Source organism: Bufo bufo, chromosome 3 (assembly GCF_905171765.1).
Source record: "Bufo bufo chromosome 3, aBufBuf1.1, whole genome shotgun sequence".
Taxonomy (NCBI): Eukaryota; Metazoa; Chordata; class Amphibia; order Anura; family Bufonidae; genus Bufo; species Bufo bufo.
The window spans coordinates 468614855-468686943 of record NC_053391.1 but is presented as its reverse complement, the minus strand read 5'-3'; positions in this window follow the sequence as shown (position 1 = coordinate 468686943).

Sequence of the window (72089 nt, the reverse complement as noted above, 5' to 3'; positions counted from 1 at the left end):
ATTCGAATAGCGAATTTTAATCTCGAATATCGGCACTTTGAGAATTTGCGAATATTTAGAATATAGTGCTATATATTCGTAATGACGAATATTCGTCATTTTTTTCCATCTGAACACATGATTCCTCCCTGCTTCTTGGTGTAGGCTAATGAGTCATTGGCCCACAAGCAACTTAAGCAGGAAGGAATCATGACTTCAGATGGAAAAAAATTACGAATATTCAAATAAAAAATATATAGCACTATATTGAATATAGTGCTATATATTGGTTTTTTAGAATATTCGTCATTTTTTTCCATCTGAAGTCATGATTCCTCCCTGCTTAAGTTGCTTGTGGGTCAATGACTCATTGGCCCACAAGCAAGAAGCAGAGAGGAATCATGTGTTCAGATGGAAAAAATGACGAATATTCGTCATTACGAATATATAGCACTATATTCTATAGTGCTATATATTCGTTTTTGACCCACGCCTGTATTGATCGCGCAATATTCACATAGTACTCGATCATTACCTTGCTGATTTTCGCGTAAAAAAAAAGAGTGTAGAATATAACGAATATACGAATTCACGAATATATGACGAATATTCTAGAAAATATTTGCGAAATACACAAATTTGAATATGACCCCTATTCTTCCTAACTGCACACTGGGTAAATGCAGTGGCGGCTAAGCCTGAGGCAGACATTCCTCGTTGCCTCCCGTTGCTTCCTCCTCCTACTCCACTTGCTCCTCTACCGCCTCCTCATCCGGTCAGCATAACACCTTTACCACCAACTTCAGCACAGTTAGGGGGAAACGACAACAGGTTGTTTTAAAACGTATCTGTTTGGGGGAAAAAAACCACACCGTTCAGGACTCAGGAGCTGTGGACGGGCATGGAACAACAGGCCGATGAGTGGTTGGTGCCGCTGACCATCAAGCCTTGCCTTGTGGTGTGATATAATGGGCGAAATCTCGTAGCAGCTCTGGGGCTAGCCGGTTTGACGCACATCCCTTGCCTGGCGCATTTGCTGAATTTGGTGGTACAGAGGTTCCTTAAAAATTACCACGATATGTCAGAGCTGTTGCAGAAAGTGAGGGCCATCTGTGCGCACTTTTGGCGTTATCACCCTGCTGCTGCTCACCTGTCTTTAACTTCGGCCTTCCCGCTCACCGCCTCATATGCGACGCACCCACAAGGTGGAACTCCACCCTGCACATGCTGGAGAGACTGTGCTAGCAGCAGCAGGCGATAGTGGAGTTTCAGCTGCAGCATGCACGGGTGAGTCGCTCTGCGGAACCGCACCACTTCACCACCAACAAGTAGGCCTCCATGCAGAACGTGTGTGCCGTGTTGCGCTGTTTCGAGTACTCCACCAACATGGCCAGTGCCGATGATGCAGTCCTCAGCGCTACAATTCCACTTTTATGTCTCCTTGAAAAAATACTTTGGGCGATGATGGAAGAGGATGTTACACAGGTGGAAGAGGAGGAGGAAGAGGGATCATCTCCATGGTTATCAGGCCAGTCATTCACAAGTGGCTCACCAACAGAGGCCAGGTACACAACTGTCCAGCCAGGGCACAGTTCTGCAGGATAAGGAGGATGATGAGGAGGAGGAACCTAGATCACAGCAGGCTGGCACCCAATTTAGCTCATGGGCATTAATGGAGCGTGACTGGAGGGATACAGAGGACACAGACGATACACCTCCCACAGAGGACAGCTTGTCGCTGCCTCTGGGCAGCCTGGTATACATGAGTGATTACATGTTGCAGTGCCTGCGCAATGACCACTGATTTGCCCACATTCTAACTAGTGCTGATTACTGTGTGGCCACCCTGCTGGATCCCCACAACAAGGACAAGGTGCTTTCCTTAATTTCATCACTAGAGTATGATCTGTAGATGTGCGAGTACAAGCGCACACTGGTAGACGCACTTCTGATGGCATTCACACCTGACAGCGGGGGGTCAGTGGAAGCATAAGGCAAAGGCAGAGGAGGAGGAATAAGAGGTCGCCAACGCAGCTGGGTCACCGCCAGCACCTCAGAAGGCAGGGTTAGCATGGCCAAAATGTAGAAAAGCTTTGTCAGCACGCCACAACAACCAGCACCACCAGCTGATACGGAACGTCTTAGCAGGAGGCAGCATTTCAGCAACATGGTGGAACAGTACATGTGCACATGTGTCACAGGGTTCCGAAGGTGCACTCGGTCCCCCATTGCCCGCAGACCTGTTGCTTAGCTTTTGGAATGAGGTTCTGTGTTTGACCTCATTCCCAGGGCGGCTTTACTAGCTGGGTGGCTCACTGCTCCTAGTCTGCCTTGAGCGCCGAGCTGATCACTCGGTGCTCGACTGGTTGGTCTGTCGGTCATGTGACGCTGGCCACGTCACATGACCCTCACTCCCCACTATAAATACAGGCAGCCTGCTGGCTACAGGTTGCCTGTTAATTTCTAGGTTCCTGGCTATTTGTTGGACTGCTGAATACTTACCTGATCCTGTTCCCTGACCATCCTTTTGCCTGCTCCTCCTGTACTGCGCATCCGTCCTGGTATTGTGACCTCGGCTCCCACCTGACTACTCTCTTAGGACTCCTCTTGTACTTCTCTGCTCTCCTGGTATTTGACCCCGGCTTCTCCTGACCATTCTTTGCTTAATCCTTTGTACTGCTTTGCTCTCTTGGTTCTGACCCGGTCCGTTCATGTTCCGTATTTTGTCTTGTCTGTCTTCCCTGCACATATCCTAAGTTAGGGACTGTCGTCCAGTTGTCCCCTGTCATCAGGACTCGTGAGGCAAGTAGGCAGGGCCAGGGGTGAGGGTGGAGCGCAGTGGTCACTATCCTTTCCCCTGTGTGTGTGTGTGGACGTGACCGTTACAACATGCCTACATGTACTGACTGATAGGTCTGCCCCATTCAACTTCTGGGTCTCCAAATTGGGCACATGGCCTGAGCTTGCCCTTTATGCCTTGGAGGTGCTGGCCTGCCCTGCAGCAAGTGTATTGTACGAACGTGTGTTTAGCACGGCAGGGGGGGTAATCACAGACAGTCGCAGCCGCCTGTCCACAGCCAACGTGGACAAGCTGACGTTCATTAAAATGAACCAGGCAGGGATCCCACAGGACTTGTCCGTACCTTATGCTGAGTAGACAATTATGCCAGCCGCACCCAGCCATTGTTATACTCCAGCGCACTTTCTCTTTGCCTTCTCTTTTCTATTTCCCAATGTTTTGGGGTCTTCCCAAAATTATAAAAAAAGATAGAATAAATAAATAAAGTAAAATTTTTTAAAAAATTTAAAAACTGTGTTGGCTACCTCCTCCTCCACCGCTGCTTCCACCTACACCACCACGTCCACCACCTCCTCAACCTCTTACTCCTCTTTGACCTCCGCCTCCTAGTTCAAGATTATAATTTTTTTTTTTAAGTCATTTCCCTATCCACATTTGTTTGCAGGGCAACTGACCTGCTCTTACCTCCATTTTGCTTCCTTTTGCAGCCCTCTAGCCCTTACTGCATATATTTTACAGCCATTTTAGTGCACCAAAGTTCAGGTCTTCATTGACTTCAATGTGGTTCAGGTTAGGGTTTGAGTTCGGGTCAAGTTCGGGTCCTGAACCGGAACTTTGACCCGAAGTTCGGCTGAACCCGGCAAACCTGAAGATGTAAACAGGTTTTGTCAATACGTTATTGGTAGTCTTGGGTACCCTAAGCAACAGTCAGGCTTCTGGAATCCAAACCCAGGAGTGACTTAATAAAAAAAGAAGAGACTTCACATCTGTCCTTTATACTTTCTCTCCTTTTTTGATCCACTTCTGATTTTCACTTTCTAAACAGCAAGCAGAAAACTGAAAATGTGGCTGTACCCTTTTGTTACTCATTAGAGAAGCTTGGTTACAGTGGAAGTGAAGGTTTCCTGATATCCAGACACATAGAGACACATATATCCAGGTGATGTAAAAAAATAAATAAAAATAAAAACATTGATTGTGTTTGTCAATTAATTAGGATTTTATGACAGAAAATCAATCATTCAAGATATCAATAAGAATATCTTAAATGATATATAAGTCAGCAGCTATAAGTGATGCTTGTCTGCCATTTTTATTCCTCAGATCTTGCTACTTGTACCAGTTTTTTTTTTCTCAGCCCCATTAGGGCATTCCTGTGACTACAATTTTGTTGCGGTTGTGATTGTTTTTATCTTTCCACAGATGGAATGCATTGGTTGAGGAATCTGGTCGCATATTCTGTGATGTGGGTCCTTTACTGAATTTCTGCAAATAGTAGCAGCAATATAGTGTCGGTCCATTTCCAGGGTTTATGAGACTCGCAGGATGGCTGGGGCTCCAGTGGTATGTAGATGTACTTGGCCATTGAAGCCATTATAGTGTCTCTTGTTGTCCTTATCTGGCGTATGAATGGTGTCTTTTATCTCCACCTACACTGCTGTTACTGGTTGAATAGGGTTGAAATATGTGAGATGGTGTGAGGTAGCATGTGCACCCTATTTAACCATCGAGGTTGTTTTGACTTAGATGGATGGGTGACACTACTTACCTGGGTGGGTGGTGTCACCGACCATCAGTCTGAATGGAACCCATAAGAGAGGAGAGTGCGGTTCTTCCTTCACCAGGGAGTTGCCGCACCACTACCTGATGGGTTGTGATATATGGTTGGGAGATTTCTCCTTGAAATGTGAGGAGAGGATATATATATCCCTTTTATATGATGTGCTTCCGTTTTAGGCTTCCGTTCCGTGCCTCCCTTCAGCATCTCCCGGATTGCGGACCCATTGAAGTGAATGGGTCCGCGATCCGTATGCGGGCCGCAATACGACCACGGGCAGCACACGGTCGTGTACATGAGCCCTTAGGGTGAATGTTACAAGGAATCCAAACATCCCAGGTTCTAGCCCCCTAAGGGGGCCAATAACTATTAAATAGAAAGTGAAAAAAACAAAAAAAATTAGTTTAAATCACCCCCTTTCCCAATCTTACATATAAAAATATATAAACAATAAAATTATGTCTGACCTATTAAAATATTTGAAAAAATCCTCTGCAGTGACCGCTGTAATGGAAAAAAAAAAATGAAAAACACACGATTCACAATTTTTTTGTCATCTTATCCCCCAAAAAAACTAAATAACTGTGAAGAAAAGTCACACATACCACAAAAATGGTGGACCGAAATATAAAAGTTATGTCAGAAAATGGTGATGTAAATAATGCTTTGATTTTTTTCAAAGGTTTCTATTTTTTAAAAGTAATAAAGCAAAGTAAAAACTATACGAGTTTGGTATTCCCATAATCATATTGAGCTGCAAAATAAGGGTGTCATGTCATTTTTAGTGCACAGTGAACAAACTTAATATCAAAACCCCAAAAATCTTGGCAGAATTATTATTATTTTTTTCAATTTTAGCCCATAAAGATTTTTTTCCAGTTTTCCGATACAATACATGGTACTAAATGGTGTCGTTAAAAAAAAAATAAGCCGTCATATGGCTATGTGAACTGAAAAATAAAAAAGATATAGCTATTGGAACATGGAGAAGAAAAATTAAATATGCAAAATTGAAAATAGGCCCATTCTTTAAGGGGTTAAAGAACAAGGATCTATCAAAGTCTCATCTGAACACATGTTTGTTGAAGTGTATCATGGCATGAACAAAGGAGATTTCTGAGGACCTCAAAAGAAGAGTTGCTCATCAGGCTGGAAAAGGTTACAAAACCATCTCTTTTCTGAAGGGCTCACAACTTTTTAAGCACCACAGTACTCAAAAAATGATCCATACATTTTATTTAGATGTCTTATCACATAAATAATGCCCTATGCACATTTTACATTTTCAATGTTTTATTTTTTCAATTAAGAATTCAAGGAAAAAAAGTCTTACAGCTGTACTTATGTACATGGCAAAAGTAACATAAGTAAATTAGTTTAAATCACCCCCTTTCCCAATCTTACATATAAAAATATATAAACAATAAAATTATGTCTGACCTATTAAAATATTTGAAAAAATCCTCTGCAGTGACCGCTGTAATGGAAAAAAAAATATGAAAAACACACGATTCACAATTTTTTTGTCACCTTGTCCCCCAAAAAAACTAAATAACTGTGAAGAAAAGTCACACATACCACAAAAATGGTGGACCGAAATATAAAAGTTATGTCTGTCAGAAAATGGTGATGTAAATAATGCTTTGATTTTTTTCAAAGGTTTCTATTTTTTAAAAGTAATAAAGCAAAGTAAAAACTATACGAGTTTGGTATTCCCATAATCATATTGAGCTGCAAAATAAGGGTGTCATGTCATTTTTAGTGCACAGTGAACGTACTCAATATCAAAACCCCAAAAATCTTGGCAGAATTATTATTATTTTTTTCAATTTTAGCCCATAAAGATTTTTTTCCAGTTTTCCGATACAATACATGGTACTAAATGGTGTCGTTAAAAAAAAAAATAAGCCGTCATATGGCTATGTGAACTGAAAAATAAAAAAGTTATAGCTATTGGAACATGGAGAAGAAAAATTAAATATGCAAAATTGAAAATAGGCCCATTGTTTAAGGGGTTAAAGAACAGGGATCTATCAAAGTCTCATCTGAACACATGTTTGTTGAAGTGTATCATGGCATGAACAAAGGAGATTTCTGAGGACCTCAAAAGAAGAGTTGCTCATCAGGCTGGAAAAGGTTACAAAACCATCTCTTTTCTGAAGGGCTCACAACTTTTTAAGCACCACAGTACTCAAAAAATGATGCATACATTTTATTTAGATGTCTTATCACATAAATAATGCCCTATGCACATTTTACATTTTCAATGTTTTATTTTTTCAATTAAGAATTCAAGGAAAAAAAGTCTTACAGCTGTACTTATGTACATGGCAAAAGTAACATAACCAGTGAACGTTGCTCTCTGGGCCAGAAATAACAACTCTATATTGATTTTATTACTGGATAGACTGATAGGTTTTGCCAAAAATATCACAAAAGAACTGTTAAAAGGGCATGCTTTTCTATTGGCATTAAATTAAATGCTTGCATATGAATAGCTAATCTACCTCCTGTTATTTAACATTATATTTTACTTTCTTATAAATAGCTTCCTGAACAATTACTGCTTAAAATGAACATTCAGTGAGAAGGGAATCAGCCATTTCATTTAGCTTGTTGTCGCCGCTTCCTTTCAATCTCCATTCTTCATCATATGTCTAAACAAATCAATAACTGTGTTCTTCAATAAATAGGATAGTTGTATTTTGCCCCATATATGGCTTGGACTGCTATGGGGCAATGTGGGAGGCATTGTTATGGTTGCAGTGGCAGAAAACAATAGGAACGGTTTGGGTATCCCAAGATTCCTTTTGTGGCCAAGGCCACCCAAAGCTTTGACACACATCATGCCACAAATCATGACGAAAATATAAATAAACTACTAAGTGCAGTGATTACTGTGGAAAATATGTGCAGAACCTGCAGAAGGACCCAATAGATAAGGTCATATAACTATCTGTGCAGATCCTGAAGCCAGAGGGCAGAGCAGCAAGGAGGGTCCATAGAAGTGAGAAGTGTGAGATGCTGTGTCTGGGGTCTTTGTTTAGAGAGTCTGTATTTGGGCCTGTATTTGTCTAGGCAGCTGGACAAGGGTCTGTATTAGTTTAGGGGAATATATTTAGGTGACCTGGCTTGGGGTCTTATTTAATTAAGAGGACATGGACCAGAATACTTTAGGAGGTCTGTAATTGTTTTGGGGGGTCTTGTTCTCGCTTGTAGGGGTTTGAATTTATTTATGTTGATATACAGACTGGGGATAGCTACAGACATGAAGAGCCAAGAATGTCTGAGCAGCAAACTCTAAAATGATCAGGAAAAATGGTTATTGTCTTCTGGTCCAGATGTTGAAAAAAGAATGTTGACAATCAGAGAACAGGTCACCTATGAATCACAGGATTTATAATCCATAAAAAAGTGTCTGTGTAACCCAAGCTTAAAGGGATTATCCAACCCCATTCCCTCCCAAATGCCCGGGCCCCTCGCACAGATTGCACTTATCTCACTCCCCGGGAAGGTGGGGGGCAGCCAATAGCAGGCTGCAATAGGAACAAGCCTCCCTAAATCACAGGTGATGCTAGGGAGGCTTGTTCCCATCGCGGTCTCCTATTGGCCGCCCCACCCCATCGCCAGATGTTTTGATCCACGCAACGGGGAGATGCAGCGGTGGCCGTGCGGGCATCATAAGCAGCGTGGATGCCAGGGATTGAGGTAGGTACAATCTATGTGAGGGGCCTAGGCTTTTGGGGGGGGTATATTTGGGGTTGGATAACCCCTTTAAGTGACAACTGCTACCAACCCCCTTGTCAAAAGGATGCTATTCTACGCTCTGATACTGTTAGCGATAATTGAACACTGGGGCATTTTACCCATTGACAAGAAGTATGATAACCCCCAGATTTCTTTTAGGGCACTGGTGGGGCACTGGGATTACACTGTACATATATCACATAGCATTTAGTATGTCGTATATGCAATAATTGCTGTGAATTGTCGAATGTGGATATACTTAAAGTGTTAAAAAATAATCAGACTGATTGCTTAAATAGACACTGCCATCACATTATGCCTCACATATTAACAGCCTATATGTTAATATTCTATGTATTTTTTGTTTTACTAAAACAGGTGGGTGGGCATTTTTTTAAAGGGAATGTGTCATCAGAAAATTAACTAATGTTTAAATCATGTTTTTATGTTGATTTTATTTTAAATTTTCCATGCCAATTACTATATTCAAACAAAAACCATAAAATCCTGCAGTTTTCACATTGACCACTAAGAATAATAATTGGCGCCACTTCTTGCTCTGCAAAGAAGTAGTTATATAGCTGTTATAGTTATCCTAATTTTACTAATCTACTATTATAGTAACAGATGACATATTTCCCTCATATTTCCCTCACAGTAGCAGTAAACTAAGAATGGATTACTAAAATTCTACTTCCAAACAAAGTCAAACTTTTGCCAATTCAGAAGAAAAATGCAAAATGGTGCCCACCATTTTACATATCAAATTCAGCACACTAGTGAGGGAAATAGGGCAGTGAAGGTGAAGATAAAAGATCACTTGAAACTGGATGGAGCTTTGTCTGGCGAACTTGCCTGTAATGCCTTGCAGTCACAGCCAATCAGGAAAGAAGAATTGACTTGTTTATGCAAAGTCCCAAGCACGGACTCCATTCTGAGCTGAGGCATGACATGTCTATCTCAGACACAGCAAATAGACACACAAGACAGCAATTTTAGGGTCTTACTGGGACAGTGTTAGGGATTAGGAAGATATATTTAGTTTGTTAGATTGAATTACTTGATAGAGAAATAGGTTTTAGCACTAGGGATAGGATAGGGCAAGACTGTGCTACACTGTACATTAGTTTTTAAAAATACAGTACTTTTTATATGCAGGAGCCAGCTGGCAGCACAATTCATATACAAAAAAACTAAATCTATTGGCTGCTTATATTTTAAAAATCGTAGTTGCACTGCACACTGTGCAACTGTACCTTTTTCCCCCAAAAAACCTGTGGCAAATTTTCTACAGTTAAAAAGTGTACAATAAACATATCTTCCAGCATCACGACATTTGTACATTTTGGCTGCAGACATCCCATTGCACCTTTTTTTCCCCCAAAAGCCTGTTTTTCTACATGTTTGGGATCTCTTGACTCCCTATTTGCAGGTATCAGGGGTAGAAAGAACCAAACATGTTGATATCCAAAGTACTTGATTCTCGTTTACCATAACCCCTTCCCGACCAGCGCCGTAATAGTATGGCGCAGCGGGACGTGACTTGCCGCCCAGCGCCGTACTATTACAGCGGGCTGATCGGGCAGGTGCAGGAGCTTCACCCGCCCGATCAGCTGCAGGGGTCCGGCAGTCACTGATAGCCGGACCCTTGCTATATGCGCCGGCATCAGTGAAAACACCGATGCCGGCGAATTAACCCTTGATTTGCCGCGGTCAGCGCTAACCACAGCACATGCGATGTGTGGAGGGAGGGAGAGAGCTTTCAAATCGGGTCCTGCGCTGGTGAACACTGTAAAAAATATAAAATAAAAATGGTGTCAAAAAAGCCATTTTTTTGTTTCCTTACATCACAATAAGTGTAATACCAAGTGATCAAAAAGTCATATGCACCCCAAAATAGTGCCAATCAAACCATCATCTCATCCCGCAAAATGATACCCTACCTGAGACAATCACCCAAAAAATAAAAAAGCTATGGTTCTCGGACTATGGAGACACTAAAACATGATTTTTTTTGTTTCAAAAAAGATTTTATTGTGTAAAACTTAATCAAATAAAAAAAAGTATACATATTAGGTATCACCGCGTCTGTAACAACCTGCTCTATAAAAGTATCACATGACTTAACCACTCAGGTGAACACGGTAAAAAAAAAAAAATGGTGTCAAAAAGCAATTTTTTGGCACCTTACATCACAAAAAGTGTAATAGCAAGCGATCAAAAAGGCATACGCACCCTAAAATCATACCAATCAGACCGTCATCTAATCGCACAAAAAATTATACCCTACCTAAGACAATCGCCTAAAAAATAATATAATTTTTTTGTTTAAAAAATGCTGTTATTGTGTAAAACTTAAATAAATAAAAAAGTATACATATTAGATATTGCCGCGTCCGTAAGAACCTGCTGTATAAAAATATCACATGCACTAACCACTCAGGTGAACATGATAAAAAATTAAAATAAAAAGTGTGTCAAAAAAGCAATTTTTTTTGTCACCTTACATCACAAAAAGTTTAATATAGAGCAACCAAAAATCATAGGTACCCTAAAATAGTAACAACAAAACTGCCACCTTATCCCGTAGTTTCCAAAATGGGGTATTTTTTTGGGAGTTTCTACTCTAGGGGTGCATCAGGGGGTCTTCAAATGTGACATGGCAGCTTAAAATTATCCTAGTAAAATCTGCCTTCCAAAAACCATATGGCGTTCCTTTCCTTCTGCACCCTGCTGTGTGCCCGTACAGCTGTTTATGACCACATATAGGGTGTTTCTGTAAACTACAGAATCAGGGCAATAAATATTGAGTTTTGTTTGGCTGTTAACCCTTGCTTTGTTAGCGTAAACAATGGATTAAAATGGAAAATTTGCCCAAAAAAATTCATCTCAATTTTCCATTAATTCTTGTGGAACACCTAAAGGGTTAACAAAGTTTTAAAAAAACTGTTTTGAATACGTTGAGGGGTGTAGTTTCTAAAATGGGGTCATTTATGTGTGGTTTCTATTATTTAAGCCTCACAAAGTGACTTCAGACCTGAACTGGTCCTTAAAAAGTGGGTTTTGGAAGTTTTCTGAAAAATTTCAAGATTTGCTTCTAAACTTCAAAGCCTTCTAACGTCCCCAAAAAATAAAATGGCATTCACAAAATGATACAAACATGAAGTAGACATATGGGGAATGTAAAGTAATATCTATTTTTGGAGTTATTACTATCTATTATAAAGGTAGAGAAATTGAAAATGGGAAATTTGCAAATGTTTCCAAATTTTTTGCAAATTTGGCATTTTTTTGTAAATAAAAATGAAATTTTTTACTCAATTTTACGACTGTCATGAAGCACAATATGTGACAAAAAAAAACAATCTCAGAATGGCCTATATAAGTAAAAGCGTTTTAACTTTATTACCACATAAAGTGACACTGGTCAGATTTGCAATAAATGGCCTGGGCAGGAAGGTGAAAACTGGCCCGGGGTTGAAAGTGTTAAAACCTGTGGTCCCTGCAGTTATCATTTGTTCCTGCAACAGCTAAGTCACACATCAGTCAGGAGAAATAACTTGCTTTTGAAATAGTGTTAGAACTAGTGCTATATGGTTTTATAACTTGTGTTATTGTATTCTGTTTATTTTTGTAATAATTATTTTTATTTGCTTAACACTTTATGTCAACAACTAATATTGTATTTTTAGATGTTCTGTGAAGGGTGTGCCTGAAAACTACAGTATGCTTGTATGCTTGTCGACGTCTGTCTTTTTATCCCTTGTTTCTGCTAAAATTCCACCAGGATATGTTGCAGTAGAATATTAAATCACTACTAACATTGTTATCAACAAACTACGGTGCAAACTATTGTTTTGCTTTCTTCTGTTGGTTTATGACTGACTTTTGGACTTTGCCCTCTACTGAACCTTGTTTGGCCTCTATTTACTGTGAAGACAAACATGTCAATGTGCACAGACAGCAATTTTGCACTCCAATTTCAAGTGTATCATATGTTTGATACAAAATATGCATGATAACAGCAATTGTTAATAATGTTTCTATACTCTAGGAAAAGGACTTTATTCATTTTAAATAATGCTCCATTTTGTTAGGTTGTATACTTTATATCTAACGGTCCATTTACACGTCCACAAAATGGGTATGCAATGGTTCCGCAATTTTGCTGAACGGGTGCGGACCCATTCATTTTCAATAGAGCCGCGAAAGATGCGGACAGCACACAGTGTGCTGTCCTTATCAGAACTTCCGTTCAGCGGCCCCGCAAAAAAATAGAACATGTCCTATTCTTGTCCACGGACAAGAAAAGGCACTTCTATTATAGTGCCGGACATGTGCGGTCCACAAAATACGGAACGCACATGGCCAGTGTCCATGTTTTGCAGGTCCGCAATTTTCAGACCGCAAAACAGTTGCAGACGTGTGAATGGACCCTAACACTTTTATGGAAAAGAGCTAAGCATTGTACCAGAGAGATACTACTGAAGTCGCAGACAACTAAAACATATAGTAACATAGCAACATAGTTTATAAGGCTGAAAAAAGATATCCGTCCATCCAGTTCAACCTTTTATCCTGAAAGTTGATCCAGGGGAAGGCAACTGTGAGGTAGAAGCCAATTTTCCCCACTTTAGGGGAAAAAATTCCTTCCCGACTCCAATCAGGCAATCAGAATAACTCCCTGGATCAACGACCCATCTCTAGTAGCTATAGCCTGTAATATTATTACACTCCAGAAATACATCCAGGCCCCTCTTGAACTCTTTTAGTGAACTCTCCATCACCACTTCCTCAGGCAGAGTATTCCGTAGTCTCACTGCTCTTACCATAAAGAATCCTCTTCTATGTTTGTGTACAAACCTTCTTTCCTCCAGACGCAGAGGATGTCCCCTTGTCACAGTCACAGCCCTGGAGATAAATAGATGATGGGAGAGATCTCTGTACTGAACCCTTATAAATTTATACATGTTTATTAGTTCATCCCTCAGTCATCTTTTTTCTAAACTAAATAACCCTAATTTTGATAATCTTTCAGGGTACTGTAGTCCACCCATTCCAGTTATTACTTTAGTTGCCCTCTACAGCTCTGCTATGTCTGCCTTGTTCACAGGAGCCCTGGACTGTACACAGTATTCCATGTGTGGTCTGACTAGTGATTTGTAAAGTGGTAGGACTATGTTCTCATCACGGGCATCTATGCCCCTTTTGATGTAACCCATTATCTTATTGCCCTTGGCAGCAGCTGCCTGACACTGGTTTCTACAGCTTAGTTTGCGGTTCACCAAAATTCCTAGGTCCTTTTCCATGTCACTGTTACCCAGTGTTTTACCATTTAGTATGTACTGGTGACTTGCATTATTCCTTCCAATGTGCATAACCTTACATTTGTCAGTGTTAAATCTCATCTGCCACTTCTCTGCCCAAGCCTCCAAACTATCCAGATCCATCTGCAGCTGTATACTGTCCTCCTTCATGTTAATTACTTTACACAGTTTAGTGTCATCTGCAAAAATTTATATTTTACTGTGCAAGCCTTCTACAAGATCATTAATAAATATATTGAAAAGAATAGGGCCCAATACTGACCCCTGAGGTACCCCACTAGTGACAGTGACCCAATCTGAGTATGTACCATTAATAATTTATCTGTAATAAACGCTTTTGCGGGGTGTTTTAGCGAAAAAAGAAAAAATATATTTGCAGTTCAGCGGTGCAGTTATTTCTTTTAAAGCCATTTGTGACATGTGTTAGCGCAAAAAGAAAATATATATTTCACGCTCATCGGTGTACTTATTTATTGTACAGACTTTTGTGATGTGTATTAGCGCAAAAAGAAGAAATACATTAACCGCTCTGCGGTGTAGTAATCTGTTGTAAATAGAGTTGAGCGGACACCTGGATGTTCGGGTTCGACCCAAACTTTTGAGCACTAAAATGGCAGTAAAAATGTAATGGAAAGGGCAAGAGGGCTTCAAATGGCATCAAAATGTGGTTAAGAGCATGGCAAGTGCTCTGCAAACAAATGTGGATAGGAAAATGACTTTAAATAACATAAAATACATAAAATAATAATCTTGATCTAGGAGGACGAGGTCCATATGGAGTAGGAGGTTGAGGAGGGGGTGGATGTGGCGGTGTAGATGGAAGCGGCGGTGGAGGAGGAGGAGGTAGCCTACACTTCTTTTTGGTTTTAAATTAATTAATTTTTTTTTAAAATAGGGTACACCCCAAAACCTTGGGAAATATAACCTCTGATAACCCCCTCCAGTCGTGCTAAACACACGTTCAGACAATACACTGGCTGCAAGGCAGGCCAGCACCTCCAAAGCGTAAAGGGCAAGCTCAGGCCATGTGCCCAATTTGAAGACCCAGAAGTTGCAGGGGGCAGACTCATCAGTCAGTTTGTGTAGGCGTGTGCAAACGTACTGCCCCACCATGTCGCACGTCCCCGTGATGTTCACGATCCAATTGGATATCTGCTCTATCAACTTTCGATGTTCTTTTCTGCGCCTACCATGTTGATCACGGTTACGGGGAATCAGGATTCCACGCCATAGAGAGGGAGCGTGAGAAAGAGAGACCACATCCAAGGGAGATCAATGTATGAAATTTAATTGTGATCGAGCTGAAATGTGGGACAAATTATTAAAGCATAAAAATTGAAGGAAACGAAGGGGCGCACAGCAATTACCCACTCCCGACTCGGGGAGGTAGTGACGATAAATAACAATACAGGACTCTTAAGATGCCCTGTTATTGGAATGATTAATAAAAAATTATAGGGAATGTCACTGAGGTATTTTGGATTTGGAAACGTTACACAAGAGAGGCCCTGCTGCCGCTTTGTTGACTCTAGATAACTTCTGACTGATCGCACGTTCCTGTGACATCCACCATCCATTTGGATATTTTCTCTATCAACTTTCGATGTTATTTTCTGAGCCTACCATGTTGATCAAGGTTATCGGTGAATCAGGGTTTCACACCAGAGAGGGAGCATGAGAAAGGGAGACCTCATCCAAGGGAGGTCAATGGCTGCAATGGGATGAAGCGGAAATGTGGGACAAATTATTAAAGCAGAAGGATCGAATGAAAGGGCCAATTAAAGACGAATTTTTGAAATTTAAGTCCCTGTCACCTATGCAGAGCAGGGGTTTTTCATCGCCAGAAATAGGTTAATGTTACCCACCAATGGAACAGATTATTTTTAAAAATTCCGGTCCCTGTCACCTATGCAGAGCAGGGGTTTATTCACGGCAAAAGTTGTAAAATGTCAACCCAAGAATGTAACAGAAAAATTTGTGAAATTTATTAACCTGTCTACTAGGTAGAGCAGGGGTCTATCACACCCAAAAATTGGTGAATTTCACCCGAAAATCTAACAGACAAATTAGTGTTTTTTTTTTTACCTGTCTACTAGCTAGAGCAGTGGTATATCACACCCAAAAATTGTTGAATTTCACCCGAAAATGTAACAGACAAATTAGTGATTTTTTTTTACATGTCTACTAGGTATAGCAGTGGTATATCACACCCAACAATTGGTGAATTTCACCATAAAATGTAACAGACAAATTAGTAATTTTTTTTGCGGCAATATAAAGGGGGTCAACTATTGTAAAGTACAAAAAAGTACCAGCTCCTTTAACAAAACAACGACCTACAAGAATCGAAGCCAAAGGTACAAATGCAAAAAAATTGTGTACATTTTATTAATTAACATGATTACATACACGACGTTACGTTTAAGAAGAAGTAGCAGCAGGAAAAAAACACCATCCCGGTGGTACACTACATAAGGAATAATGATGATTACATGCCAATCACAAATCTATATAGTATGTGGTAAAGTCTCCTATATAAATACGTTCAATATCCCTGTATAGGACAAGAAAGTCACTCCCAGGGAGGTAACCACAGTCAGAACTGCAAAAATAGCCGGACCATAAGGAAACTATGTGTACCCATGGTACCTAGCGTAGTGCTGACCAAAAAATAATGGTGAACATATATAAGGGAGACTTACCAAATAAAGTAGTGTATCCAGACCGGGATGGCGTTACCCCAACGCGCGTTTCGAAGTGCCTTCGTCAGGGGGTATCGCCATCACCGTGGATCAAAGATTATAAAGGCCTCTCCTCCAATCAAATTGCATTAAAATCACAGATGATTCTAATCACCTGGATGTTTTAGCGGCAGGAACCTGATGAACATAGTCTGGCATTACCTCGTACCGCCCATGACACGTGACGTCTCACGTCATGCGGCCAGCCGACATCAAGACTAGAGTTGAGCGAACACCTAGATGTTCGGGTTCGGGGAGTTCGGCCGAACTTAAAAAAAAAGTTCGGGTTCGGGACCCGAACTTGATCCGAACTTGAACCCGAACCCCATTGAATTCAATGGGGACCCGAACTTCACTTTATTATTTTCCGTTAAACGGAAAATAATAGTATTAGCTTTTTCAGATCGTGAAAACTCAGATCTGACAGTATATTCTGACTCAGGCGTTCCCATGGTGATGGGGACGCTTCAAGTTACAATATACTAAAAACTGTGTACATAACTGCCCCCTGCTGCCTGGCAGCACCCGATCTCTTACAGGGGGCTGTGATCTGAGCAATTAACCCCTCAGGTGCCGCACTAGCCACCAAAGATTTTAATACTGGGGAGGGAGGGGGGGGGCCGCACTGGCCACCAATGATTTTAATACTGAGAAGGCAGGGGGGTCTGGCCCCCTGCTGTCTGGTAGCACCTGATCTCTTACAGGGGGCTGTGATCCGCACAATTAGCCCACACCTGAGGGGTTAATTGTGCGTATCACAGCCCCCTGTAAGAGATCAGGTGCTGCCAGGCAGCAGGGGGCTGTTATGTCCACAGTTCTCAGTATATTCAAACTTGAAGCGTCCCCATCACTATGGGAACACCTCTGTGTTAGAATATACTGTCGGATCTGAGTTTTCACGATTTAACTCAAATCCGATGGTATATTATAACATAGAAGCGTTCCCATGGTTATGGGGACGCTTCAAGTTAAAATATACCATCGGATTGGAGAAAACTCCGATCCAATGGTATATTAATATTACCCGAACACCGAACCAGAACATTTTTATTAAAATGTTCAGGTTCGGGTGCCAAACACGTAAAGTTCGGTACGAACCCGAAATTTACAGTTCGGGTTCGCTCAACCCTAGTCAAGACGCCCGGTTGGAGGTGTCATACGCCGTCTTGTGCATTATCTGCACACATCACAGGGGAGGAGAATCAAATCAAACAGATGCTACGTCATGCTTGCACAGGGATATCTCTCGTATACGCTGTCTCCCATCACTACACTGCTGTACATGATTCCACTATGTATATTGATCATATAACACAGTGAACAATATCATAAAATATATCAGAATCAATTTTGTATGCACATCAATCACATAATACCTCCTATACATGATAGCAACAGTGTAAAAAATGATACAATATATACATAGCAGCAACATATAAAGTGATATAGTACACAGTTAAATACATATAGTTACACTAGATGTATGGATATATGGTATAGGGAAGGATGAGGAAAGGGAGGGTGAGGGGGGAAGGGGAAGGAGGGGAGGGGGGAGAGGGAAGGGGAAGGACACTGATTCCCCCTCTTCCCCCCTCCACCCCCTCCTTCCCCTTCCCTATCCCCCCTCCCCTCTGCCCCCCCTCCCTCCCCCACCCTCCCTTTCCTCATCCTTCCCTATACCATATATCCATACATCTAGTGTAACTTCACATCCTCACGGACATTCTCTTCACACAACTGTACAACCTTATGGACTTATGTTCAATTTTTTGTCCATTATTATTGTTACACACATATGTATATGTATATACATTTTTAGTCTTAATCAGCATTATTTTAGTGCTGTGATTATTTACATCATTTCACATAGTTCTTTTAGTTCACATATCAGCTCTCTATATATGAGGTCTTCCACATCACCATTTAAGTCATGTTATATCCATCATAATGTTTTCATTCACATATCATGGAGAATGTCCTCTTCATGTTTTATTTTTCAATTCCTTACCATGCACATTTTTGTGCACTTCACATGCATTCTTTATTGCTTTTTATTTTTATTTTTTATTTTCTATTTTTCACTTTTTCAATTTTTATATTTATTTATTTAATCACTTTTCCACATATATATTTTCTTTATTTATTTATATTAGATGTAATCATGTATTATGAAGTCTTTTTATGATCATGTACTGTGTGATTTCATATTATACTGTATGCTGATTGTACATATGTGTGAACATTAATTGTTGGACTGAATAAATATGTATATGTATTTAACTGTGTACTATATCACTTTATATGTTGCTGCTATGTATATATTGTATCATGTTTTACACTGTTGCTATCATGTATAGGAGGTATTATGTGATTGATGTGCATACAAAATTGATTCTGATATATTTTATGATATTGTTCACTGTGTTCTATGATCAGTATTAAGGCTGGTTACAGCCTGTATTTGTGGGCGGGGCTGCTGGCTATATCTTTCCACGCGACCTCCCCCTGAGGACGGTCGCTTCATGCTGCTCTTTCTTGGTCCGGTCCGTCACTTCCGGTTCACGGCCACATCACTTCCGGGTAAGTCTCGGCTCTCTAGGCTTCCTCAGCTGGGGGCAGCGTTCGTCCGCCGCCCGGCCGGGCCCGGCCAGTCTTCCTCTCCCCTCCAGCTCCGGGGGAGCCTCCTCGCTACAGGTGTGTTTTCTGGTCCGCAGTGGGGGTTCGGCGGGACCAGCACCCACGGCGCTTCAAGTGGGGCGGACCGTTCCGCTGGGCTCAGCCGGCGCCTCAGTTCCCTAGCAAACCGGCTTGTTTGGGTTAGCAGAGCTCCAGATTCTGCCGGTATACAGCCACTATATAATGAAGATCACTTCATAGAAACGCCTATAAATTCCCTGCTCTGCACCTGAGCAGCGTCTTCATGCTCCACAACGTGTGCCCCATTTACTTAGTAGACATGGTCCTGTAATTGTTGTGGCCCTATGAACCGTGGCACAATTGCCTGGACGCACATTTGGGCTTCAAACCCTTAAACTTGGTTGCATCCCCAGATATTAACAGATACGGCTCTCTAGTAATTAACCTAGAGGAAGCTATCGCAGGAAGCACATGTAGGAGGGGAGAATGGCCGCCGTTTGTGGATTGCTGTTGACTCTCAGAGGGCTGGTGCAGAAATAATTGACCTTCTACAGGCGACATCTTTTTAATAATTGAAAAAAAAAAAAAAAACGATGTTACCATCTCATGTTGGTGCAGTAAGGCCTTGTCGCCCTGCGCTCAGCTGAAGTACAGTCTGGCCCATACACGGAGCTGCAGTATCTTGCAATATTACCAGTCTGCTTGAATGGATGGATGCATTTGTTTAGGGAAACGTTTTCTGTGGATCATAAAGCGCTCTGATTGCCTTCTGTCTACCTACGTTCTCTTTTTCTTCTTCTTCCAATTTTAAATGCGTGATTAAATCCTATTTAAAAAGAGTGAAATAATCTTTAATATGCTACAGAATAGGTATTGCAAGATTCACCTTTTATCAGCTTCATTCTGTGTTTTTTATTTTTTTTATGCGAAGCCGCAGGCGGCGTTGTACAACCGTATAACAGCGTCTGATTAACCAAAAAGGTTCATATCTCTCTTGTTAAAAAATTGCCTTTAATACGCAATGTGGGTGGAGGCTGCAGTCCTATCACGTCAGCCGGAGATACTGATGCCACTTCTGCCAGCGTTCTCTTAACAAGCCGTCTCGCTTAGAACAATTCAGCAGTGATGGCTCAGGTATGGTTTTATGGTACACTACATGTGGGCAGCCACAGACATGGAAGCTGTATGGCGAGATTTATCAGTGTGTGAATGCCAGTTGTACATTGGGGAGTATGATGGTCAGAATGATGTTCACTCCGGTGGGCGCTGCGGCCTCCTCAAAACTTAGAAGCTCCGCCCGCTTCATCATTGCAGCTCAGCTCCATTCACTTGAGTGCGACTGAGCTGCGCTTTGGCCACGTGACCAATGAATGTAATGTCAGAGGTAGAGGCCTAAGTACCCACCGGGGTGACACAGCCTCTTTAACAGCTGTTTGGTGTGGGTACAGGCTATGCACATGCCTGTGACACCTGTTGTGCCACCCTCCTGTGCACATATACGTCTCACCGCAGGTCATTCCACCCTCCTGAGCACTTGGTTATAGCAGTGGCGTGATGCCACGCTCCTGTGCACACGTGTGCGGCACCTCTATCTTGTGCCACCCTTCTGGGCACATTACACGGCTTAGCGGTGTTGTGCCACCCTCCATGCTCGGGTACCTGGCACAGCTGTCTCGTGCCGCCCTCCTGTGCACATGCGTGTGGCACTGCCATGTTTTTCCGCCCTGCCGCGTGTATGGGGGAGGGCGCGATAACCCTTAAACGGGCCCTTCCTTTCTCAGGTGCAGCGGCTGTTTCCCGGTTGTCTTATGTGCCATTTCGGGCTCAGGGCTGTCTTCATGAGCTTGTTGTCTTTATCTAGGTGCTGATAAATTTTTCCAAAATGAACAGGGCTGCAGTACCGTCTGATATCCAGTCTTCCGGTTCCGCCAAGTTGCTGCTCAGCTTCCCGAATTTCTTCAGGTATCACGCACACGTCATTTTGTCCGTTTTCCATGCTTCTTTTCTCACTCTCACACTTCATCTGTAGTCTCCCTGGATCACCCAGGCTCGTTCCGTCTCTGTCATCCTGGATCTCCCAGGTACACGCTGTCTCTGGTACACGTTGTCTCTGTCATCCTGGATCGCCCAGACCCGTTCTGCCTCTGCCATCCTGGATCGCCCAGGCCCACGCTGCCTCTGTCATCCTGGATTGCCCAGGCCCACGCTGCCTCTGTCATCCTGGATTGCCCAGGCCCACGCTGCCTCTGTCATCCTGGATTGCCCAGGCCCACGCTGCCTCTGTCATCCTGGATTGCCCAGGCCCACGCTGCCTCTGTCATCCTGGATTGCCCAGGCCCACGCTGCCTCTGTCATCCTGGATCGCCCAGGCCCACGTTGCCTCTGTCATCCTGGATCGCCCAGGCCCACGTTGCCTCTGTCATCCTGGATCGCCCAGGCCCACGTTGCCTCTGTCATCCTGGATCGCCCAGGCCCACGTTGCCTCTGTCATCCTGGATCGCCCAGGCCGTTTTACCTCTGGCATCCTGGATCGCCCAGGCCCACGCTGCCTCTGTCATCCTGGATCGCCCAGGCCCACGCTGCCTCTGTCATCCTTCCTTGCTCCCCGTCCACGGTCCTCCGTTCCCCCATCTTCCTTCTCTTCCTGTCTCTCCTAAAGCGGTGTCTATTAAAATAATAATAATAAATCTAATTGGTACAAGTACTTCTTCAGTACACCGGACCTGGGGGCATCTATAACTGTAGTCAGGTTTAATTGCATGTATTGTTTTCTATTTTTCTTTTATTTCACAGTGCATTTCAGCCGAGGAGCCAGGGTTGGCATCAGTTGGCAGGCACGGGGCTTGCCGGCCTGTTTTCCATTCCGGTGGGAGTGGGCTGGTCCTGCTTCTGCTAGGGGGAGAGTTCAAGTATGAAGACAGAGAGGAGAGGGAGCGTATGCCAGAGCTTCTATTCCTGGGAACAGAACATAAAAAAAGTGTAGCTAACTCCATGAAGGTTGTCTTAGTAGTGGGGTTTAGTTGCCGTGCTATTTTCTGGTTTCCTAATGTACCATTTTGGGCACTCTTTTCTTAAAACAAACAGGGCTGCGGTACTGTCTGATATTCTGTCCTCCCGATCAGCCAAGTAGCCGCTCATCAGCTTCCCGAACTCTTCAGGTATCATGCATACCTCTTCTGTCTGTCTTCCCTGCTTCTTGACACACTCTCACGTCATCTGAGGTCCCCTGGCAGGTCCGCCCAGGCTCGCTCTACCCCTGTCATCCAGGATCGCCCTGGCCCGTTCTGTCGTCCTGGGTCGCCCAGGCTTACTCTGCGCCTGTCATCCTGGACCGCCCAGGCTCGCTCTGTCTCTGCCCTCCTGGATCGCCCAGGCTCGCTCAGCTCCTGCCATCCTGGATCGCCCAGGCTCGCTCTGCTCCTGTCATCGTGGTTCGCCCAGGCTCGCTCAGCTCCTGTCATCCTGGATCGCCCAGGCTCGCTCAGCTCCTGTCATCCTGGATCGCCCAGGCTCGCTCCGCCCCTGTTATTCTGAATCGCCCAGGCTCGCTCTGTCTCTGCCATCCTGGATCGCCCAGGCTCGCTCTGCTCCTGTCATTCTGGTCCGCCCAGACTCGCTCCGCCCCTGTCATCCTGGATCGCCCAGGCTCGCCCTGCTCCTGTCATCTTGGATCGCCCAGGCTCGCTCTGCTCCTGTCATCCTGGATCACCCAGGCTCGCTCTGCCCCTGTCATCCGGGATCGCCCAGGCTCACTCTGCTCCTATCATCCGAGATCGCCCAGGCTCGCTCTGCTCCTGTCATCCTGGATCGTCCAGGCTCGCTCTGCTCCTGTCATCCTGGATCGCCCAGGCTCGCCCTGTCTGTCATTCAGCATCGCCCAGGCTCACTCTGCCTCTCTCATCCTGGATCGCCCAGGCCCACGTTGCCTCTCACATCCTGGATCGCCCAGGCCCACGTTGCCTCTCACATCCTGGATCGCCCAGGCCCACGTTGCCTCTCTCATCCTGGATTACCCAAGCTTGCCCTTCCGCTGTCATCCTGGACCGTCACTTTACTAACTACCCAGTGCCTTCCCGGCTCGCTCAGGTCATTTAACAGCCCAGCTCCTGCCTGAATCACTCAGGCCCTTGTTACCTCCCGTGTCGGTCGGTTCAATTAACTATTTCTCTCCTACAGCGTGGATAGTCTTTTTGCCCACTTATTCAGGCCTACCCCGCACTGGCTCCGGGCACAGTTCAGTCAGATGGATCATGGAGGGGGATAGGCATCCCTCCCGACTCCACGCCAATGTACACCTCAGCCCCTGCCACAAGTATTAAGGCTGGTTACAGCCTGTATTTGTGGGCGGGGCTGCTGGCTATATCTTTCCACGCGACCTCCCCCTGAGGACGGTCGCTTCATGCCCCACCCTCCCGACCCTTCTTTCTTTCATTCCACTCTCTTGAGTGGCCCACTTATTCAGGCCTACCCCGCACTGGCTCCGGGCACAGTTCAGCCAGATGGATCATGGAGGGGGATAGGCATCCCTCCCGACTCCACGCCAATGTACACCTCAGCCCCTGCCACAAATATTCATAGTGGAATCATGTACAGCTGTGTAGTGAAGGGAGACAGCATATACGAGAGATATCCCTGTGCAAGCATGACGTAGCATCTGTCTGATTTGATTCTCCTCCCCTGTGATGTGTGCACATGATGCACAAGACGGCATATGACACCTCCCACCGACGTCGGCCGGCCGCATGACGTGAGATGCCACGTGTCATGGGCGGTACGAGGTGACGCCAGTTGGGGGGAGGATCGCATGCCAGACTATGTTTATCAGGTTCCTGCCGCTAAAACATCCAGGTGATTAGAATCATCTGTGATTTTACTGCAATTTGATTGGAGGAGAGGCCTTTATAATCTTTGATCCACGGTGATGGATACACTACTTTGTTTGGTAAGTCTCCCTTATATATGTTCACCATTATTTTTTGGTCAGCACTCCGCTAGGTACCATGGGTACACATAGTTTCCGTAAGGTCCGGCTATTTTTGCAGTTCTGACTGTGGTTACTTCCCTGGGAGTGACTTTCTTGTCCTATACAGGGATATTGAACTAATTTATATAGGAGACTTTACCACATACTATATAGATTTGTGATTGGCATGTAATCATCATTATTCCTTATGTAGTGTACCACCGGGATGGTGGTTTTTTCCTGCTGCTACTTCTTCTTAAACGTAACGTCAAGTATGTAATCATGTTATTTAATAAAATTTACACAATTTTTTTGCATTTGTATCTTTGGCTTCGATTCTTTTAGGTCGTTAGGTAGAGCAGTGGTATATCACACCCAAAAATTGGTGAATTTCACCCGAAAATTTTACAGAAAAATTTGTGAAATTACATAAAATAAAATACATACAAATAAATAAAAAAAACTTGATTTATGAGGTGGAGGTCCATATGGAGTAGGAGTTTTTGGAGGCGGTGGACGTAGCGGTGTAGGTGGAAGCAGCGGTGGAGGAGGACAAGGTAGCTAACACTGTTTTTTGGTTTTAATTATTATTTTTTTAAATTAGGGTACACTCCAAAAGAGTGTGAAATATCCAAAATACAAGAATGAGCAATTGCGCTGTAGTAGAACAATGGCTGGTTAAGGCCGGTATACATGTCTATTCTGCACAAGGTACGGACAAGTCCTGTGGGATCCATGCCTGGTTCATTTTAATGAACGTGAGCTTGTCCACATTGGCTGTGGAAAGGCGGCTGCGCTTGTCTGTGATAATGCCCCCTGCCATCCTAAACACACGTTCAGATAATACACTGGCTGCAGGGCAGGCCAGCACCTCCAAGGCGTAAAGGGCAAACTCAGGCCATGTGCCCAATTTGGAGACCCAGAAGTTGAAGGGGGCAGACCCGTCGTTCAGTTCGTGTAGGCATGTGCACACCTACTGCTCCACCATGTGGGTGAAATGCCGCCTGCTGCTAAGACGTTCCATATCAGCCGGTGGTGCTGGTTGTTGTGGCGTGCTGACAAAGCTTTTCCACATTTCGGCCATGCTAACCCTGCCTTCTGAAGTGCTGGTGGTGCCCCAGCTGCGTTGGTGACCTCTTCCTCCTCCTCTGCCTTAGCCTTGTGCTTCCACTGTGCCCCCGCTGTCAGGTGGGAATGCTTCCGTGGGACATTGTGGAGATGCTTAGTGACCCAGGTGGTGGTGTTTCTGGCAGATCCTCTGTTTGTGGGGTGGCATGTGGCACTGTCACTCCAGAGGTGGATGAAGAGGCCGAGACTGCAGCAGAAGAGGAAGCAGGAGGAGCCTTTCTTGGTTTTGGAGGTGTCTACTCCACTACAGCTCGTGCTTTGCACTTAAATGCCTAATCATGCAGGTTGTGCTCAGGTTGAGAACGTTTATGCCTCGCTTCAGGCTCTGATTGCACAGCGTGCCAACCACTCGTGTCTTGTCGTCAGCACATTGTCCGAAGAACTGCCACGCCAGGGAACTCCTTGGAGATGGCTTTGGTGTGCTCGCTCCCTTGCTGCGGTGGGCAGTAGCAAGCGTACTGTCTAAGGGATGGCCGCTCCGCTTTTGCACCCTTCTCCCTCTTCTGCTGTGCTGGTGGCTCTGTGCGACCACCGCCTCTTCCTCCGAACTACATAGGTCACTCGCATGACATTGATTCCATGTGGGGTCGAGGACCTCATCGTCCTCCACATCATCTTCCACCCAGTCTTCACCCCTGCCCTCCTTGTCAGTCTGTACACTTTCGAAATCCCCAGCAGTTGGCACCTGTGTTTCGTCATCATCCGAGACGTGCTGCGATGGTCCTCCCATGTACTCATCTTGAAACATAAGTGGTTGGGCATCGGTGCACTTAATCTCTTCCACTTCTGGGGCAGGGATAGGTGGATGGCCCTGGGAAACCCTGCTAACAGAGTCATCAAAAAGCATAAGAGACTGCTGCATGACTTGGGGCTCAGACTGCTTGGCTGATTTGCAAGGCGGTGAGGTGAAAGACTGATGGACATGGGCTGCAGGTGCCAACTCTGATCTTTCAGCAGGAGACTGGGTGGGAGACAATGTGAAGGAACTGGAGGCACTGTCAGCAACCCAATCTACTATCGCCTGTACTTGTTCTGGCCTCACCATTTGTAGAGCAGCATTAGGCCCGACCAAATACTGCTGCAGGTTCTGTCGCCTACTCGCACCTGAGGAAGGGGTTTCCCTTATTTGACGCTCTCCTCATATTTCTCAAATTTAGGATCTTGCCCTAAATGGGTGTTTTATTAATAGCAGAATAGAACAACAGTATGTAAAGGGTGTATCTCACAAGTACAAATGCAGACTAGGCCGCAATTAAAGTTTTTTCCCCAAAATGGGTGTTTTATTAATAGCAGATTATAACCACAGTATGTAAAGAGTGTATCTCACACGTACAGATGCAAAATAGGCTGCAATTAAAGTTTTTTGCCCAAAATGGGTGTTTTGCTAATATCAGAATAGAACCACAGTATCTAAAGTGTGTATCTCACAATGACATATGCAGCAAAGGCTGCAAAATTAAGTTTTTGGGCCAAAATGGGAGTTTTTTTATTTACAGAATATGACAGCAGTATATAACGCTTGAATTTCACACGTGCAGATGCAGCAAGGGCTGTAAAATTGTATATTTTGCCCAAAAAGGGTGTTTTTTAAAACCCAGAAAATTATAGCTGTATTTCTAGCTTAAATTGCACACTGACTAATGCGGCAGAGGCCCAAAATGAAGGTTATTGCCAAAAATGTGTGTTTTTTCAAAGCCACAAAATGATTGAAGTATTTCAAACTAACAATCACAGATGCAGCAATGGCTGCAATATTAAGTATTTTGCCCAAAAAGGGTGTTTCTTTACTAACAGAATATGACAGCTATATATAACACTTGAATTTCACACGTGCAGATGCAGCAAGGGCTGTAAAATTGTGTATTTTGCCCAAAAAGGGTGTTTTTTAAAACCCAGAAAATTATAGCTGTATTTCTAGCTTAAATTAAACACTGACTAATGCTGCAAAGGCACCAGATGTAGGATATTGCCAAAAAAGGGTGTTTTTTTTAAAACCAGATTAATATTGCAGTATTTCAAGCTTGAATTTGAATGTCACAAAAGCACAGATGCAGTGCTGGTGCGCTGGGCTTGCATAAAATGGCCGCCGCCGCCCACCTAACTAACAGACAGTTAAAAGTTATTTTTCTCTGTCACTGGGCTCAGGGCAGGGTAAAAAGATTGTGCACTGCACCCACACAACTAAATCTATGTAGATCACTGAGTTCAATTGGAGTTCTGATTTTAAGATTCTGTCCTATTTTTTTCCCTCACAGAAGCAGCATCCTCTCCCTACACTAAGCACAGCAGAGTGACGTGCATCGCTATGTGACTCCAGCTTATATAGAGGCTGGGTCACATTCTGCACTGGCCAATCACAGCCATGCCATTAGTAGGCATGGCTATGATGGCTTCTAAGGTTACACAGTTAAACGCTGGTTGATTGGCTGTGCTGCAGCTTTTCAAAAAGCACTAAGAAATCGCCGAACACCGAACCCGAACTTTTGCTGAAATGTTCGGGTTCGGGTCCGGGGTCCAAAAATCCTAAAGTTCGGTACGAACCTGAACTTTACAGTTCGGGTTTGCTCAACCCTAGTCCTTTGTTTCCACACCTGAAACACGTGACTTGGTTTCCTGTCCTGTGTGCTATGTTCCTATCTGTGTTGCAGTGTCTCGCTATATGACCTAAGCCACCACATGCATAGCATCTAATGGTTGCCCTGCATGGCTTGGGTCTGTCTACACTGCCGTCGTGCTCCCATCTCCTGAATTGTTTCATCCTCAGGGACACACTCTTTACAACAGTTCTTTTTTCCAAAGTCAGGGAAAAATCTCTGTTAATCTGGACAGGCTTGGTCTGATGATTTGACTGGTCACAGACTACTCTCCCCCCTTTTTGCCCTGGACAGGGCAAAGTTTTGGGAGATTCTGGCTCTGACTCTACAGAAAAAAAAAGGGCCGGCACCAAATTGGTGATGACCTGTGCATGCAAGACATTAGCTGGGACCTTACAGCAACCTTGGCCTTCAATTTGGCTACAGTCACGTTAGTAGAGGCAGTCCGCTCCTTGAAGGCCTTGACCTCAGCATAAGACTGAGTCAACTTAGCCTCAATTTCCTCCTTCTGCCTTTGCAGCTCTACCAACTGTGACTCTATCCTATCCACCTGCGCATCTCGGTCAACAGTAGACTGCACATTCTCTGCCAGCTGTGCCCACAATGATGAAACCTGGTTTGAATTACTGGCACAGCATTGGCAGTGAATGGTCGGAGGAATTGTCTCCGTTGACCGAGACACGAGCGCAACTTCCTTTGGCTTACAGATGCTAACCTCAAATGTATGAACAAGTTTGGCTAGCATCCGAAGCCGTTGGGGGCCTTGTTCAATACCGTCCGTTTGTTAACACATAGCTTGTCGTAACTACAAGCTTGTGCTAACAAATTGGACCACAGCATTTCTACTGACTTGTAAGTGGTGGGGAGGGTGGGGTTAAATGTGCTGTGCTTAGCTGGGTGGTGTAGTGTGGAGAAGTCCATACTTACGTTTTGATGAGAGGCCATCTTCCTTGGTGCTGTCCTTTGTTGTCCCGTCTGTGCTGCATGGAGGAGGTCCTTTAATATCCGGAACGCCTTCTCCCAATCTGCCAGACTTCTCTGTTCAGCTCCAACAGTGGTGGTCCTCTCTTCAGTGACGTATGTGACGACTTCTCTCCAGTGTTCAGTGGGCATGCAAGGCAATCAGAAAATCGTTAATACACAAAAATCTGAAGGATTTTAGATTCTCTGCTGTAGATTGTGCCCTGTGTTTGGTTCTGATTGAACAAAACACTTTACCTGTCCGAACTATCAGGCACTGGTCGCTCAGAATCTACTGACTGCGTCCCTCCCGCCTGAGTAGTTTACAGCGTAAGCGATTTTCCTCATCAAAACCAAACACAGAAAACTAATTCCTAGGAGTGGGCCTGGCTCGCCAATGTTAAGGGAAATATTAATTATTGATATTTTGGATAATAGCAATAATTAATATTCATAAATAGGCGTGAGTCGTCTATTGATGACTCCGCCTATTTATACCTAAAATAGGATTATACTCTCTTAATTAGCTGATTGTCTAACTAACTAGCTACCTCTGATGCCTATACACTACACTGAACTACGTGCGACTTACTACTACTATACTACAGCGGTCACTAAAAACACTATACACTGTATGTTATGAATGAAGAAATATTTATTACACAATGCAAGTATACAGTCTAATTATACGCTATATATATACACTCACCTAAAGAATTATTAGGAACACCATACTAATACGGTGTTGGACCCCTTTTGCCTTCAGAACTGCCTTAATTCTATGTGGCATTAATTCAACAAGGTGCTGATAGCATTCTTTAGAAATGTTGGCCCATATTGATAGGATAGCATCTTGCAGTTGATGGAGATTTGAGGGATGCACATCCAGGGCACGAAGCTCCTGTTCCACCACATCCCAAAGATGCTCTATTGGGTTGAGATCTGGTGACTGTGGGGGCCATTTTAATACAGTGAACTCATTGTCATGTTCAAGAAACCAATTTGAAATGATTCGAGCTTTGTGACATGGTGCATTATCCTGCTGGAAGTAGCCATCAGAGGATGGATATATGTTCTCATTCTGTTTACGCCAAATTCGGACTCTACCATTTGAATGTCTCAACAGAAATCGAGACTCATCAGACCAGGCAACATTTTTCCAGTCTTCAACAGTCCAATTTTGGTGAGCTCGTGCAAATTGTAGCCTCTTTTTCCTATTTGTAGTGGAGATGAGTGGTACCCGGTGGGGTCTTCTGCTGTTGTAGCCCATCCGCCTCAAGGTTGTGCGTGTTGTGGCTTCACAAATGCTTTGCTGCATACCTCGGTTGTAACGAGTGGTTATTTCAGTCAACGTTGCTCTTCTATCAGCTTGAATCAGTCGGCCCATTCTCCTCTGACCTCTAGCATCCACAATGCATTTTTTCCCACAGGACTGCCGCATACTGGATGTTTTTCCCTTTTCACACCATTCTTTGTAAACCCTAGAAATGGTTGTGCGTGAAAATCCCAGTAATTGAGCAGATTGTGAAATACTCAGACCGGCCCGTCTGGCACCAACAACCATGCCACGCTCAAAATTGCTTAAATCACCTTTCTTTCCCATTCTGACATTCAGTTTGGAGTTCAGGAGATTGTCTTGACTAGGACCACCCCCCTAAATCCATTGAAGCAACTGCCATGTGATTGGTTGACTAGATAATTGCATTAATGAGAAATAGAACAGGTGTTCGTAATAATTCTTTAGGTGAGTGTATATATATTTATAGATCAATGGTTATAAATTTATATACATACAGACGCACACACCACAATACAGTAATATAACTACAATAAACACAATACAAACCTAACTACACTACAAAATTCAATTCCCAATTCCACCCCACATACACTATCTACACAATTCCAAACTTACTTACTAATGTGTTACTTAGCAACCCACCCAACCTATCTACACACTGTCCCTAAGGGAGCACACGTGAGATGACATGTGAATGGAATATTTTCATGTCTTCTGTGTTTTGTACCCACTCCTGCTATTGGCTACCAAATCATAAGCCAATTCTGATGGGACCATACAGGCCTTATAGCTGTTGCAAGACATGATCTGTTGTGCGTCTAATTTTTCCTTCCTTCTGACAGATCAGAAGAAAGGTCAAATAAATGATGATGTCAGCCAGTCCAAAAGGCAAAATAGTGGCCCAGTCATGAAGTTGGGAGGGTAGGAACAGCATGAGAAGTCCACAGAGTAGACCTATGACATATTGATGAGGTGGAAGCAGCATGAGGAGACCACAGAGTGGCCCAATGACAGAGTGTGGAGGTGGCGGCAACAGCAGCAGCTTTAGGAGGATACCACAGAGTGGCAAGGTGACATAGTGTTGAGATGGCAGCAGCAGGATACCACAGAGTGGCAAGGTGACATAGTGTGGAGATGGCAGTAGCAGCAGCATCAGGATACCACAGAGTGGCAAGGTGTAATAGTGTGGAGATGGCAGCAGCAGGATACCACAGAGTCGCAAGGTGACATAGTCTGGAGATGGCAGTAGCAGCAGCATCAGGAGACCACAGAGTGGCAAGGTGACAAAGTGTGGAGATGGCAGTAGCAGCAGGAGGATACCACAGAGTGGCAAGGTGACATAGTGTGGAGACGGAAGTAGCAGCAGCATCAGGAGACCACAGAGTGGCAAGGTGACATAGTGTGGAGATGGCAGTAGCAGCAGCAGCCTCAGGATACTACACAGTGGCAAGGTGACATAGTATGGAGATGGCAGCAGCATCAGGAGATCACAGAGTGGCAAGGTGACATAGTGTGGAGAATTATTGGAATGTGTAAAGAGACGAGGGGGCACACTCAAAAGGGAACCACTAGATGGATGATTAAGTGGTATTTTATTATTTTTTTATTTTTATTTTATTATTTTTTTATAATTCTGTAGTTTACAGAAACACCCCATATGTGGTCGTAAACAGCTGTACGGGCACACGGCAGGGCGCAGAAGGAAAGGAATGCCATACGGTTTTTGGAAGGCATATTTTGCTGGACTGGTTTTTTTGACACCATGTCCCATTTGAAGCCCCCCTGATGCACCCCTAGAGTAGAAACTCCAAAAAAGTGACCCCATTTTAGAAACTACGGGATAGGGTGGCAGTTTTGTTGGTACTAGTTTAGGGTACATATGATTTTTGGTTGCTCTATATTACACTTTTTGTGCGGCAAGGTAACAAGAAATAGCTTTTTTGGCACCGTTTTTTTTTTTGTTATTTACAACATTCATCTGACAGGTTAGATCATGTGGTAATTTTATAGAGCAGGTTGTCACGGACGCGGAGATACCTAATATGTATACAATTTTTTTTATTTATGTAAGTTTTACACAATGATTTCATTTTTAAAACCAAAAAAATGTTTTAGTGTCTCCATAGTCTAAGAGCCATAGTTTTTTCAGTTTTTGGGCGATTATCTTAAGTAGGGTCTCATTTTTTGCGGGATGAGATGACGGTTTGATTGGCATCTATTTTGGGGTGCATATGACTTTTTGATTGCTTGCTATTACACTTTTTGTGACGTAAGATGACAAAAAATGGCTTTTTTTACACCGTTTTTATTTTTATCTTAGGGGTTAGATCATGTGATATTTTTATAGAGCCGGGCGATACGGACGCGGCGATACCTAATATGTATACTTTTTTTTTATTTATGTAAGTTTTACACAATGATTTCATTTTTGAAACAAAAAAAATCATGTTTTAGTGTTTCCATAGTCTAAGAGCCATAGTTTTTTCAGTTTTTGGGCGATTATCTTGGGTAGGGTATGATTTTTGCGGGATGAGATGACGGTTTGATTGTTACAATTTTGGCGTACATGCGACTTTTTTGATCACTTTTATTACCTTTTTTGGGAAGTAAGGTGGGCAAAATTTCAATTTCATCATAGTTTTTTATTTTTTATTTTTATGGTGTTCACCGTTCGGGTAAAGTAACATGACCGTTTTATAGATCAGGTCGTTACGGACGCGGCGATACCAAACATGTGTAGGGAATTTCATTTTTTTCATTTTTTATCAGTGATAAATGTGTTTTTTGATTTTTACTTTTTTTTCACTTTTATTCACTTTTTTTTGACCCAGACCCACTTGGTTCTTGAAGATCCAGTGGGTCTGATGTCTGTATAATACAGTACAGTACAATATATATTGTTCTGTACTGTATTTTACTTACACTGAACAGATCTATGCCTTTCAGCACAGATCTGTTCAGCACCATGGACAGCAGGACGCCTGAGAGGCATCCTGTTGCCATAGGAACCTTCCCCGTCTGCTCAGTACTGCTCAGAACTTCGCAGACGGGGAAGGGTAAGGAGGGGATCTCTCGGGGGGCTGTCTGGGGGCTCTCTCCCTCCCCATCGGGGGGCTGCAAAGGCACAGCAGCCCCCCGATGGGAGAGGGAGGGAGCTCCCTGCGCTGTTAACCTTTTCCATACAGCGGTCCGTACGGACCGCTGTATGGAAAGGGTTAAACGGCTGACATCGCATCGCAGATGTCAGCCGTTTATACCAGGGTGCCAGCAATGTGCTGGCACCCTGGTATCCCCACTAGACACCAACGATTATACAAGGGGAGGCGGGCGGGGGATCGCGATCCCGCCTGCCGCACCGCCCGCCTCCCGCACCGCCCACACCGCCCGCAACCCTCCCCCTGCACCTCACGCCACCATAAAAATCATTCGGGGGTGCAGGGGGGGGTGAATAAAACTTTTTTTTTAGGCATATAAAGTTTCTGATCCCCGCGGTCAGGGACTGCGGGGACCAGAAACTTCAGAAATCGCAGCAAACCGCAGGTCTGAATTGACCTGCGGTTTGCCGCGATCGCCGACATGGGGGGGGTCACGGGACCCCCCCGCGCATTTAGCCTAGGTGCCTGCTCAATGATTTGAGCAGGCACCGGGTTCCGATCACTGCCAGCCGCACGGCAGTGATCGAAAATACACAGGGCGTACATGTACGCCCTGTGTCCTTAAGTACCAGGGCACAAGGGCGTACCTGTACGCCCTATGTCCTTAAGAGGTTAAGGAACCAAAAGTAATGGGACAATTGGCTTCTCAGCTGTTCCATGGCCCGGTGTGTGTTATTCCCTCATTATCCCAATTACAATGAGCAGATAAAAGGTCCAAAGTTTATTTCAAGTGTGCTATTTGCATTTGGAATCTGTTGCTGTCAACTCTCAAGATGAGATCCAAAGAGCTGTCACTATCAGCGAAGCAAGCCATCATTAGGCTTAAAAAACAAAACAAACCCATCAGAGAGATAGCAAAAACATTAGGCGTGGCCAAAACAACAGTTTGGAACATTCTTAAAAAGAAGGAACGCACCAGTGAGCTCAGCAGCACCAAAAGACCCGGAAAACCTCGTAAAACAACTGTGGTGGATGACCTAAGAATTATTTCCCTGGTGAAGAAAACACCCTTCACAACAGTTGGCCAGATCGAGAACACTCTCCAGGAGGTAGGTGTCACGGAACCATGAACCAGACGTACAACAAGAGATAAGTGAAAATAAGAAGGCTTTATTGAAAATAAAGCTGTAAAGCAAAAGTCCAAACGGATGGTGAAACCGAGCAGAGTCTTTGCGAAGCCAGAGGTCAGGAACCAGAAGGGTAGTCAGACGAAGCCAGGATCAGGAACCAGCAGGGTAGTCAGACGAAGCCAGGATCAGGAACCAGCAGGGTAGTCAGACGAAGCCAGGATCAGGAACCAGCAGGGTAGTCAGACGAAGCCAGGATCAGGAACCAGAAGCAGCTGCAGTCTTAGAAGCATGTGAACACAAGAGGACCAAGCAAGGAACTGAAGCCACAGACCTCCTATATATATGAGCTAGGCATCCAGCTCCTCCCAGGGGAAGGAGGAGCCGCAGGGTGGAAGGCTACAAGAAACCCAGAAACCAAGATGGCCGCCAGCACATGTCAAACGAAGGAGAGCAGCAAGCAGGTAAGACCATGACAGTACCTCCCCCTCAAGGGCCCCTCCTCAGCGGAGCACAAAACGGTTTCTGAGGGAAGCGTGCGTGGAAGGCTCGGAGCAAGGCAGGAGCATGGACATCTGCGGAGCGAACCCAGGAACACTCCTCTGGACCATAACCACGCCAATGGACCAAAAACTGCAACCGACCGCGGACCAGGCGTGAGTCCAGGATATTGCTCACCTCATATTCCTCACGATTGCCCACTTGGACCGGACGAGGCCGAGGAACCGAGGAAGTGAAACGATTACACACCAGTGGCTTCAACAGGGAGACATGAAACACGTTGGAGATCCGCATGCCAGGAGGAAGCGCAAGGGCATAGGCTACCGGGTTTACCCTGCGAAGCACTCGGAAGGGACCAACAAAGCGAGGCGCCAGCTTGGGAGTGGACACTCGAAGGTTGAGGTTGCGGGTGGACAACCATACACGGTCTCCGACCTGGTAGGAAGCAGCAGGCGCTCGTCTGCGATCAGCCTGGAGTCTCTGGCGCTGCGCAGAGACCTCAAGGGACTTCTGGATCTGTACCCAAGAAGCACGTAGGACGGAAAGGTGATCCTCCACAGCCGGAATATCCTGGGGAGAGAATACCTCCGGTAACACGGCAGGTTGGAACCCATAATTGGCCATGAAGGGAGACGTCCCAGAGGAAGAGTTCACCGCCGTGTTCCTGGCAAACTCAGCCCAAGGCAGGAGGTCAACCCAATTGTCTTGGTGATCGGAGACATAGCAACGAAGGAATTGCTCCAAGGCCTGATTGGATCGTTCTGCGGCCCCATTGGACTGAGGGTGGTAGGCCGAGGAGAAGGAGAGATGAATCCCCAACTGGGAGCAAAAGGCGCGCCAGAACCTGGACACAAACTGACTCCCCCGATCCGACACAATCTCCTTAGGCAAACCGTGCAACCGGAAAACCTCCCTGGCAAAAATCGTGGCCAACTCTTGTGCAGAGGGTAACTTCTTGAGAGGAACACAGTGGCACATTTTGGAAAACCGATCCACAATCATGAGAATGACCGTATGGCCTCGGGATGCAGGGAGGTCCACAATGAAATCCATCCCCAGGTGTGACCATGGGCGCTCCCCGGTGGCTATGGGTTGCAGAAGGCCCAACGGAAGGTGCCGAGGGGACTTACTCTGGGCACAAACGGAGCATGCCGCTACATATGCGGCGATGTCGGAACGTAGGGAAGGCCACCAGAACAGACGTGAAACAGCCCAGGACAGCTGATTCTTTCCAGGATGCCCCGCGGTCTTGGAGTTATGGTAGGTTCGCAACAAACGAGTGCGCAACTCCTCAGGCACAAAACATCTGCCGTTGGGTCTCCCAGAGGGAGCACCAGATTGAGCCGCCAAAATCTGCTCACCCAGGGGAGAGGTCAGGCTGGTGCGAATGGCGGCCAGGATCTGATTCGGAGGTATGACCGAAGTCGGAATCGACTCCTCCCTGGACAGCTCGGAGTACTGCCGTGATAAGGCATCCGCCCTGATGTTCTTGGAACCGGGTAGGTAGGAGACCACGTAATTAAAACGTGACAAGAACAGAGCCCATCTGGCCTGACGTGGTGTCAATCTCTTGGCCTCAGAAAGGTAGGTCAGATTCTTGTGGTCTGTCAGGATGAGAACCGGAACCACCGAACCCTCGAGCAAGTGCCTCCATTCTTTAAGGGCCTGCACGATGGCCAATAACTCCCTGTCACCAATCTGATAGTTGCACTCCGCGGAAGACAGTTTCCGGGAGTAAAACCCACAAGGAAGCAGAGGACCCTCTGGTGTTCTACGCTGAGACAGAAGGGCGCCTACTCCCGTCTCAGACGCGTCCACCTCGAGGACAAAGGGCAACCCAGGGTTGGGATGCGACAGAATCGGAGCCGACACAAAGGCGGACTTTAGGGCCTCAAAAGCTCGGATGGCCTCGAGCGGCCAGACCTGGGAATTACTGCCCTTCCTGGTCAGATCCGTGAGAGGCTTGGCCAGCATGGAAAAGTCCCTGATGAACTTCCGATAATAATTGGCGAAGCCCAAAAAGCGCTGCAGGGAACGAAGACCACTGGGCTGGGGCCACTGTAAGACAGCCGAAACCTTCTCAGGATCCATGGAGAACCCCTCAGCGGAAATGATGTAACCTAAGAAGGTTACCTGGGATCGGTGAAATTCGCATTTCTCAAGCTTACCGAACAGCTTGTTCTCTCGTAACCGTTGCAACACTCGTCTGACATCCAGAATGTGGGCCTCCATGGATTCAGAATATACCAAGATGTCATCCAAATAGACTACCACACACTGCTGCAACAGGTCACGGAAAACATCGTTGATGAATTCCTGAAAGACTGCGGGCGCATTGCACAACCCAAAGGGCATAACCAAGGATTCGTAATGACCGGTCCTGGTGTTAAACGCGGTCTTCCACTCATCGCCCGCCTTGATCCTTACCAGGTTATATGCCGCCCTCAGGTCGAGTTTGGTAAAGACCGTGGCCCCTTTAAGGCGATCGAACAGCTCGGAAATCAAGGGTATCGGGTAAGCGTTCTTGATCGTGATGCGATTGAGACCCCTGTAATCGATGCAAGGCCTCAACTCACCGCCCTTCTTTTTCACAAAGAAAAATCCAGCCCCTGCCGGGGACGAAGATTTGCGAATGTGTCCGCGTGAAAGCGCCTCCCTCACGTACTCCTCCATGGCCTCATTCTCCGCTACCGACAGTGGATAGACTTTGCCACGAGGAGGAACGGCACCAGATTGTAACTCTATGGCACAATCGTATGGGCGGTGCGGAGGTAGGGCAACCGCGCGCACCTTATCGAATACATCCCGGTACTCCTCGTATTCAGGAGGCAACAGAGAGTCCGAGGAAGTACACAGCAACTTGACAGACCCATGGATGCAACTAGCCCCACACTGCGGTGACCACGAGAGGATCTCGACCGATCTCCAATCGAAAGTCGGATTATGCTTCTGGAGCCAGGGGTACCCCAAGACCACCGAGTAGTGTGGAGACGAAATAACCTGGAGGCAGACCGACTCTCTGTGAACGGCACCAATGGCTATCCCCACTGGAAGGGTCTCATGAGTCACGTGTGGCGGCAGAAGGGGTCTGCCATCTATCGCCTCAAGAGCCAGTGGGGAACCTCGAGCCTGCAGAGGAATGGAATTGGCGGCAGCGAACACACTATCAATGAACAAACCACCAGCACCAGAGTCCACCAACGCCTGGGTCGTCACCGAGGCCCCGACCCAGGAGAGGACAACAGTGATCAGTGGTTTGTCAACACGGGAAACCGGGGACGAGGAGACTCCACCCAAGATCTGCCCCCGACAGGATCTCAGGGTACGAGCGTTTCCCGGACGGTTCGGACATGCCAACCGAAAATGCCCACCGAGACCACAGTACATGCATCGGCCCTCGCGTCTCCGGAGTGCCCTCTCCCCCTCGGACAGGCGAGCAAACCCCAGCTGCATGGGTTCACCCCCAGACAAGTCATCCCCAGGAGGCGTGGGAGGAGAGGGAGGCACGGGTGGGACAGCAAACGTAGGCACCAATCTGTTAGAAGACCTCCGCAGGTTCTCCTTAAAGGAAGGTCTCTCCCTGAGTCTGGTGTCAATCAAAATCAGGAAAGAAATAAGAGACTCGAGCTCAACTGGTAGGTCCTTAGCTGCAACCTCATCCTTCAAGGCATCCGAGAGACCATGAGAGAAAGCAGCGACCAGAGCCTCATTATTCCAGCCCACCTCTGCTGCCAGGGTACGAAACTCAATGGCGTATTCAGCTACGGATCGTGAACCCTGTCTGATGGACATAAGGAGCTTCGCAGCAGAGGCAGCACGAGCCGGCACATCGAATACCTTCCGAAGAGAAGCAACAAAACCGGAAAACTCGGCAACCACCGGATTGTTGTTCTCCCATAAAGGGCTGGCCCAGGCCAAGGCCTTGTCCGAGAGCAGCGAGATCAAGAAGCCCACCTTTGATCTCTCAGTAGGAAAGGCATGTGGCAGCAACTCGAAATAAATGCCCACCTGGTTAAGGAAACCTCGGCACTGAGTTGGCTCTCCCCCAAAGCGCTGTGGAAGAGGGGCAGAACCGGTCATACCCCGAAACACCGCAGGCGCAACAACAGGTGTCGGGGTAGACTCTGGCGCAACAACCGGAGCGGCAGTAGGAGCGAGCCCAGGAGCGACAACCGACCCATCGGCAACGGGAGCGAAATGAGCCGTGCGTTCAAGCAGGGTTTGCAACGCCACAGCGAACCGACCCAACAGGTGATCCTGCTGATCAAGTCTGGCAACCAGCGTGGGTAGCGAGGATGGCCCTGTACCGTCAGAATTCATGGCTTGGTCCTAATGTCACGGAACCATGAACCAGACGTACAACAAGAGATAAGTGAAAATAAGAAGGCTTTATTAAAAATAAAGCTGTAAAGCAAAAGTCCAAACGGATGGTGAAACCGAGCAGAGTCTTTGCGAAGCCAGAGGTCAGGAACCAGAAGGGTAGTCAGACGAAGCCAGGATCAGGAACCAGCAGGGTAGTCAGACGAAGCCAGGATCAGGAACCAGCAGGGTAGTCAGACGAAGCCAGGATCAGGAACCAGCAGGGTAGTCAGACGAAGCCAGGATCAGGAACCAGAAGCAGCAGCAGTCTTAGAAGCATGTGAACACAAGAGGACCAAGCAAGGAACTGAAGCCACAGACCTCCTATATATATGAGCTAGGCATCCAGCTCCTCCCAGGGGAAGGAGGAGCCGCAGGGTGGAAGGCTACAAGAAACCCAGAAACCAAGATGGCCGCCAGCACATGTCAAACGAAGGAGAGCAGCAAGCAGGTAAGACCATGACAGTAGGTGTATGTGTGTCAAAGTCAACAATCAGGAGAAGACTTCACCAGAGTGAATACAGAGGGTTCACCACAAGATGTAAACCATTGGTGAGCCTCAAAACCAGAAAGGCCAGATTAGAGTTTGCCAAATTACATCTAAAAAAGCCTTCACAGTTCTGGAACAACATCCTATGGACAGATGAGACTAAGATCAACTTGTACCAGAGTAATGGGAAGAGAAGAGTATGGAGAAGGAAAGGAACTGCTCATGATCCTAAGCATACCACCTCATCAGTGAAGCATGGTGGTGGTAGTGTCATGGCGTGGGCATGTATGGCTCCCAATGGAATTGGTTCTCTTGTATTTATTGATGATGTGACTGCTGACAAAAGCAGCAGGATGAATTCTGAAGTGTTTCGGGCAATATTATCTGCTCATTCAGCCAAATGCTTCAGAACTCATTGGACAGCGCTTCACAGTGCAGATAGACAATGACCCAAAGCATACTGCAAAAGCAACCAAAGAGTTTTTTAAGGGAAAGAAGTGGAATGTTATGCAATGGCCAAGTCAATCACCTGACCTGAATCCGATTGAGCGTGCATTTCACTTGCTGTAGACAAAACTGAAGGGAAAATGCCCCAAGAACAAGCAGGAACTGAAGACAGTTGCAGTAGAGGCCTGACAGAGGATCACCAGGGATGAAACCCAGCGTCTGGTGATGTCTATGTGTTCCAGACTTCAGGCTGTAATTGACTGCAAATGATTTGCAACCAAGTATTATAAAGTGAAAGTTTGATTTATGATTAGTATTCTGTCCCATTACTTTTGGTCCCTTAACAAGTGGGAGGCACATATGCAAACGGTTGTAAATCCTACACCGTTCACCTGATTTGGATGTAAATACCCTCAAATTAAAGCTGACAGTCTGCTTTTAAATCACATCTTGTTTGTTTCATTTCAAATCCATTGTGGTGGTGTATAGAGCCAAAAATCTTAGAATTGTGTTGATGTCCCAATATTTATGGACCTGACTGTATTTTGTTTAAATGTAATATACTTATTTTGTTTCTATTTAGAGAACTGATTTTTCGGGATCTACATTTTTTTGCCGAACCGACGAATCAGCGTATAAAGGAGGAGATGTAATTACGTCTTGATTTTAGTGGTCTGAGGAAACACAATAGCGCGAAACGGCCGTCGCCACTAGCTGATTGCTATGTACACTTGTCCGCCCCTGCCTGTGTTTGGAAGCACTTTTGGAAACACTCTTTTGCCTGAAATAAAATAATTCACTAATCTGGTAAGTGCCGCATATTTGTTTCTTTATGTTGTGGCATTTTTGAAGTTCTTGAGCACCGCCTATAGTGTTGTAAGAAGACCCGCTTCTGGAGACACATGATCTACACTGCGTGCAGAATTATTAGGCAAGTTGTATTTTTGAGGATTAATTTTATTATTGAACAACAACCATGTTCTCAATGAACCCAAAAAACTCATTAATATCAAAGCTGAATATTTTTGGAACTAGTTTTTAGTTTGTTTTTAGTTTTAGCTATTTTAGGGGGATATCTGTGTGTGCAGGTGACTATTACTGTGCATAATTATTAGGCAACTTAACAAAAAACAAATATATACCCATTTCAATTATTTATTTTTACCAGTGAAACCAATATAACATCTCAACATTCACAAATATACATTTCTGACATTCAAAAACAAAACAAAAACAAATCAGTGACCAATATAGCCACCTTTCTTTGCAAGGACACTCAAAAGCCTGCCATCCATGGATTCTGTCAGTGTTTTGATCTGTTCACCATCAACATTGCGTGCAGCAGCAACCACAGCCTCCCAGACACTGTTCAGAGAGGTGTACTGTTTTCCCTCCTTGTAAATCTCACATTTGATGATGGACCACAGGTTCTCAATGGGGTTCAGATCAGGTGAACAAGGAGGCCATGTCATTAGATTTTCTTCTTTTATACCCTTTCTTGCCAGCCACGCTGTGGAGTACTTGGACGCGTGTGATGGAGCATTGTCCTGCATGAAAATCATGTTTTTCTTGAAGGATGCAGACTTCTTCCTGTACCACTGCTTGAAGAAGGTGTCTTCCAGAAACTGGCAGTAGGACTGGGAGTTGAGCTTGACTCCATCCTCAACCCGAAAAGGCCCCACAAGCTCATCTTTGATGATACCAGCCCAAACCAGTACTCCACCTCCACCTTGCTGGCGTCTGAGTCGGACTGGAGCTCTCTGCCCTTTACCAATCCAGCCACGGGCCCATCCATCTGGCCCATCAAGACTCACTCTCATTTCATCAGTCCATAAAACCTTAGAAAAATTAGTCTTGAGATATTTCTTGGCCCAGTCTTGACGTTTCAGCTTGTGTGTCTTGTTCAGTGGTGGTCGTCTTTCAGCCTTTCTTACCTTGGCCATGTCTCTGAGTATTGCACACCTTGTGCTTTTGGGCACTCCAGTGATGTTGCAGCTCTGAAATATGGCCAAACTGGTGGCAAGTGGCATCTTGGCAGCTGCACGCTTGACTTTTCTCAGTTCATGGGCAGTTATTTTGCGCCTTGGTTTTTCCACACGCTTCTTGCGACCCTGTTGACTATTTTGAATGAAACGCTTGATTGTTCGATGATCACGCTTCAGAAGCTTTGCAATTTTAAGAGTGCTGCATCCCTCTGCAAGATATCTCACTATTTTTGACTTTTCTGAGCCTGTCAAGTCCTTCTTTTGACCCATTTTGCCAAAGGAAAGGAAGTTGCCTAATAATTATGCACACCTAATATAGGGTGTTGATGTCATTAGACCACACCCCTTCTCATTACAGAGATGCACATCACCTAATATGCTTAATTGGTAGTAGGCTTTCGAGCCTATACAGCTTGGAGTAAGACAACATGCATAAAGAGGATGATGTGGTCAAAATACTCATTTTCCTAATAATTCTGCACTCCCTGTAGTCAATATTGGGGAAGAAAAACAGTGTCACCCTGTCTGGGTTCTTTAATACTACTGTATATTGTTCACACATAAATATATATCAGCAGTGAATATACTGCACACACAAATGTATACCAGCAGTGAATATACCGCATACATAAATACATACCAGCAGTGAAATACTTCAAAAACCAGGATGGAGGAAACTGCAGGCTCTGTGTCTGCCTGTGTGAACGGGAAGGAGGCCACATGGGGGTTGGAGGGTTGTCTTATCAAACCCCTGTCTTGTGTAAGCCACTGTGCTATGTTGTTGAGAAGGCAGGGACATGGAAGGGTGGGGAGTGTGCACAGTAACTACTTACAAGCCGACAGCAGCAGCCAATCAGCCATTCCACACTGTTCGACATGAAAGGAGACTGGTGGATGGTTCTTCTGCTTGGAGTAGAAGAACCAGCTCTTCTCTTTAGCAAAGTGGACTGCAGCCCAGCAGAATTAAATGGGGGTTTGGGCTCTGTTTTAGCCCCACTAGCTCTCTAAGAGAAGATAGGAGAGGAGCAGTCCATATAGAGGCAAAGCTCTTCTCTTTTAACTCTGCTATACTGCAGGAAGGGCAGCGCTGAAGTTTGGACTGCAACAAGATAGTTTATGCCATCTGCCCTCCACCGCAGAGCTGACCTGTGATGGGATTACAGGTCAGCCACACTGATAGAGTCAGCACTGTGGAGGATGAAAGAAAGTAGTTAATAAGTGGTTTGCCCTGCTGCTTGTGGAGTGTGGAGGCAGGGAGCAGGCATAGCAGAGGAGGAGGTATTGGGCAGAATTTGTTAAAGGGAACATGCCATCAACTTTATTCTGACCTCACTGAGGGCAGCATAAAATAGTGACAGAAATACTGATTTCAGCGGTGTGTCACTCATGAGCTAAAAGTAAGTGGTTGCTGAGAACCAGCTTCATAATCATTACAGCCCAGGCCTTGAAAAGAGTCAGATCTACCTGAGAAGAGTCATGGTTATTCATAATCTCCTGCTCTCTCACCCATCTGCTGATGACTGGCAGTTCTCTCCTAGAGAGAAAGGGAGAAAACTAGGTAGAAGGCTGTCAATCATCAGCAGGAGAGCAAGAATTCATGTATAACCAGGACTCTTCTCAGGTGGCCGTGACTCTTTTCCAGGCCCAGTCTGCAATGATTGTGATGTTGGTTCTCGGCAACCACTTACTATTAACTTTTAAATGATAGACCGCATGGATTATCAGAAAAGTTGATGCTCTAATCTCCTAGAGAACAGAAGAAATAGTCCGACATAGTGAAGTACTGCCAACTAAGTTTAAATACAAGGATTTATTCTACTCACATGATCCATAAAACAACAATCATATAAAATGCGCACATCCTCTCATGAAACGCCCGTACCGGGTTTCGCCTCCGCTTTGTCAGGGGCACCTGTGGACTCATCTACAGTAGATTTAAATACACTGACTTGAGCACACGCGATATTTGGCCAAGCATAGCGATGCTCGAGCCAAACTGGTGTTCGGCTGAGCATGCTCGCCCAACACTATAAAATACTAAAGATACTAAGATATAAGCCACTAAAGACTTTTCAACATAGCACTTGCAGCCCAATAACAAATAGATGGAATGACAGAGCTGTATAATGGCTATTTAGATCCCCAAATAATCTTTCCCTGCACTTATAAATCGCTTTCCTATCAATGTCCCTAGCGCCTTCTGACGTCTCTCCCTGCACTAAGATGCTGTGAAATTATTTTTTCCTGCACTTAAAACGTTTTTTCTGTCTTTTATTTCCACAATCAGGTTTTTCAAAATTGCTGTCCCTAGCGCCTTCACACGTTTGTCCCTGTACTCTGAACGCTGGAAAATGTCTGACTCTAAGATGGCCGCCGTATTTATAGGGCTGTGACATCACAGGGCTGGCTGGCTGCTGATTGGCTGCATGCAGGCATGTCAATCTGGGTGATCCCACCTTCCCAGAGTTCCTTGCCCCGTGTTCTCAGTCCTCACACGTGTAGCAGCCATTTTAGGAAAAATGCGATTTGTTACCACAAAGCGCGAGGAAATTCGCATTCGTTGCTAATCAGATTTTTCCTGAAATTCTAAACAAATTCCACTTCGTCAGCTTCGATTCGCTCATCTCTCTTCTCATTGCAGAGATCAGTGGGGGTCTCAGCTCTCGGACCTCCACCGATCAAAACTTTAGATATGTGGCTAGGACATTTAAAAAAAAATTCTAAGTGGCATTTTAAATTTTGTTCTATCCAGCCCCAACATGGAAGTGTTACTTTATATTCAAATCATTAGATGTACATAGAAAACTGTTTATGTGTAAGGCTTACACTAAGAATGGTATAATAATAGTCACTCTTTCTTTTATTGTAAAGACTGTCCATGGACTGGCCACAAATAGTCCTGTTGACAGGACTATTTTGTTCCGTCATGTATAACGGAACAAAACGGAACCATTATTTGTAGCCATAGACATGTATAAGGACCAAGCAAAATTGAATGCTTCCGTTTTGCATTCCGTTCTAAAATTCCATTATAACTCTGTTATAACGAAACCCTTTAACGGAATTCCATAATACGAATGCAAACCCACCCTAATAATGACAGAATTCAGTAGAAGGACCATTATGAGTTTTGGGGTCCACTTAATTTACCAAATAACCATTAAAAGGAAAGGTTGAATCTGATGGGTTGCTATGGACATCTCCTCCACATTTTCTTTACTCCAGTTGTTATAAATGTCTTCCACTGTGTTCAGCACAAAGTATTTTCTAGAGCATAACTCTGTGAGGAGTCAGTGGTCTCATTAACATGGCAGGATTGTATGCAGGATCTTTTAGAGAGCCACAGAGATTCTATGTGAGCAATTTGTCATGAGGATAATGTCTTGCATACCATGGGTCATGCCACAATTTTTTGTCTGTCGGAACCTGTATGGAATTGGAGGCATACAGAGGTGAATTGAGACCCCATAGTAGATATGGGAATTCAGTACAATTCAGAGCCATAATGTGGCTGTGTGCATGAGGCTTTAAACATATACGCACCTACTGTGTCCTTCTCCCATACCATGTAGATTGTAAGCCTCACGGGCAGGGCCCTCTCTCCTTCTGTACCAGTAACTCGTCTTGTTTATGATCAGTGCAATTGTCTGTATTATGTATGTATACCTCTTCTCATATGTACAGCGCTATGGAATGAATGGCACTTTAATAATGAATAATAATAATAATATTAGGAGAAATTGGGACTTGCATGTTTTCTGGCATTAAAAAGGTCACACATTTTCTGTCAATGGTTTTGCACACAAATTTGCAATTTTATCAGTTTTATTCTGATTTTAAAAAAAGTTGACCCAACAGATTTACTCTGATTTATGCCAGAAACCTATATATTAGAACACAAATCTATCTCAACTATGCTTTTCACATAGACTGCCAGGAGATGCTGTAAATATAAGAGGCTTGCACCTCTAGTACAAGTGTTCTTCTCATTAGGAGTAACTATGAAATGCCAATCTTAATAAATCCAACCCCCCTCCCCCCTTTAGTGTCATGCTACCTTAGGGGTCAGGGCAGACAGACAGCAGATGAAAGCAACTTCATTCTCTGGGATGAGCAGGAATTCTATATTGGACATGGACACTCCTGCCAGTTCTTATTTAGCAGCTGCATCCTAAGAACTAAGCATCTGAGCAGTGCTAGTTGTGAGAAGCAATAAATTATAACTTTATTGCACATCTAATATGATAATCCTACATGAATACTTAGTAGCCCTTCACTTAGTCTGCATATAGTGCTGAAGTAAATTAAATATGAAGTTAGGCCACTTAGCACTTTATATTTGAGGAATGGAGATGTGCTGGAAGTGGTTATGCAAAAAATAATATTACAAAAATGTTTGCCTATATCTAGCCTTGCTGCCTTCTTTTAATGCCAGTAAGTTTGCTGATTCTATTAAGCGTTTATTGTAATGTTTTTGGTTCATAGATATGAAGCTGCTCTTCAGTAATTGGCAGCTGAAAATATTTAAATAATCCAGGTGCCTGCTAGCTATAAGATAGCTAATAACATGGGTGGCTGTGGCAGCAGCTGCCGTTACATCTTGTACTCCAAAAAAATAATAAGCCCTTTGAAAAGAGATAAGTTGGTGTTTGCATGATTATAATGAATGGTGACCACTAAGGAAAAAAGCACTGACTCTGGAATAGACTTTGATTCATGACATTTTTATAGCAGTATTATTCTGTGAGGTGCCAGGAAAAAATCAGAAGTCCCTTGAACACTTGAAGTACTGTGTAGCAGCTTATAAAGCAACACAGAGTTCTTTGTTGTGTTCAATCTGTAATGTCTTATTGCCAAAACACAAAACGTGCTTTTGTTACAGCAAACAGCCAGCTCATCTTCCCAAGGGTCTCTCCCTGGATTCTGAAACTCTAAATAAAAGGTAATATCCATGAAATGAGAAAAAAAATATGCTAATATTTACCAAGGGGGATAATGACAATAGAGTACTGCTGATTTGCACAATGCCTTGACTGGATGTTTTCATATTCTAAACATTACTTGTAATATTTTCATTAACGGTTGGTTGCATGGATAGTTTGATGGGATTCTTTATGTATTATTCTGCAGATTGTATTTTATTTTTTGAACTTCACCTAAAGGTCTTTTTCCAACGAGCGCGTCCAGTGCGGAAAACATCCTTCTTGTGTGAGAGTGATATCCTGTTTTAGTCACTGCTTGTTTCGCAGGATCGCATGGCATTATAATGATTTATAATGCTGTGTGTCTCTGCATGACCTTACTTCTACAGAATTATACTGAAAGCATTATCTAGGTATAAGGCCTCCTGCACACGAACGTGTGCGCCCCCTGGTCGTGCTGCAGTCCGCAAAATGCGGGCCGCAATGCGCGAACACCAACCGTGGGGGAACCGCAGCAGATCGCGGACCTATTCACTTTAATGGGTCCGCGAACCGGCTGTTCCGCAAAAAGATAGGACATGTTCTATGTTTTTGCAGAACGGAAGTACGGGAGGAAACCCCGCGGAAGCACTCCATAGTGCTCCCGTAGGGTTCCGTTCCGTGTTTCCGTTCCGCACCATTCCGCATCTCCGGATTTGCAGACCCATTGAAGTGAATGTGTCCGCATCCGTGCTGCGGAATGCACACGGACAGGGCCCGTGTATTGCGGATCCTCAAATGCGGTCCGCAATACGGCCACGGAGCGCGCACGTTTGTGTGCAGGAGGCCTAATTCTGTAGAAGCAAGGTTCGGCAGAGACACAAAGCATTGTAAATCATCATAATGCCGTGTAAACCTTTGAAACAAGCAATGACCATAACAGGAAATCACGCTACCACACAGAGCATGTTTCCTTATTGGACACAATCTTCTGAAAGAGTTCAAAAGAACTACAATGAAACATCTTTTAGAAGACCATGCAAAATTGCATTAAGAAGTGGTCTTCTATGGGGGTGGTCTTTTAAAGGAAGATGGCAGCTATGCATATTATGTCCGAATAAAGGGGTGGTCTTTTCAAAGATCTGGTCTTTTGAAGAAGTGTCACTGTACTTAGAATCTATCCACATCACAGTTGACCATAAAGTTGGTATCATTTATCTATCTATCTATCTATCTATCTATCTATCTATCTATCTATCTATCTATCTATCTATCTATCTATCTATCTATTTATCTATCCAAGCATATTCTGCCACTCAGGGGAGTAATTATTGGGGGTGCAGATGTAGTGTCACCCAGGCCCTGGTACATTAGGGTTCTCAAAGGATCTTTGCCATAAAATAAGGCACTGGTATTTTAAATGGCATGTGGTAGATAGTATCACATTATAGCTTTGCTTCCAAGATCAAAAAACTAATAAAAATGGGAATAAAAAAAAAAACATCTTAAAGTATTCAAAGGGTTTTCTCACTTCAGCAAATAGCATTTATTATGTAGAGAAAGTTAATACAAGGCACTTACTAATGTATTGTGATTATCCATATAGAGACCAGAACTTTTTCCTATAGTGTGCAAGCCTAGCAAACACTGATTGATTGTAGAGTGGCCATAACCATGGACACGAGCAGTGTATAATGTTATGGAAAATTGAATTAAACCATCAAAGGAGACAATATGGACAATTACAATACATTAGTAACTTCCTTGTATCAACTTTCTCTACATGATAAATGCCACTTGCTAAAGCAAGACAACCCCTTTAAGTCGGTGGCAAGTGCTTACTGCTGCTTCTGTCTCCCGGGTGGGCACAGACGGCGCTCCACTCAACCCCTAGGCCTCTTGCACACAAACAATATGGATTAGGTCCGGATGCGTTCAGGGTGCGTTCAGGAAAACTTGCACTATTTCGCAAACAAGATCAGTCAGTTTTGTCTGCGATTACGTTCAGTGGCTCAGTTTTTTTTGCGCGGGTAGAATGCGTTTTGATGCGTTTTTCACGCGCGTGATCAAAAACTGAAGGTTTACAAACAACATATCTTAGCAAATATCAGTGAAAAACGCATGGCATCCGCACTTGCTTGCGAATGCGTTGCATTTTTCACACAGCCCCCTTCACTTCTATGGGGCCAGGGCTGCAAGAAAAACGCAGAATATAGAACATGCTGAGATTTTCACCAACGCAGAACTGATGCGAGAAAAAAACCGCTAATGTACACAGACCCATTGAAATGAATGGGTCCGGATTAAGTGCATCACGCATCACGCATTGCTCCCGCACGGAAAACTCGCTTGTGTGAAAACTCACGTGGTGAGCGTGATGACGTCAGTGCAGGTCCTTTTGCAGGTCCTGCAAGAAGAAGAAAGAAGACTATAACGGCTGCACGATCAAGTGGATGAGGTGAGTATTTTTTATTTTTTTTTTAACCCTCAATGGACATTTTACTTAGCATTCTGCATTAAAGAATGCTATTATTTTCCATTATAATTATGTTATAATGGAAAATATTAAAATCTACAGAACACCGAACCTAAACCCGAACTTCAGTGAAGAAGTCCAGGTTCGGGTCTGGGTACCACATTCAGTTTTTTATCACACACGTGCAAAATGCATTAAAACACTGGCATGAATCTGGCATGCTCGTCTGCAAGGGGCCTTAGTGTTTTCTCTTAGGCCACTTTCACACGAGCTAGTATTCCGCGCGGTTGCAATGCGTGATGCGAAGCATTGCTCCCGCATGGAATCCGGACCCATTCATTTCAATGGGGCTGTGTACATGTGCGTTGGTTTTCAAGCATCACTTGTGCATTGCGTGAAAATCACAGCATGTTCTATATTCTGCGATTTTCACACAACGCTGGCCCTATAGAAGTGAATGGGGCTGCGTGAAAATCGCATCACATCTGCAAGCAAGTGTGGATGCGATGTGTTTTTCACTGATGGTTGCTAAGAGATGTTATTTGTAAGCATTCAGTTTTTTATCACGGGTGTGCAAAACTCATCAAAACGCATTGCACCCGCGCGATAAAAACTGAACAACTTAACGCGATTGCAAACAAAACTGAATAGACTTGCTTTCGAAAATCGGTCAGTTTTCACTGAACCCATCTGCAACACATCCAGACCTAATCCGGACACGCTCGTCTGCACGGTGCCTTACTCACTGACCTCCTACAGATTCTTTGATCTTGGCCACAGGGATCTTCTGATTTGTTTACCCTTAGCAGGCTATGGCCTCTGTTTGCCAGCTAGGCCTCTCCAGTCTACTCATAGGGTGCACACCCTCCCTGGCTCATAAAGGGCTAGTGCACACATTAACATTTTCTGTAGCCAATGGCTGGTCACCTCAGGGTTTTTTAGGTGCCTTCCTCTGTAGGGAGATGCCTGAGCAATAAGTTTTATGGCTTGCTAGTTCCCTGCAAAGGTATGCTATATGTGTTGTCTGTGTAATGACTGATTCCTGGATAACGACCCTCTTCTGCCTGACCTGACCCATGCCTGACCTCTATATTGACCTTTGGCTACAGGACCTCGGACCATTTACCATATTAGCGTACGACGGCACGCAAGGCGCCGCCCATCACAGTCCCCTAGAGCTGCAGGTAGAAGGACCCTCCAAAGGAGAAGAAGTTATGCATCAGGACAAAAGATAGAAGCTCCAGGAGGAACCCTCTACGATTGGCCTCCAGATTTTCTTGTACAAGAAAGAAATCTACCGCCTGAATACCATCCATATGTCTGATGCTGGTGTACAGTGACTCAACGTCACAGGTCACCATAAATGTGTCATCCCCCAGATGGATACCATCGATCTTCCGTAGAAAATCGGTCGTATCCTTGATATGTGATGGAAGACTGGCCACTAGATTTTTTAGCTGGGAATCTAGATATCGTCCTACTTTCTCTGTCAAGCTACCCCGGCCTGAAATAATTGGCCTTCCGGGTGGTATTTTAGGATTTTTATGAATTTTGAGTAGCAGGTATAGGGTAGGAACCACCGGTTCCTTTACAATTAGAGCATCATATAGGGCCTTAGATATTGTTTGGTTATCAACCGCTTTCCCTAGAATTACGCATAGATTTTTCTCAAATGCCTGTAATGGATTGAAAGTCAGCTTCTTGTAACATTCTCCCTCCCTCAGTTGTCTGTAGGCCTCACGTTCATATAGATTATGGGGCCATACCACAATGTTGCCACCCTTGTCGGAGGGTTTGAACACGACATCTTTTAATCTGCCAAGATTCTTCAGACTAAGCCGTTGCACTCTTGACAGATTATCCTTCGGGGTAAACATTGCCATATTCTCAAAATCTTTAGAGACAAGTTTTACAAACAAGTCAACTGCAAGACATAGTGATAGTGGAGGGAATTTTTTGGACTTACATTTAATGGAAGTCGGGATCTCCTCAGTTATGTATGGTTCGTTTTCTCCTGCCAATTCCTCCAGGGGACTGCGATGGGGGCGCCTTGCGCGCCGTCGTACGCAAATTTGTTCCTGGGGCTGTGGGAGAGGGACCTTTTCCTGTCAGATCAATACATGTCGATGGACCGCGCCATTTTTTGGGCGCGGTACATCGACGATGTATTTCTGATCTGGCAGGGAAGCAACGAGGAGTTAGAGGAATTTTTTAAGGCGTTGAATAATAACTGTAAGAACATCAAATTAACATATAAATACAGCAAGGAATCCATTGAATTCCTGGATGTACAGTTGGAAAAAGGCACTGATGGGTGTATAGTGACAAACGTTTTCAGGAAACCAACAGCAGTGAATTCATATTTACACGCTTCTTCATCACATCCTCCACAGATGAATAACTCAATTCCGATTGAGAAATATTTACGGGCCCGGGGAATATGTTCGACGGAGGAAATTTTGTTCTATCCATTGTTGTATCCATTGTTGTATCCATGGCTATAGCTTTGCATGACCCTTCAGTGTTCTGCACCAATGTCTCTGACCCACGTGGCTCAGAGAAACTACTCCAGAAGAAAGTGGCCTGGTGGCTTCCCTACAGCAAAGTCCAGATCCATGTATAAGGGTTTAAATGGTGAATACCCTGGAACTGTAAGGATAACACCCTTAGGTTCCACACCCACTGCCATAATATAAAGTATATTTTTTTATATCATCAAAGTCAGTGGAAAACATACATAAACCTACGAGTATTACTTTTCAAAGGTTTACACAATATTATGTCCTTTTGGATCCATCTATTGAAGGGTAAGTGAAGTTTGATTTTAAAAAAAAGTCAATCAATTAAATGGGTGCAACTGAAGATCTGTTTTACGGAGCGAGTATGTATGAGTGAGACTCTGTTCACATTGAATTTGCCAGTACTTGCCAGATATTCCTGCAGCTCCTTTAATGTTTCTGTAGGCCTCTTGGTAGCCTCCCAGACCAGTTTTCTTCTCGTCTTTTCATCAATTTTGGAGGGACGTCCAGTTGTTGGTAATGTCACTGTTGTGCCATATTTTCTCCACTTGATGATGACTGTCTTCACTGTGTTCCATGGTATATCTAATGCTCTGGAAATTATTTTGTACCCTTCTCCTGACTGATACCTTTTAACAATGAGATCCCTCTGATGCTTTGGAAGCTCTGTGTGGACCATGGCTTTTGCTGTGGGATGTGACTAAAAAAATTTCAGGAAAGACCAACTAGACAGGGCCGGATTAACGTAGGGGCTGATGGAGCGGCCCACGCTAAAAGTCCTCTGTTGTACACAGCGCAGCGTCACATAGCACACAGACAATGCAGAGACGCTCACCTCACGCTGGCAGCAGGGAGGAGCCTGAGGGAGGGACTCTGGAGGAGCGTAATATGATCCTAGAGTGGAAGCTGCTTCTGCCAGCCCCTCCCCTCCCCGCCCACCAACCAATCAGAGCTGAGGCAAGGCAAGCACTAGCAGCTCTGAGTCGTCTGAGTAGTACAGGGAGTCTAAGGATAGAAATGAATCGAATGAGTCTCAGGTTAAAAGAATCTAAAGATCCGATTAGTTAGTGACTCATTCGATTCTTTGAGTTAAAATAGCCGTAAGTCAGAGTCTAGAACAGGTTACACTGAGGCTGTGGCTGCTTTTGTTACAGCAGTGATAAGATTAAGGGACAGGAGCAGAGATAAGAGAAGTGACAGATGACACAGAGTTTAGATTACAGGTTGAATTAACCCTTTAGGATCAAATTTGCTTCTCAGGAGATATATATGTTAAAGGCATCTCGTTCAGTAGCCATATAACTAAGGGTGGGTTCACATCTCCTTTATGGATTCTGTTAAGTGGGGACTGTGGGGACTATTTTATTATCAGCCAGTGACTGTGGTACTGTAATACTGTTATCAATTCAGCACATAGTTTTCCCTGTGCGTGCATTCACATTTCACTTCACTTGGTTCGTTGTACTACTGTCAGTGTCAGACTATTGTCACTGTGGGTAACAATGCACAACAGACAACAATGCACACCACAGTGACAGCTCCTGACTCCTGTCCGGCGTCAGCCTCAGCTTCCCTTCACTATCACTATAATCAATCACTCTTCCTGATCCTGACTCACTCATTAGAGAGCTGAAGAGCCGACTGAGTCAGCAGCAGCAAGTGAATCGAATGGATAGCATCTGCGCATGCGCACCGGCACCTAGAGTCTTCGGTTCACTTGCGAGTCAGCTCAGCAGTCAGTGACTCAGCAAGTGAACCTAAGATCCGATTCATGAATTGGTTCATTTGAAAGATCCGAACTTCCCATCACTACTGAGGTCATATCCGGCCGGATATGCGTCACAGGATATCCGGCGGCAGGACGTCAGAGCAGCTGGTGCGGTTCCTGTAATGCCAGCCTGCCGGATATGACCTCAGTGCGCTCGCGGTTATCCCTCCTGCACGCTGCGCTGTGTACAACCTGCTCAGCAGTTTCGACCAGCACACGGCCCACAGCGCTCAGCCACACCAACCCGCGAGACAGCAGGAGCTTCTGGAGCAGGGCAGGTATCAGATAAACTCATCCAGTTGGAAGGGAGGGCAATCATAGTGCTGTTATGATTTATGGACACAGCTCTCAGCATGCTTAGCCAGCCTTCTATCTGGCTGTGCTTCTTGAGAGTCACAGTCCACAGGCTCAGAAACAGCCTGTGGACTGTGACTCTCAAGATGCAAAGCCAGATAGAAGGCTGGCTAAGCATGCTGAGAGCTGTGTCCATAAATCATAACAGCACTATGATTGCCCTCCCTTCCAACTGGATGAGTTTATCTGATACCTGCCCTGCTCCAGAAGCTCCTGCTGTCTCGCGGGTTGGTGTGGCTGAGCGCTGTGGGCCGTGTGCTGGTCGAAACTGCTGAGCAGGTTGTACACAGCGCAGCGTGCAGGAGGGATAACCGCGAGCGCACTGAGGTCATATCCGGCAGGCTGGCATTACAGGAACCGCACCAGCTGCTCTGACGTCCTGCCGCCGTGTAAGCTGTGTCCATAAATCATAACAGCACTATGAAAATTACTGACTGGCTAAGCATGCTGAGAGCTCAGTCTAAATAACATAACACATTAAAGAAATTACTGTTTCTAGCTGCTAGTCCACAGCAGCTAGAAACAGTAATTTCTTTAAAGGGATTCTGTCACCAGGTTTTGCCCCTGTCAGCTAAAAATATGCTGATGTTCAGGGCGTCTTCACGATTCCTAATGTGGGCTTATAAATGTCACCTGTGGGCTTATTTAGCTATTATTAACCTGTCAGTCAAACAAATAAGGTGCCCAAGGGGATGTTAATGGGTGCAAGGTGCCGGCCGCACCCACCGCCGTCCGTGCCCAGCGCCGCCTTTCCGGACTTCTGCGCCGCCTCCTAATCCTCTGTGCCGCCTCTCGCTCTCCCTCCCTCCCCCCTCCTTCTGCTGTAAGATCTCGCGCTTGCGCACAGGGCTCTGCCTGATGCGCCCGTGCGGACTTCTCCATTTGGCTTCTTACAGCGAAGTGCGCATGCGCCAGCACTTCGCTCAACCCCTGTATGCGCGAGATCTTACAGCAGGAGGAGGGGGGGGAGGGAGAGCGAGAGGCCACAGAGGATTAGGAGGCGGCGCAGAAGTCCAGAAAGGCGGCGCTGGGCACGAACGGCGGCGGGTGCGGCCGGCAACTTGCATCCATTAACATCCCCTTGGGCACCTTATTTGTTTGACTGACAGGTAAGTAAAAGCTGTTTTTTAGCTAAATAAGCCCACAGATGACATTTATAAGCCCACATTAGGAATCGTGAAGACGCCCTGAACATCAGCATATTTTTAGCTGACAGGGGTGAAACCTGGTGACAGAATCCCTTTAATGTGTTATGTTATTTAGACACAGCTCTCAGCATGCTTAGCCAGCCTTCTATCTGACTGGCTAAGCATGCTGAGTGCTGTGTCCATAAATCATAACACAGCTCTATGAAAATTACTGTTTCTAGCTGCTGTTGTCCACAGTCCACAGCAGCTAGAAAACAGTAATCTTCATAGTCATGTTAAATGATCACTATAGTGTCAGGAAAACAAAGCTGTTGTTGCCAAGATAGACGCCAAATGAAGGGGTAGTTGCAGGAACAAAATACTTTAATGGTATCGATAAAATATATATGTAATTAAGACACTGAGTGCAGTTCCATAAAAAGGCCCAGCAAAATCCTCAGCACCAGGCCCATGATGCTCTTAATCCGGCCCTGCAACTAGAGCAGCTGAACTTTATTTGGGGTTAATCAGAGGCACATTAAATGATGGCAGGTGTATGCTGACTCCTATTTAACATAATTTTGAATGTGATTGCTTAATTCTGAAGACAGCTACATCCCCAGTTATAAGAGGGTGTGCACACTTATGCAACCACATTATTTTTTATTTTTTTTTTGTTTTCTTCTCTCCAACTAAAAGATTTCAGTTTGTTTTTCAATTGAGTGGTACAGTTTATAGGTTACATTAAAGGTGGAAAAAGTTCTGAAATGATTTATCATTGTCTAATTTTTTTACATCACAGAAAACTGCCATTTTAACAGGGGTGTGTAGACTTTTTATATCCACTGTGCTCTCTACCTGTTTTCCATTGACATCTGTGGTCTATTCTATTGTTGGACTCCATTTTACTCATCTGCTGCCATCCTCATCCAGTTTGCTGTCATCTATCGATGAGTTTAATATTCCATATTTGTTGTTTGTGAACCTGATATGTACTTTATATATCTTTATGGCGACTGACCATCTAGTTATTATCAAATTCTGCTCTACTCAGGTCCAGGTGGTATTTGAGTACCAAGAGTCATCGTTAGGACTTGGGAAAGACAAATTCTATTGGTGGTCAAGTTTCTCATTCTTGCAAACAACCAGTGTCACTACAGTAGACTGGTTTTGGGGAAAAACATGCAGTAGAACTCGTAATTAGAGATGATTGATTTTTCCGCTTATGAAATTCATTTGTGATTCGTTTACTGGTAAAAGCAGAATTGCTTTATGGATTCAGTTACCATGGACCATAAAGCAATTCTACTACGGAATGCATAACGGAATGCCTTTAGAGGCATTCTGTTATTCATTCCCGTCATAATAGAAGTCTATGGGCTGCAAAACGGATCCGTCAGGAGCAGCAGAGTTCCACAGCAGAGACTGGAGTATCTGTACATAGGACGACAATAAGCCGTACGCTCCATAAAGTTGGGCTTTATGGCAGAGTGGCCAGAAGAAAGCCATTACTTTCAGCAAAAAACAAAAAGGCACGTTGTGAGTTTGCGAAAAGGCATGTGGGAGACTCCCAAAATGTATGGAGGAAGGTGCTCTGGTCTGATGAGACTAAAATTTAACTTTTTGGCCATCAAAGAAAACGCTATGTCTGGCGCAAACCCAACACATCACATCACCCAAAGAACACCATCCTCACAGTGAAAGATGGTGGTGGCAGCATCATGCTGCGGGGATGTTTTTCAGCAGCCGGGACTGGGAAACTGGTCAGAGTTGAAGGAAAGATGGATGGTGCTAAATACAAGGATATTCTTGAGCCAAACCTATACCACTCTGTGCGTGATTTGAGGCTAGGACGGAGGTTCACCTTCCAGCAGGACAATGACCCCAAACACACTGCTAAAGCAACACTGGAGTGGTTTAATGGGAAACATGTAAATGTGTTGGAATGGCCTAGTCAAAGCCCAGATCTCATTCCAATAGAAAATCTGTGGTCAGACTTAAAGATTGCTGTTCACAAGCGCACACCATCCAACTTGAAGGAGCTGGAGCAGTTTTGCAAGGAGGAATGGACAAAAAATCCCAGTGGTAAGATGTGGAAAGCTCATAGAGCTTATCCAAAGCAACTTTGAGCTGTGATTGCCGCAAAAGGTGGCTCTACAAAGTATTGACTTTAGGGGGGTGAATATTAATGCACATTGACTTTTTTTGTTATTTTGTCCTATTTGTTGTTTGCTTCACAATAACAAAGTTGTGGGGATGTTCTGTAAATTAAATGATGCAAATCCTCAAACAATCCATGTTAATTCCAGGTTGTGAGGCATCAAAACATAACAAAAAGCGCAAGGCACTGTATCTTCTTAATCTCTGTTCTCTATCTCACTGTGGCATCATGTTCAATGTGACAGGTTCCCTTTAAGTCACAAAACTTTATGTGAACATACAGTTAAAAACTTGACTAAAGATCTGGGCTAAAGAAGGCAAGTTGTAACTGAAGAGTTAACTTCCAGCTACAGTATATATCTTCCACCACTACTCCATCTGTTTTTGCACTGCTCAGGTCATCAATTTAGCTAAAAGACTATAAAATATAAGTTCATTTGGAAGTAGAGCAAAGACTGTAGTGTCACTAATGCAGCACCTGGTATTCTGTGTGAATGCTTTTCAACCTTCATAATTGCTCCTCTTTTAAATTCTTTCTTATTACTCTAAGCCAGAAAATTGCCCCTGACCAATATGTAAAGGAAAATATATAATACTCAGAGATATGAAGTATTAGGAAGGGTCAGAGCCTCTGAGCACTTTGACTGCAGCTTTTGAAATGTGCTCAAAAATTCTGAAGCATCAGATAATCCCTGAAGGAGTAATCTGCTCTACAGCTGGACTAGAAATGTGTTTATTGCCTCACAGTCTGGCTGCGAGTGGTGTCCTTATTTTATCACCTACATAGCAGAATTGGAGACCAGAAACTTTAGGCTGATGTTCAGCTGTTCTATCCCAGTGGAATATAAGTGATGCCAAATATGAAATGAATATTAAGTGTGCCTTCAGGCAAAAATAATACCAGTCAATATATTTTTCTAACGAAATGTAAAGGCTAATTTTCATTACTGTATAATAAACAAGACAGCAATTAGTGCTGATTCATTAGCTGCTTTCATCCAAACATGATGGATAAGTGTTCATCTCATATACTTTCCCTAGAGAATGGGCCTTATGTCTGTGGATCGCTGCTTATTCTTAAACACTGGGTAGAAATATTACTATACTCACATGGGTGTTATGCTCTGATTCTTGTTAAATTCGTGAGTTTTGCTAGTATACTAACACTCTGCTTATAGGAAATAGAAATGAAAATGTTCCATGTCCTTTAATTTTGCAGTGTAGTCAAGCGTAACTAAGATTAGGCAGGTTACAAGAAAATTTCGACTAAAACCTTCAGGATCACAGGTGCATATCCATGAGGCAAACATAATTACAAAAACAAAATGGCTGCACACCATTATATATACAAACAATAGAGCTAGGAAATGGGGGTCATTCTAGATAAAAGTGGTACAATACTGACTATGAATGAGTATACATGAATAATGGAAGCTCTTAGCGCACATACGTGTCGGGCCCATCTACCAGGTGTCAAGGTAGCTTCCGCAGATGGGTCCCTATCACTAAAGAAACTGCCTCACTTTGGACTATTTTTGGAACTGGTTCTCTTGTATTTATTGATGATGTGACTGCTGACAAAAGCAGCAGGATGAATTCTGAAGTGTTTCGGGCAATATTATCTGCTCATATTCAGCCAAATGCTTCAGAACTCATTGGACGGCGCTTCCCAGTGCAGATGGACAATGACCCAAAGCATACAGCAAAAGCAACCAAAGAGTTTAAGGGAAAGAAGTGGAATGTTATGCGATGGCCAAGTCAATCACCTGACCTGAATCCGATTGAGCATGCATTTCACTTGCTGAAGACAAATGAAGGGAAAATGCCCCAAGAACAAGCAGGAACTGAAGACAGTTGCAGTAGAGGCCTGGCAGAGCATCACCAGGGATGAAACCCAGTGTCTGGTGATGTCTATGTGTTTCAGACTTCAAGCTATAATTGACTGCAAAGTATTTGCAACCAAGTATTAAAAAGTGAAAGTTTGTTTTATGATTATTGTGTCCCATTACTTTTGGTCCCTTAACAAGTGGGAGGCACATATGCAAACTGTTGTAATTCCTACACTGTTCACCTGATTTGGATGTAAATACCCTCAAATTAAAGCTGACAGTCTGCAGTTAAAGCACATCTTGTTTGTTTCATTTCAAATCCATTGTGGTGGTGTATAGAGGCAAAAATGTTAGAATTGTGTCGATGTCCCAATATTTATGGACCTAACTTTATTTCAGAGTGTATGTGAAATATTTAGGTTTTAGCCAGTAAAGCTGGTATGATGGATTATTTTATTTATTTTTTTATAGAGATGAGCGAATGGAAGTTGACTTGAAGTGGAATTCAATCTGAATTTCAGTAAAAATTTGATTTGCACCAAAGAATTTCCTCACGCTTCATGCTAACCAGTTGTATTTTTTTCTAAAATTGGTGCTGTACATGTTAGGACATGGAGCAAAGAACTCTGGTAACGAGGGATCACCCACAATGCCATGCATGCAGCTAATCAGCAGCCAGCCAGTCCCTGTGATGACACAGCCCTATAAAGCCTCATCCATCTTGGATTCAGCCATTTTCCAGTGTGCTTATTGCAAGGAGAGATGCCAGCAGGTGATAGGGACAGTGTTTATTGTGCTGAAAAGACGATTTAGAAGTTCAGGGAAAGATTAGTCAAGGTGTAGGGAAAGGATAGGGAGGCATCATCCCCACTATAAAAGAAGAACAGGGTCCAATAGGGGAGTTTACAGCCTGGGTAATAGGAGCAATTATATTACACCTTGCTTCACTAATTGGGGGTCGAAATTGCTGTTATATTGCAGCTTTTAGGTTTGCACTATATGATAGCTCAGTAATTCCAGCAAACCTTGCTTTTTATTGGGGTGCAAATACTGTGTGATACAGCCATTTACAGGGTGTTTTGATAGGAAATATACTTGCGTCTCTTTAGCCATTCTGCAGTGAATTTACATTGCTATACAGCCATTTTTACGGGGTGTATTAATAGGAACTATACGTACATCCTATTAGCCATTCTGCGCTGAATTTACATTGTTCTACAGTTTTTTGGGGGGCGTATTAATAGAAAAAAATATATGTCCTATTAGCCTTTCTGCAGTGAATTTACATTGTTCTACAGTTTTTTTGCTGTGCATTACTTGGAAAAAATACCTCTTATTAGCCTTTCTGTGGTGAATTAACTTTGCTATACAGTGTAAGAAGGTACAAGGAATCATCATGGATGATAGGTACGTGTCACTGAGGTTCCTGGCCTCGGTGGAGTAAGAGCCAGTTTTTATGTGTCACCAGCAGTTGCTGTTTGACACCTTGGTACTTAGCATGGCTGTAATAGCTGATCTGGGATGGCTCTTGCTGGGAGTAGTCAAAGTGCTGGGTGGGTGACTACTCCCCACATTCCAGGCCGGGTTTTGGCAGGCATAAAAACCAGTCAGCACTGCCAGGTTGAGGGGATTACCTCCGTCTGACAGTGGTGCTCAGGAGGTCTATGTGCTGGGATCTGGGGCCTGTGCTAGGCTGGAGAGCGCAGACCCGTGTGTTAGGGGAACAGGCCGCCTAAAGCCTGTATTTGAACTTTATGAGGCAGAACTGCCACCAAGGTGACTTTTGTTTTATTAACTTGCCATTGGGTGTGAAGTAACACCAACACTGCAAAAGTGATGTTTTGTTTTTGGCATCATGTGTGAATAAACACTGAAGTTTGAATTACGAACTTGTATTTTGCCTCTGTACTGCGCCTGCTTATCCTAACTATCAGAGCGAATACCCACAACAGCCATTTATGGGGTGTATTAATAGGAAATAGACATACGTCCTATTAGCTGTTCTGCAGTGAATTTACAATGTTCTACAGTTTTTTTGGGGGTGTATTAATAGGAAAGAAAATACGTCTTATTAGCAGTTCTGCAGTGAATTAACATTGCTATACAGCCATTTACGGGGTGTATTAATAGGAAATATACATACGTCCTATTAGCTGTTCTGCAGTGAATTTACATTGCTCTACTGTATTAATAGGAAAAAAATATGTCCTATTAGCCATTCTGCTGTGAATTTACATTGCTATACAGCCATTTATGGGGTGAATTAATAAGAAATATACGTACATCCTATTAGTCATTCTGCAGTGAAGTTACATTATACTACAGTCTTTTTTGGGGTGTATTAATTTACTTTTAATTTAATTCTTTTATTTTACAGTATGTTTACGGTAAGAGCAGGTTTTTTTTTGCCTTCCTCTGGATCAACTTGCAGGATAACAGGCCGAACTGGATGGACAAATGTCTTTTTTCGGCCTTATCTACTATGTTACTATGTTACTATGTTACGACAGACAAGTGACAGGCCCTTCAAAATGAACGTACATCCTATTAGCTGTTCTGCTGTTAATTTACATTGCTCTACAGTTTTTTTGTGGTGTATTAATAGAAAAAAAATATGTCTTAGCAGTTCTGCGGTGAAGTTATATTGCTATACAGCCATATACAAGGTGTATTAATATGAAATATACACTGCTCAAAAAAATTAAGGGAACACTTAAACAACACAATGTAACTCCAAGTCAATCACACTTCTGTGAAATCAAACTGTCCACTTAGGAAGTAACACTGAGTGACAATCAATTTCACATGCTGTTGTGCAAATGGGATAGACAACAGGTGGAAATTATAGGCAATTAGCAAGACACCCCCAATAAAGGAGTGGTTCTGCAGGTGGTGACCACAGACCACTTCTCAGTTCCTATGCTTCCTGGCTGATATTTTGATCACTTTTGAATGCTGGCGGTGCTTTCACTCTAGTGGTAGCATGAGACGGAGTCTACAACCCACACAAGTGGCTCAGGTAGTGCAGCTTATTCAGGATGGCACATCAATGCGAGCTGTGGCAAGAAGGTTTGCTGTGTCTGTCAGCGTAGTGTCCAGAGCATGGAGGCGCTACCAGGAGACAGGTCAGTACATCAGGAGACGTGGAGGAGGCCGTAGGAGCGCAACAACCCAGCAGCAGGACCGCTACCTCCGCCTTTGTGCAAGGAGGAACAGGAGGAGCACTGCCAGAACCCTGCAAAATGACCTCCAGCAGGCCACAAATGTGCATGTATCTGCTCAAACGGTCAGAAACAGACTCCATGAGGGTGATATGAGGGCCCGACGTCCACAGGTGGGGGTTGTGCTTACAGCCCAACACCGTGCAGGACGTTTGGCATTTGCCAGAGAACACCAAGATTGGCAAATTCGCCACTGGCGCCCTGTGCTCTTCACAGATGAAAGCAGGTTCACACTGAGCACATGTGACAGACGTGAAAAAGTCTGGAGACGCCGTGGAGAACGTTCTGCTGCCTGCAACATCCTCCAGCATGACCGGTTTGGCATTGGGTCAGTAATGGTGTGGGGTGGCATTTCTTTGGAGGGCCGCACAGCCCTCCATGTGCTCGCCAGAGGTAGCCTGACTGCCATTAGGTACCGAGATGAGATCCTCAGACCCCTTGTGAGACCATATGCTGGTGCAGTTGGCCCTGGGTTCCTCCTAATGCAAGACAATGCTAGACCTCATGTGGCTGGAATGTGTCAGCAGTTCCTGCAAGACGAAGGCATTGATGCTATGGACTGGCCCGCCCGTTCCCCAGACCTGAATCCAATTGAGCACATCTGGACATCACGTCTCGCTCTATCCACCAACGTCACGTTGCACCACAGACTGTCCAGGAGTTGGCAGATGCTTTAGTCCAGGTCTGGGAGGAGATCCCTCAGGAGACCGTCCGCCACCTCATCAGGAGCATGCACAGGAGTTGTAGGGAGGTCATACAGGCACGTGGAGGCCACGCACACTACTGAGCCTCATTTTGACTTGTTTTAAGGACATTACATCAAAGTTGGATCAGCCTGTAGTGTGTTTTTCCACTTTAATTTTGAGTGTGACTCCAAATCCAGACCTTCATGGGTTAAAAAATTTGATTTCCATTTTTTTTTGTGTGTGATTTTGTTGTCAGCACATTCAACTATGTAAAGAACAAAGTATTTCAGAAGAATATTTAATTAATTCAGATCTAGGATGTGTTATTTTTGTGTTCCCTTTATTTTTTTGAGCAGTGTACATACGTCCTATTAGCCGTTCTGTGGTGAATTTACAATGTTCTATAGTTTTTTTTTGGGCGCAATAATAGGAAAAGAATTGTCTTAATAGCCATTCTGCTGTGAATTTACATTGCTATACAGCAATTTAAGGGGTGTATTAATAGGAAATATACGTACATCCTATTAGTCTTTCTGCGGTGAATTTACATTGTTGTACAGTCTTTTTTTGAGTGTATTAATAGGAAAAAAAATATGTTTTATTAGTAATTCTGCGGTGAATTTAAATTGCTATACAGCCATTTACAGGGTGTATTAATAGGAAATATACATACGTCCTATTAGCCGCTCTGTGGTGAATTGAGGTGTATTAATAGGAAAAAATACATCTTATTATCCATTCTGCGGTGAATTTACATTGCTATACAGCCATTTGCGGGGTGTATTAATAGGAAATATACGTACATCCTATTAGCTGTTCTGCGGTGAATTTGCATTGTTCTACAGTTTTTTTGGGTTGTATTAATAGGAAAAAAAATACATCTTATTATCCATTCTGCAGTGAATTAACATTGCTATACAGCCATTTACAGGTTGTATTAGTGTAGGCAACGCAGTTGCCGTATTTGTGGGAAGGGAGGCTCCCGCACATCGTATATAGAGCACTGCTGCGCCCTCCCCCCTGTCAGCTACATTCGCATCACGTTCACAGCAGCGTTGTGCGCAGGCGCAGCTTTACTTCCGGGTCGCGAGCGGGGTCAGCGTCCTCTGCGCTCCAACGTACGGCCGGCAGTGTTCCCACATCGTTCGTCGGCGCGTGTGTCCGGTTCGGGTAGGGTAAGTCCGGCACTCGCGCGCTCTTCCTTCTACAGTCGAGCCCCACGTCTGGGCAGCGTTTGGCTCTGTTATATGCGGCTTGGCACATTCGGCTCTTTGTGCAGCTGCCTTAAACTACCTGCAAACGGCGGACACTGGCTCTGATTTTATGCTTAGCTGGATGGGTAAATGTAGTAACCACATAATAGTGGACATATATATGTAGAAATCACATAACAGTGCCCATAGGAATGAAACAACCACATTTTAGTGTTCTTATAAATGTAGCAGCCACATATCAGTGGCCATGTACTGGAAATAGTAACCACATGATTCTGACCGTACAAACGGAGCTAAACACATCAGTGGGCACACAAATATAGTGGTTACAAATCAGTGCCCATATAATTGTTGCAACTACATAACAGCCCATATACAAATAGGGTAACCACATACTGTATCAGTGCCCAGACAAGCGTATCAACCATACGTCAGTGCTCATCTAAATGTACCACCGTAGGGTTGAATCAGCTGATTTCACTACCTCTGGGTCAGCTCTAGGATACAGCAGCATGGCGTGGAGGCTCCTTACGGCTGGGCGACGGCAGAATGTCTCAGGAGTGCGCTGGTGTTCATGGTGGGATCGGAGTTGTTGGAGCGGGACCCACGCTGCGGTCCGCGACATGTAGCACTCTGGGATGAAGCAATGTTTGGGCGCTAACGGTCGGACGATGGTTGTTAGTATTGTTTGTCCGGCTATTCAGGGGCCTGGTGGGGCCATTGCATACAGTTATTGGAGTAGCACGTGCTTAGAGTAGGTATGGTTGTATGTTTTCTGATACCTGGTTTATATGCGGGGCGCGTGTCTGCACTTGGCTCTAGCTATGCATGCTGTGTTAAAGTGATGGTAAATGTGGTTCAATGGTTGATAAAAAATAAATTAAAAAAAGCATCATGCGGAGGCTCTTTCACGCCTGGGCAACGGCAGAAAGTGCCAGGCGAGTGCTGGTGTTCACGGTAGTATCAGACTTGTTTACACGAGACCCACATTACGGTCTGCGACTTGTCATACGCTGGGACGAAGCAGAGTTGGGCGCTAATGGTCAAACGACTGTGGTTAACATATTTTGTCCGATTGTTCAGGGGCTTGTTGGGGGGCTTTTGAATATTGTTATTGGGGCAAGCATGCGCCTAGAATAGGTATGGTCGCATGTTTTCTGAAACCTGTTACATACGGGACGCATGTCTCCAAGCTATGCACGCTGTGTTTAAGTGATGCTATTTTATTCAGTTCGTTTTTGGGCAGCTAGTTCACGCCTGGGTAAATAGCAAAGGTACCAGGCGAATGCTGGCGCTCGCGGTAGGATCGAACTTGCTGCACAAGACTCACACTGCGCTCCGCGGTCTGCAGTGTTCTGGGATGTAGGGGGTTGGGCGCTAATAGTCGGATGGTGGTGGTTAGGATTGTTGCCCGGGCTTGGGGGAGGGGGTCTACTTTACATACAGTTATTTGCATGATAGATGCCTAAAATTAGGCAGGGAGAAAAAAAAAAAAAAGCCGCATGTTTAACAGTCACCTGTTTTACATGTGGGGCGCACATGCAAGGTGTCGGTTAATGTGTATCAGTGGTCTGTGTATGGGGGCACAAGCAGATTTGGTCAAGGTGTCTGTAATTGAGTTCCGATGTTCTTGTATGTAAGTGTGTTTATTCTATAAACATTATTTTATGGGCAAGCATGTGTCAGCGGTTCTGTGCTATGTTTATAGGTGCACTATATGTCTATCAATTGGCGTTGCATCAGGGTTATGTTCAACCATGTTTGTGTTTTTCTTAGGCCAATACGAGGTGGTGCGGTGGTGACCATAAAAAAAAGGTGACGGGAGAGGAGGAACAGGAGCAACCAGAGGAGATATAGGACAATGAGAATGACGAGGTAGATTACCCAGATGCACCGTGGCAGTATGTAGTGGAGATGGTGGCAGGGAGTCCCTCCAAATCACTTGTGCAAATGGCCCTATGCAGGCTCACTTGCTTGCGTAGCGACAGCCGAATTGTCACCATTCGGCAGAGGGATGACTACTGGCTCTCCACCATGTTAGACCTTCGCTATCGGTCCAAAATGGGGGCCTTTTTTACTCCAACTGAGAGGGAGGACAAACTAAACTACTATCTATACATCCTATGTAGTCAGTTGGCCGCTGCCTATGTGTGCCATCACCCATCCTCACGCAGGTCTGACCGGGGGGGGGGGGGAGGCCTCTCTGCTCATGTTCCACTGCCATGGATGCTGGTGCTGGGGGGGCAGGAGCAGTACCAGCTCTATCAACAGCAACTTAAGTCTAGAGTCGCAGTCGCTGATGAGCAGTTTTCCTCACCTGCCTACAGAAGAAACTACTCACCAGGAGCAGCAGGTAGACATGGAGCAGAACCTTAACCTGCAGGTTGTGGCATATTTGGAGTGCACCATTCCACCCCACATCGAAGATCTTCTGGACTACTGGGCAGCCAAACTCAATTTGTGGCCACAACTGGCCGACTTTGCTCTGGACAAGCTTTCCTGCCTGGCCAGCAGTGTAGATTCAGAGCGGGTGTTTAGTGCGGCGGGGGCCATAGTTACGCAAGGAGAACTCGCCTGTCCACCCAAAATGTGGAGAAACTGACCTTTGTGAAGATGAGGCAGGCGTGGATCAGCCAGGATTTCCACACAACAGTGCCTGATGCATCAGACTAGATCATCCATGGTGCCACAAATAAACAAAAGAGACCTGTTTCTTCTGGCTACCTGCTTCATTTACTATTCTGATGCTGCCACCTGCCTGATGCCACACATCTGCTGCCAGGTGCTCCTACTGCTACCGAACACATTCAGCCGGTACTGGTATTGCCCCCCACCTCCCCACTCTGTCAGTGGGCCACTCTGTGTTCTCCTCATGCTGCTGACACATCACTACTCTGTGGTATTCTCATGCTGCTGTCACCTCAACACTCTGTCAGTGGGCCACTGTGTGGTCTCCTCATGCTGCTGCCATCTCCCCACTTTATCACTGGGCCACTCTGTTCTCCTCATGCTGCTGCCACATCACTACTCTGAGGTCTCCTCTTGCTTCTGCCACTTCACCACTATGTCGCTGGCCACTATGTGGTCTCCTCATGCTGCTGCCACCGCACCACTATGTCACTTGGCCACTCTGTGGTCTCCTCATGCTGATGCCACCTCACCACTATGTCACTGGGCCACTGTGTGGTCTCCTCATGCTGCTGCCATCTCCCCAATTTATCACTGGGCCACTCTGTTCTCCTCATGCTGCTGCCACATCACTACTCTGAGGACTCCTCATGCTGCTGCCATCTCACCACTCTGTGGTCTCTTCATGCTGCTGCTACTTCAAAACTCTGTCATTGGGCCACTATGTGGTCCCCTCATGCTGCTGCCAACTCAATGCTCTGTCACAGGGTGACTCTGTGGTCTCATCATGCTGGTGCCACGTCACTACTATGTCACTGGGCCACTATGTGGTCTCCTCATGCTGATGCCACTTCACCACTATGTCACTGGGGAACTCTGTGGTCTCCTCATGCTGCTGCCACCTCACCACTATATCCCTGGGCCACTCTGTGGTCTCCATGCTGCTGCCACCTCACCACTATGTGGTCTCCTCATGCTGCTGCCACCTCACCACTCTGTGATCTCCTCATGCTGCTGCTACATCAACACTCTGTCATTGGGCCATTATGTGCTCTCCTCATGCTGCTGCCAACTCAATGCTCTGTCACAGGTTCACTCTGTGGTCTCATCATGCTGCTGCCACCTCACCACTTTGTGGTCTCCTCATGCTGCTGCTACCTCAACGCTCTGTAACAGGGCCACTCTGTGGTCTCCTCATGCTGGTGCCACTTCACCACTCTGTGGTCTCCTCATGCTGCTGCCACCTCACCATTATGTCACTGGGCTACTCTGTGGTCTCCTCATGCTACTTTCACCTCAACACTATGTCACTGGGACACTCTGTGGTCTCCTCATGCTGCTCTGCTACCACCTCAACACTCTGTGGTCTCCTCATGCTGCTGCCACCTCACCACTCACTGGTATCCTCATGCTGCTGCCACCTCACCACTATGCCACTGGGCCACTCCGTGGTCTGCTCATGCTACTTTCACCTCAACACTATGTCACTGGGACACTCTGTGGTCTCCTCATGCTGCTCTGCTACCACCTCAACACTCTGTGGTCTCCTCATGCTGCTGCCACCTCACCACTCCCTGGTATCCTCATGCTGCTGCCACCTCGCCACTATGCCACTGGGCCACTCTGTGGTCTGCTCATGCTGCTGCCACCTCACTACTGTGGTCTCCGCATGCTGCTGACACATCACCACTCTGTGGTCTCCTCATGCTGCTGCCACCTCACCACTGTCACTGGGCCACTCTGTGGTCTCCTCATGCTGTTGCCACCTCACCACTATATCCCTAGGCCACTCTGTGGTCTCCTCATGCTGCTGCCACCTCACCATTATGTCACTGGGCTACTCTGTGGTCTCCTCATGCTACATTCACCTCAACACTATTTCACTGGGACACTCTGTGGTCTCCTCATGCTGCTCTGCTACCACCTCAACACTCTGTGGTCTCCTCATGTTGCTGCCGCCTCACCATTCCCTGGTATCCTCATGCTGCTGCCACCTCACCACTATGCCACTGGGCCACTCTGTGGTCTGCTCATGCTGCTGCCACCTCACTACTGTGGTCTCCTCATGCTGCTGCCACATCACCACTCTGTGGTCTCCTGATGCTGCTGCCACCTCACCACTGTCACTGGACCACTCTGTGGTCTCCTCATGCTGTTGCCACCTCACCACTATATCCCTGGGCCACTCTGTGGTCTCCTCATGCTGCTGCTACCTCACCACTCTGTGGTCTCCTCATGCTGCTGCCACCTCTCCACTATGTCATTGGGCCACCCTGTGGTCTCCTCATGCTGCTGCCAACTCAACGCTCTGTCACAGGGCCACTCTGTGGTCTCCTCATGCTGGTGCCACCTCACCACTCTGTGGTCTCCTCATGCTGCTATCACCTCACCAATGTCACAGGGCGACTCTGTGGTCTCATCATGCTGGTGCCACCTCATCACTCTGTGGTCTCCTCATGCTGCTGCCACGTCACCACTATGTCACTGGGCCACTATGTGATCTCCTCATGCTGATGCCACTTCACCACTATGTCACTGGGCCACTCTGTTCTCCTCATGCTGCTGCCACATCACTACTCTGAGGTCTCCTCTTGCTTCCGCCACTTCACCACTATGTCGCTGGCCACTCTGTGGTCTCCTCATGCTGCTGCCACTGCACCACTATGTCACTGGGCCACTCTGTGGTCTTCTCATGCTGATGCCACCTCACCACTATGTCACTGGGCCACTCTGTGGTCAACGCATGCTGCTGCCACCTCACCACTATATCCCTGGGCCACTCTGTGGTCTCCTCATGCTGCTGCCACCTCACCACTCTGTGGTCTCCTCATGCTGCTGCCACCTCACCACTATGTGGTCTCTTCATGCTGCTGCTACCTCAAAACTCTGTCATTGTGCTACTATGTGGACTCCTCATGCTGCTGCCATCTCCCCACTCTGTCACTGGGCCACTCTGTTCTCCTCATGCTGCTGCCACATCACTACTCTGAGGACTTCTCATGCTGCTGCCATCTCACCACTCTGTGGTCTCTTCATGCTGCTGCTACTTCAACACTCTGTCATTGGGCCACTATGTGGTCCCCTCATGCTGCTGCCAACTCAATGTTCTGTCACAGGGTGACTCTGTGGTCTCATCATGCTGGTGCCACCTCATCACTCTGTGGTCTCCTCATGCTGCTGCCACGTCACCACTATGTCACTGGGCCACTATGTGGTCTCCTCATGCTGATGCCACTTCACCACTATGTCACTGGGCAACTCTGTGGTCAACGCATGCTGCTGCCACCTCACCACTATATCCCTGGGCCACTCTGTGGTCTCCATGCTGCTGCCACCTCACCTCTCTGTGGTCTCCTCATGCCGCTGCCACATCAACACTCTGTCATTGGGCCACTATGTGCTCTCCTCATGCTGGTGCCAACTCAATGCTCGGCCTTCTCATGCTGCTGCCACCTCACTACTATATCCCTGGGCCATTCTGTGGGCTCTTCATGCTGCTGCCACCTCACCACTCTGTGGTCTCCTCATGCAGCTGCCACCTCACCACTTTGTGGTCTCCGCATGCTGTTGCTACCTCAACGCTCTGTAACAGGGCCACTCTGTGGTCTCCTCATGCTGGTGCCACTTCACCACTCTGTGGTCTCCTCATGCTGCTGCCACCTCACCATTATGTCACTGGGCTACTCTGTGGTCTCCTCATGCTACTTTCACCTAAACACTATGTCACTGGGACACTCTGTGGTCTCCTTATGCTGCTGCCACCTCACCACTCCCTGGTATCCTCATGCTGCTGCCACCTCACCACTATGCCACTGGGCCACTCTGTGGTCTCCTCATGCTTCTGCCACCTCACTACTGTGATCTCCTCATGCTGCTGCCACCTCACCACTTTGTGGTCTCCTCATGCTGCTGCTACCTCAACACTATGTCACAGGGCTACTCTGTGGTTTCCTCATGCTGGTGCCACCTCACCACTCTGTGGTCTCCTCATGCTGCTGCCACCTTACCACTGTCACTGGGCCACTCTGTGGTCTCCTCATGCTGTTGCCACCTCACTAATATATCCCTGGGCCACTCTGTGGTCTCCTCATGCTGCTGCCACCTCACCACTCTGTGGTCTCCTCATGCTGCTGCCACCTCACCACTATGTCATTGGGCCACCCTGTGGTCTCCTCATGCTGCTGCCAACTCAACGCTCTGTCACAGGGCCACTCTGTGGTCTCCTCATGCTGCTGCCACCTCACCACTGTCACTGGGCCACTCTGTGGTCTCCTCATACTGTTGCCACCTCACCACTCTGTGGTCTCCTCATGCTGCTGCCACCTCACCACTATGTCATTGGGCCACTATGTGGTCTCCTCATACTGCTGCCACCTCACCACTGTGTGGTCTCCTCATGCTTCTGCCACCTCACCACTCTGTGGTCTCCTCATGCTGCTGCCACCTCACCACTATGTCACTGGGCCACTCTATGGTCTCCTCATGCTGCCACCTTACCACTCTGTGGTCTCCTCATGTTGCTGCCATCTCACCACTCTGGTCTCCTCATGCTGCTGCTACTTCACCACTCTGTCACTGGGCCACTCTGTGGTCTACGCATGCTGCTACCACCTCACCTCTCTGTGGTCACCTCATGCTGCTGCTACCTCAACACTCTGTCACATGGCCACTCTGTGGTTTCCTCATTCTGATGCCACCTCACCACTATGTCACTGGGCCACTCTATGATCTCCTCATGCTGCTGCCACCTCACCACTCTGTGGTCTTCTCATGCTGCTGCCACCTTACCTCTCTGTGGTCTCCTCATGCTGCTGCCACCTCACCACTATGTCACTGGGCCACTCTATGATCTCCTCATGCTGCTGCCACTTCACCAGTCTGTGGTCTCCTCATGCTGTTGCCACCTCACCACCCTGTGGTCTCCTCATGCTGCTGCCACCTCACCACTCCGTGGTGTTCTCATACTGCTTCTACGTCACCACTCTGTCAGTGGGCCACTTTGTGGACTTCTCATGCTGTACCCACCCTCCTCACTTCATGACTGGGCCTTTATTTAGAATTTTTGGCCTGGATGACATCACCATTTATATGACCCTTCTTCTGATCGATCAGAAGGAAGAAAAAAGGTCTCCTCATGCTGCTGCCACGTCACCACTATGTCACTGGGCCACTATGTGGTCTCCTCATGCTGATGCCACTTCACCACTATGTCACTGGGCAACTTTGTGGTCAACGCATGCTGCTGCCAC